The 70,858-nt window shown below is 45.6% G+C and overlaps 4 protein-coding genes and 1 pseudogene across 4 annotated transcripts; all 5 read right to left on the bottom strand.

Annotated features, from left to right (window-relative positions):
- Positions 1–10,738: 10,738 nt before the first annotated feature.
- Positions 10,739–23,329, bottom strand: SYNJ2BP (synaptojanin 2 binding protein). The gene is made up of 4 exons (XM_066610105.1): positions 23,131–23,329; positions 15,351–15,487; positions 12,937–13,032; positions 10,739–11,568 (listed from the first exon to the last, which is right to left on the bottom strand). The coding sequence occupies exons 1-4, from the start codon at positions 23,192–23,194 to the stop codon at positions 11,428–11,430; spliced, it is 438 nt and encodes a 145-aa protein (XP_066466202.1). The 5' UTR covers positions 23,195–23,329; the 3' UTR covers positions 10,739–11,427.
- A 7,082-nt stretch (positions 23,330–30,411) lies between these two features.
- LOC136648646 (disintegrin and metalloproteinase domain-containing protein 21-like) lies at positions 30,412–32,881 on the bottom strand. Its single transcript, XM_066624812.1, has 2 exons — positions 30,821–32,881; positions 30,412–30,462 (listed from the first exon to the last, which is right to left on the bottom strand). Exons 1-2 carry the CDS (start codon positions 32,879–32,881, stop codon positions 30,412–30,414), a joined length of 2,112 nt encoding a protein of 703 aa, XP_066480909.1.
- Positions 32,882–35,548: 2,667 nt separating this feature from the next.
- Positions 35,549–38,666, bottom strand: LOC136648489 (disintegrin and metalloproteinase domain-containing protein 21-like). Its single transcript, XM_066624633.1, has 2 exons — positions 38,599–38,666; positions 35,549–37,793 (listed from the first exon to the last, which is right to left on the bottom strand). The coding sequence occupies exons 1-2, from the start codon at positions 38,664–38,666 to the stop codon at positions 35,549–35,551; spliced, it is 2,313 nt and encodes a 770-aa protein (XP_066480730.1).
- A 1,949-nt stretch (positions 38,667–40,615) lies between these two features.
- Positions 40,616–42,804, bottom strand: LOC136648241 (disintegrin and metalloproteinase domain-containing protein 20-like; annotated as a pseudogene).
- Positions 42,805–47,736: 4,932 nt separating this feature from the next.
- On the bottom strand, positions 47,737–62,648 carry MED6 (mediator complex subunit 6). The gene is made up of 8 exons (XM_066632295.1): positions 62,600–62,648; positions 57,613–57,772; positions 56,320–56,411; positions 52,806–52,888; positions 51,933–52,041; positions 50,748–50,863; positions 49,610–49,637; positions 47,737–49,324 (listed from the first exon to the last, which is right to left on the bottom strand). Exons 1-8 carry the CDS (start codon positions 62,619–62,621, stop codon positions 49,194–49,196), a joined length of 741 nt encoding a protein of 246 aa, XP_066488392.1. The 5' UTR covers positions 62,622–62,648; the 3' UTR covers positions 47,737–49,193.
- Positions 62,649–70,858: the final 8,210 nt, after the last annotated feature.

Below are 70,858 nucleotides of genomic sequence, written 5' to 3'. Positions count from 1 at the left end.
TCTATTTGGTCTCAGAATCTTCCGTAGGAAAAATTTGATTATCTGAACAGGTTGCATTTCTCCCTGAATAAAGCAACATATTAGTATCACACAGCTTGCCACCGTTTACCCGTTTACTGACAATAAGATTGATGCACTTATTGTCCATCGCCACAGTTACAGCACTTGGATATCAACATCAATGGATTATAGTGTGAGTTGAGGGAATTAGGGTTGGGGTGCCATTTAGAGAGGGTAGAAGAGGGGGTATTTTGGACCATGTGTGATTATAGTTCAGAAACATCTTTACATCTCACCCACTTACACATTCTGCACACAAAGTGACTATCACCAGAAACAACTAAATGGGTCTTTGGCTGCTGGCACTTTTCTTTATTTAAGAAAAATAATGATATAAATAAATAGAAAGCTAATTGTCCCATGATGGTGTCACGAGAAGTACCTACATTATTACATTTGCTGAAAAGCACTCCTAAGGAGAAAGCAAAAAATGCCAGCAGAAAGCTGACTGTAGCAAAAAATAAAGATTTATTTTACTGTTCTTCTCTTCCCCTTTGCTAAAGATTTCCCCTACTGAAATCGAGTCATGTCACGAGTCTCCACCCCTTGCAACTCAACTCTAAAACAAGTCATAATGGGGCACTTTCTGATTTGAAGTTATACTCCGAAGTAGTCCCATCTGTGCTGGTTGTTCAATGAGGCTCCCTCCTCCCAAGTAACAACAGAGCCATGAGGAGGAAAGCCTGATCACTGTAAACTGCCTCCTCCCCTCCCTGGGCTTCTCTAGCCAATCCCAAAAGCAAGATTCCCCTTGGGCTCCTCCTTCTGCCCTTCCTCAACCAAAAAAAATATCAGACCCCCCATCCTTCATCCAATGATCATCCGTTCCTTCAGAGATGGGCAACAGAGCCTGCTCCCGCCTCCTATTTATTGCAAAAGCAAAACATTAACTTTTCTCTGCCTCCTGGCTGGAACCTCCTTGCTGCTTGCCCAGACTGAATGGTGGCCCTACGAGGGCTTTCACATCACAAAAACAGTAAGCAAGCACACCCAGACACAGGCAGATTTGAGTCTACATGTGTGGGGATGAGTGTCAAATCAAGAGGTCCGTTACACAAATGTCAAGTCTTCCACACATGTGACTTGAGCATACACAAGTCAGCAAAAAATGCGCATTTTTGTGATTTGAACTTGAGTCACCTGACTCAAGTTACCATACCTGGTCCTATCAACACAAACCCCTTCCCCCTTAAGTGTGGACAGCACTGAAGAAGACAGATCACATGTTAAGACCCCCTAGGGTGCTACCAGCCTGCCTCCAAGTTGAGGTCACCTCTCAGTGACCCCAGCTTTCCAATGCCAACACCAGGAGAGGGAGTCAAGGAAGCCAAATTGCTCTGCCTACCCCACGCCAGACAGCCTCTTAAGACCAATTCCGCTTCTCCCCCTGACTCTCATTTACCCAAGGGTAGACACCAACTACATCTACTCCTACTCCCTGTCCCACACTATACCTGCCAGTCATGGCCACCCTGGCTAAAACACCCCTTAAGGAAAGTCAGAGGTGGCAAAAAAACTTCATTCCAGAAAGCCAATCAGGAGTGAAGCAAAACATTCATACCCAGCCCCTAAATGGTGATCGGTTAATCTCAGACTGTCTTGACACAGATACCATGAGCTGTGAAATGCCAAGGATGGAGGCCATGCTCTTAGGGCACTTCCCTAGTCCTTCCTTTCAAAGAAATTTGTACTGATGCCCTGTACTGAAGCCTCATGTAGGGCATTATGAAGAGTAAAAATACCATGGCCGCTTTGGGCTGACCATGAAAGGAGTTCTGCTGCTCCTTTTCAGTTTTAAATATTCAAAGGTGGGGAGAAAGGGGAAAGACTGCCTCAAGGGTTAAGAACATAAGAAGAGCCCTGCTGGATCAGGCCAAAGGCCCAACTAGTCCAGCTTCCTGTATCTCACACTGGCACACCAAATGCTTCAGGGAGCACACAAAACAACATGACTCAACCTGTGTCCTGGTGCCCTCTTCTGCATCTGGCACTCTGAGGTAGCCTACCTCTAAACTCCAGACTTTGCAGCCTGGAGATTCCTCCTATCTCTTTACAACTCCAAGGCCCCAAAACGTGACCATTTCTGCCCCAGCTGACACAGGGCCAGTCCAATAAACCGCTTTACCCATTTTGCATCCTAAGAGACCAGAACCTTCACTGGTGGGTCAATGGCCATCTGTATTGACAAGTGCTTTCTCCCCACAACATGCAAATTCACAGTGCATCAAACCCTTGCACCTTCTTTAGGAAGCTGTTTACTAGTATTGAAGTCATCAGTGCGCTTTGGAGCACAAAAAAAGGGGGACAAACAATGAGTGGGACTTCAGTACAAGCTGAGACGACTTTAACTGTGGGCAAAAAGCTAAATATACACAAGTTCCTCTTAACAGGCATTGTTTAAAGACTTGATTTTCTCTTCTTTTAAGTCTCTAACTTTATTGAAAGTATTAGTTAGCCAACTCAACCTCCTTGGCTCCAATAGAAATGCTGCTGTTTTAAGAACCATTAAGAGTACCTTCACTCCCCCATCCTGATCAGACAATAAAGCTCTAGATTTCTCAGTAATGGGTTGTAACTGAGAGACACTTTCAAAGCTGCCCTGTCCTTGTGGCTCCAAACCAAAGTCCCCCAAAGGCTACATTCTGGCCTAACTGCAGAGTCACTGAGTTTCCTGATCTTGAAAAAGGAGCACTTTGGCTTGCAAAGCAGGGAAGGTTGGTGGTTTCTCAGGGCGGTTTACACAACCCAATGGAGAGAATTTGAGGACAACAGGCCTCAATTTAGCTGCATGCATAAATGCAGTGTTCATCTGCTCAGTGCAACATGAGTTCATCTCAGCCAGTATTTACAGCAGCCAGCGCATTAAATGTGGATTGAGCTGCTAGCTAGCCAAGCAGCCATCACTCCTGAATTCATTGCTGCACAGGACCCAGCTATAGCTCAGATGCACAGTACACCACACCAGTTTGGTCATACTGATTGATCTAGCACATTTTTAGCAAAGCTCTAGGATTAGAGTGGGTGAGTTTAACCCCCATACATTTAAAGGAGAGAAAGTTGCCTAGAATCAGAAGTCTATTGTAAACCACCTGCTCAAGATGGTTCCCCTAGGGACTGGGGGATAAGAATAGGCCCTCAGTTTGGCTGAGGCGACTAAACAGCCACCGGGTAGATGGGACTCATTAGCCTGGGAAGGCAGCTCATCTGAGAGAAGGAAAACTCTGATCCCAAACCTCCACTGCCTCGGCTACATCCAGTTATGGAAAAGGCTTCAGAAGTCAACCTCGAGGCAAAATCCAGAGCCGGAGTCCCTGAGGCAGTTCATGGCTGAACACAGTCACGTTCTGGCAACTCCTGCGACGTCGCTGGAACCAATCGTATTGGCTTCTGCCTTTCCATTGGACCATTTCAGCGATGTGGAGAGGGGGGATTTGCTGCATGGGTAACAGTCTATCCTCCATATCTATTTTACCCAGGCTTTGCACACTGGAGAGGACACTCTGTTCCAGAAACACCATTCAGAGCGCAATACCATAGTCTTCTGAGACCAAAGGATGCCAACACAGCCCAAGATGACCTACCCCTCTGACCTGTGATAGAGGAGATTCTGCATCCTCATTCTCCCTTAGTGCAAGGAACACAGAGAGTAGTTAGAAACTGCTTTTCATTTCTTTTGCCTTGCCTCTGATCACAAGTCTCATGTTTGCCCTTTATTGCAACTGTGGTTACATTCCATTCTTTTTAAATAAACCTTCTCCCTCTCTCCCCTCCCCCTCTCACGCACATGCACACACACACACACACACACACACACACACACACCCTGTTTGATTAGAAAAGAGGGGCACAGAGTTGCACCACACCAGCACAGGCCTGCATGACTGCCCCCCAAATTGTACCAAGAGACAGCTCCAAGCTGTCCTTAGCCCCTCTGTAAATTGAACAAGTTCACTGCAGCACCTCCAGTTTAGAAGTAGGAAGGGAGAATTCAGCACCAGTGCATTCAGAACATTAGAACCCTGCTATACCCAGCAACAGACCCCCAAAGAGCTGTAATTGACAAAGCAAAATTCCACAGCCAGATTCATATTAATTCTGGTTGCAGAATTATTTAAATGACTGCTGTTATGTAATTGCTGTATTTGTAAGAGTTGCTGCAGATTCCATTTAGACAAGGCTGTGTCCACTCATATGGTTAAAATCTGCTAGGTTGATGGAGATTCGGTTTAGTCTCCAAGACAAATTCATTCACTCTGCAACCCATTCACGTCCTTACAAACTCCCATTGTCCTCCCTCCAGGCCCCCACTCCTTTGGGAGTTTAAAACTCCCAGATATGTGGCTCTTTCTTCCTAATGAAGAAGGTACTGTGTTCCTTTATCATTAACAGCCCTTTTCTGTACTTCCAAATAGATATAGTTCATTGAGAGTCCTCCCCCCTCCCCAACACATGCAGTTTCTCAACCTGACCCATAGTCAGGTTAACATTAACTATTATGATTCTTGTTTTTCTTCCTTTGTTACCAATCCCAAGCACTTCATTGGCCACCTACGCAGCCGCTATTTATTGATCTGATCTTTCCAGCGGGGTCTCTGCTAACACGTAGGAATGGCAGTTCAGAACATCAAATTGGTTTGCCAAAGACAATTCTGAAAGAGGACTTCTCATACAAAAATGAAAATCAATCAGCAATTGTATTGAAACCCCTGGGGATCTATTTTGCTCAAAACACCGTACATGCACACAGGCCATTCTTGAAGGGGCAATTTGCACAGATAACTGCAACCCAGAGCTGCTGTAAGGACAGGACAAAGAGGAGGCAATTAGAAATGCCCACATTGGGACCTGTTTCTCTTGTGGGCTTGCCCCCCCCCATCCATTTGATTTACTTTTCACTTGGGAGGAGAAAGGCAGCCTGAAGTTGAAATATATCTCAGCTTCTCCAGATCAGGCAGTATAAGACCAGCAATAGCTTTTGGAGCAAGAATTTCTTCTAATCCACAGTGAAAACTGCAGGCAGTAGTAACTGGAGGGGTCGGAAGGAGCCGAGGACATCGTAGATTTTATTAAGTATGTCCTGTATACTGTATTCAGCAAGGCTATAGCCAGATCAGCAAATGCTCAGGCAGGTTGTTCTCATACAGGTAGATTCACAACACAGCTTGTTACTAAGATTATACAATGACATCAGACAGCTTCGTGGAGTTCATTTTCTCAGCTAAGACTTACAGTCATGCACTGGCTCTCTTGGGAATTTACCCCTTAGCAGAAAGGGAGGGAGCAAAAGGGTCAATTCAAATTTCCTTGAATCGTCTTTCTCCAGGTTGCACTTAGGAAACCACATGATCCATCATAAAGCTAATTTCAAGGGAAAGTCCTAGATGGGACAGATCACAGCTCTAAAACATTTTATTTACTGTGGTTCCAAAGCCTTTGCATAAGTTACCAACAGCCCAATTCTATACCTGAGAAACACCATTCCAAGTGATGAAGGATATGGCATATGCCACAAGCAGACACACAGCTCTGCTTGCGCAACTAAAATTGAGTGTTGGGAGAGTTAGAACAGACAAAAGAAAATATTTCTTTACTCAGCACGTGTTTGGTCTGTGGAACTCCTTGCCACAGGATGTGGTGATGGCATCTGGCCTGGATGCCTTTAAAAGGGGATTGGACAAGTTTCTGGAGGAAAAATCCATTACGGGTTACAAGCCATGATGTGCATGTACAACCTCCTGATTTTGGAGGTGGGCTATGTCAGAATGCCAAATGCAAGGGAGGGCACCAGGATGAGGTCTCTTGTTATCTGGTGTGCTCCCTGGGGCATTTGGTGGGCCGCTGTGAGATACAGGAAGCTGGACTAGATGGGCCTATGGCCTGATCCAGTGGGGCTCTTCTTATGTTCTAACAATAGCTCCACCAGCAGCTACCAAATCCCACTGGCACAGAACCAGTTCCACCAGCAGATGAGCCACAGAAACCAGCACAGCCTGTCAATGTAAACCCCAAATCAGGGTGGAGACATGGCAGGGTGTACAAGTGTCAATGTACACCGTGTCCTATAGACCATCTAAATGACGGCCACAACAGAACACTATTTCAATGCTGGAGTTGATGTAGGAATAAAAAGACCCAGGGAAACAATGGGAAGTGGGGGGGGAGGACACCAAAGAAGCTCAGCTCCTACCACCCACTGCTCACCCACGTTCCTATGGTGAAATACACTCCACAGCCACACACAGCACACTAACTCCAATGCTAAAACCCCTCCAGGGAGAGTGGAATGTGCAAAAGCTGGGGCGATACTCACTGGCTTCATGTTGTTCACACTTAGCATGTCCACAAGGAAATTTTGTGATAAGAACAATGGAGAAAGCACACTTTTCAAAGCCGACTGCCGCCTCACAGCATCCCTGGGAAGATGCTTCATTAACGCCCGTCTTCTCAGAAGTCCCATAGCAGGGATTCTGCCGCAGGATTCCACACACAAACACCAAAGTGGAACTTCCATCCCACCACCTGAGCAAGGGGAGCAAGAACAATGCACTCCACACAGACAAGCTGGAAGGTGGGGAAAGGAAAGGCGAAGGGCACATGCCCTGCTGCATGAATACTGAGGACATCTCCCATGTCTCTGCTTCCCATCCATGGTCAGTGCACTAACAGCACAATCCTAAGTTTGAGTTTGGCCAGCACCAGTTCCTTGCATCAGTCCGGGAGGATTGCAAACATGTCATAAAGCATGTTTGTGCCCCCTCAAATGTCAGTCAGGCCAGTGCAAGGACGTACACTGGCTCACAGAGGCTGCAACCAGCCTCCATGACAACGGACAGAGGTAGGTCCGCGCCAGCCAAGCTCAGCCAGTGTGTGGGTCCAGAGGGCATGGGGAGGGCAGGGAGGAGGCGTTCTGGGGTGGGGGGAGGGTAGGTGGTGGATGGGCCTGTTGGGGGTGGCAAGAGAGTGGGGAGTGGGGCCAGAACCCAGCACTTTTGCCGGATCCTGAACACGTTCCCAGGCAGCCCAGGTTGCTCAGATCCACACCACTCTTTAATTCTCAAGCCTTGTTGAGGGAGAATCAGCATGGCTTCTGTAAGGGTACGTCTTGCCCTACTAACCTTTTAGAATTCTTTGAAAATCTGAAATTTGAAAGCGCAACAGGCATGTGGATGCGGGAGAACCTGTGGAAATTATATACCTGGACTTTCAGAAGACGTTCAACACGGTCCCCCACCAAAGGCTACTGAAAAAACTCCACAGTCAGGGAATTAGAGGACAGGTCCTCTCATGGATTGAGAACTGGTTGGAGGCCAGGAAGCAGAGAGTGGGTGTCAATGGGCAATTTTCACAATGGAGAGAGGTGAAAAGCGGTGTGCCCCTAGGATCTGTCCTGGGACCGGTGCTCTTCAATCTCTTCATAAATGACCTTTAGACAGGGGTGAGCAGTGAGGTTTGCAGATGACACCAAACTTTTCCAAGTGGTGAAGACCAGAAGTGATTGTGAGGCAGATTGCCTGGCAGAATGGGCAGCAAAATGGCAGATGCGCTTCAATGTCAGTAAGTGTAAAGTCATGCACATTGGGGCAAAAAATCAAAACTTAACATATAGGCTAATTGGTTCTGAGCAGTCTGTGACAGGAGAGAGATCTTGAGGTGGTGGTGGACAGCTCCTTGAAAGTGCCAACCCAATGTGTGGCGGCACTGAAGAAGACCAATTCTATGCTTGGGATCATTAGAAAAGATATTGACAACAAAACGGCTAATATTATAATGCTGTTGTACAAATCGATGGTAAGGTCACACCTGGAGTATTGTGTCCAGTTCTGGTCACCGCATCTCAAAAAAAACATAGTGGAAATGGAAAAGGTGCAAAAGAGAGCGACTCTAGGGGTACAATCCTAACCAACTTTCCAGCACTGACATAGCTGTGCCAATGTGGCGTGTACTGCATCCTGCAGTGGGGAGGCAGTCAAGGGGGCCTCCTCAAGCTAAGGACATGTTTTTTACCTTACCTTGGGTCTGCACTGCAGACAGGTCAGTGCTGGAAAGTTGGTTAGGATTGCACCCTAAGATGATTACTGGGCTGGGGCACCTTCCTTATGAGGAAAAGCTATGGCATTTGGGCCTCTTCAGCCTAGAAAAGAGGCACCTGAGGGGGCAAATGATTGAGACATACAAAATTATGAATGTGAAGGATAAAGTGGATAGAGAGATGCTGTTTACACTCTTGCATAACACCAGAACCAGGGGACATCCACTAAAATTGAGTGTTGGGAGAGTTGGGTCAGACAAAATATTTCTTTACTCAGCACATGGTTGGTCTGTGGAACTCATTGCCACAGGATGTGGTGATGGCATCTGGCCTAGATACCTTTAAAAGGAGATTGGACAAATTTCTGGAGGAAAAATCCATTATGGGTTTCAAGCCAGGATGTGTATGCACAACCTCCTGATTTTAGAAATGGGTTATGTCAGAATGCCAGATGCAAGGGAGGGCACCAGGATGAGGTCTCTTGTTATCTAGTGTGCTCCCTGGGGCATTTGGTGGGTTGCTGTGAGATACAGGAAGCTGGACTAGATGGGCCTATGGCCTGATCCAGTGGGACTGTTCTTATCTGAGGAGCCCCATTGAAGCTGCAGCGGCTCTCCCTGGGTGAAGGGAAAGTGATTCTGGGCTGAGCTGCTTTCAGGCCCAAGCTCATGCTGGATATGGGGCAGGTTTGCCAGCCTCCCCGTTCCAGCGCAAATTAGGATTGTGCTGAAAGTGCGATATCAACATTGCCCTCTTCCCACTCCCCTCCCTCCCTCCTCCTTCCCCCATAAATTCTACATGCAGCCTTACTGGGGCATGGAGGGTGGTAACACATACTGCCAGTGGCTTGCCATTGTGTTGGCAGGAACGAGGTCACAGCCACAGCTGGAGTTTCCAAAGTGTTTGTGGTCCATCTTGGGAGTTTGGTAACCAGAATATGCAACATACTCAGCATTAGGACAGACAGGTGGTGAGTGTGTGTGGGGAACAGGTTCCTGTATAGTTCTGTGAGAAGCAATGAACCTTTGTGTGGACTGCACACACTCTCTGTGGGGTTCCTGCTGTTGGAAGCGGGTCTCATAGTAGCCATGGGAGCATGGCAAAAGCACTGAGGTGGGAGCACTAAACCTGCTCCTATGAACATATATAAAGCTGCCTTCTACCATCAATTGTTTCCTCCTGAAAATATTCAGTATTACCTACATAGGCTAGAAATGGCTTTCCAGGTTTCCCCAACCAGGGTCTTTCCCAGTCGTACCTGGACATGCCAGGATCCTGAGATCCTGCTATGCAAAGCACATGCACCATCACTCGTGACCCCCTATGCCTGGAGCAAGGCAGAACAAGCTTGGTATACGGCAGATTATAATAGGCATGTTCCAATCACAATGGTCACCCAGACAGTTTCTTCTAAATCCTTTAAGAAAATGTTAAGAAATAAAGAATCAAGACAATAATATTAAGTCTCAAGACATATATTGCATATGTGATTTTTTGATATTTTTTTTTTGGCATCATACAGACCTCACACATCCATATTCTTTTGCAAGAATCTAAAAGACATTCCCTCTGGAAAAAAAGTGAACCTGAATGTTAGCCCGTTGAGCTAAAGTTGGTGAACTCTAAAATCCAATCAGTGGGGGAGGGGGGGAGTGTTCCACCTTGAAAGTTGTTGCATCCTTACCTTTGAGTTCCACCCCCACAGCAACTTACAGGTTTCCCCCTACGTAAAAACCGCTCCTGCAACAAGGCTCAAGTACCATATGAAATATTTACATTCTGCAGTTCGGGCTGTCCAATCAAAAGGTGTGGAGCATGAATACATTAATGCTCACCCCTTGGACGAGAGATATCAAATTCAGCAATTTAAATAAAAATTAGCTTGTTTGATTACTCAATCTTGAACCTGTTTATTTGGAAGTAAACCCTACTCAGTTCAGCAGTGCTGACTTCCTGTGAGGCATGTCTCTTTTTCTGGGATTTAAACACTGGATTTTCCCCAAATTCTCCAGCACTAGCGATAGTGGAACAGATAACCAGATGCTATCTAGTGCTTTAAAGCAAAGTTGCAAAGGGTAGAATGCAAGTGGTCCCTAGAATATTTTAGGGGTATATCTCCATTATGATGGATGCTCTCTCAATACACTGCCTAACCACTTCAATTTGCACATGCTGATCAGTTGGACTCAAAGAGCCAATAGCAGAGTCATCTTCTGCAAAGAAGCATCTAGGAAAGAGGAATATTCTATCCAAATATGGCTTTCTTTTACTCCACAGTTCTAGGGGTCCATCGGGCTGTATTTTGCCTTAATGCTGAACACTTTTCTTTAACCTGAGTTTAATAATACTTCTTTCAAATGAGACTTCCATACCCGCCTCCCCCCCAGTACCAGAATATACACGAGCACTTGGTGAAAAGCTTTGTGTTCCTCCCAAGTACACCAACACAGCTTTGGGGATCAAAGTCATCTCCCAGGTGCTTCTTCTCATTCACTTCCATCTACCTTTCCTCCCATCGGGCCACACTACCTCCAGTCTCATTGGAACCCATCCCACCACTCTTCGTCTGTTGTATGTCAGCAGCCCACAAGAAGTGGGAACTTCCAGAAAACCACAGTTTAATATGTTTCTCTAAGGCATATCATTAAAACACCTCCCCCCCCCCCCAAAATGAAATGAAGCTAAGGAAAAGAAAGACAGCTCAATCACTCTTTCTTCGCTCACTACTGATTGAGAGGGCGTATTCACAGGTTGCAACAGAACTTCTATGAGAGCAAGGACACATTCTCAAACAAGGATGAATTTACAAGGCACCCAGACATAGTCCTCTTCACTTCCCAGCTAAATGCGTGTCTGTGATCCTTTTGGCAGGCTAAAGTGCTCGCCCTGCATGCTGCTGGCCATTTCAGACCTCCACCCTCCAACCACAGCTACACCGGCAACTGCTCCAGAAAGCTCCCCAGAGTTTCGGAAGCAGCTTGTCAGGCGCAACAGGACCTCAGGAGCCCACAGCTCAGGAGAGGCTCACGGCAGAGGCCCTTGCTTAGTGTGTGCACAGGGCAAAAGAAAGATCAGAGGAGGGCCCAATTGACTGCAGAACTGGTGAAGTGGGATGCACCAGTTCATAAACAATCATCATGCCTGCCTTCTCCCACCTCTCCTTACATCAAATTAATGACATCATAAACAGCAGCAGCATTGCATCAGGCAACAGTTCTCTCCTGTCCCTCCCCCCATGTCAGTTCAGGAAAAAATAGTTGATTTGCTCTCTTTGAATGACGTCTTCAATCTGTCAGGTTTCTCTAAGCACTGAGGTCTTCTAAAAGTAAAGGTATCTGTCACGCCCGTTGTCGATATCTCAGGATGGCCCACACGGCAGCAACTGTTAAGGCCAACCCAGGCACCAAAATCATAGCCAAGGGAATCCCTCCCGGCTCTCCATCCCCTCGATGGCTCGAGGGTCCATTCTGAGGCAGCAGCTGCAATGGTGAGAGCAAAAGTATTAGGGACACTGAGTCAGAACAAGACAGAGAGGCAAATTGCAGCACATCTAACACAAATAAAACAGCATCAGCAACAGGGAGCTGTATACGAACAAAAAAAATTCAGAGAAGATTTTTTTCAGAACCATACTTAAACACCAAGCACCTGAATTGGTTGGCCAAGCCTAAACAGGGCATCATAAATAGTAGTAGCTGGTTCAATCATCAATCACTCCACTACTAGATATATAATTATTTTATTTTTCTGTTTTTTAAATTGGGTTGTATATATCTTGTTTGTAAAACCCATTAACAAAGTATTAACAGTTGAGAAAAATACTTTTCTCAAGTTAAAACAATGATCATTTATTCATTTTATAGGGTTACACTGCAAGTGGATGAAGGACTCTGCATGAAATGCATCTTAAAACATTGGCACAAAGGACCTAAAATGATAAGCAAACCATTTTTTAAAAGAGTCGGTGCCTGGACCAGAAAATTGAAAATTACCGATGACCCTGAACTGGACCGGACTGTAGATTTTTAACGGCTTGACTCCCTGAGGACCAAGTGAGCTTCATTGTGCAGCTGGGAAACTGCTTAAGAATACCACAAATTACTATTTCAACCGAGCAGCAGTGTTCATTAACTCCTGAAAGATGTTTTAATGAGACTGCTTTCCCAATCCTTCCTCTCAATCCAGAAGGGTGGGGGAGGTTTTTGCCAATGACTGGGTTAGGCCAGTGGTTCTGAAACTGTGAGCTGCAGCTCACCGTGAAGCAGCAGAAACAACAACAACAACAACAGTATTTATATACCGCTTTTCAACAAAAAGTTCACAAAGCGGTTTACAGAGAAAATCATATATCTAATGGCCCGCTGTCCCCAAAGGGCTCACAATCTAAAAAGATGCAACACCAGCAGACAGCCACTAGAAACCACACGGGGGGGCACGGGATCTTCACGAAAAAGCTACTGCCCTTTGCAATGTATAGGATTGTAGCCCTAATGGAGAGCTGCGGCCACTGGGAAAGGACAAAAAAGTGAACCTGATTTCAAGGAGAATGAACAGGCTCCGTGCCATGATTGTCTGTTGCCCTGCAGACCAAATATTTACGGTATGAAGTTTTCCCACTGGTGGAAAACACAAGAACAAAGTCACTTTGGGCCATTTAACAGTATGAAAAAGTTAATGTTTAAATATTTAACCATAACCAAAAAACCCTCTTTTAAAATAAAAAATAAAAAAGAACTTGATAAGGCTCATTGTCTTATAAGGACTGTCCCTGAAGCAGCCATGTGATGCACACACCCGTCCAGGCAATTGAATGAGTCCCAAAGAACCATCTTACAGCGACTACCCACCCTATGTTGCACCTTTAGTGATACTTGGTTGCCCGCCGTTCTGAATAGTTCCACAGCATGGTTGTGAAGCATGTTCGTAAGCTCTTTGCCATTAACCTGGGAAAAGCAGTTTGAAATAAAGTTTAAAACAAAATAGCTTTAGACTGAAGCAGACAAGACACGGGATGACAACAGTTTGGGGACAGAGAATAATTCCTGCTTCTGCAACTTCATAAATGCAGTACGAATAGTAGTTAGAATGTATGCAGCACAGTGGATCCCAAACGCTTTAGCACCAGGACCCACATTTTTAAATGACACTCTATTGGGACCCACCTAGAATAAAAAACCCACCACACTTTTAAAAAAGGAGCTTGAGAAATAAGTAATATTTATTTATTTATAAGTAATAATAACCAGAAAAAGAGCCTCAAACATTGATTTACATAAGCTTGCACACTGCAGGTGCTCAGCTACTTGCAGGGCAGCGGCTACCTTGCAAATTGCAGGAGCTGAGCTCTCTGTGGGGTAATTAGCAGGTACACTACCTGATTTTTGAATAGCCTCAGGGCTTGAGGCAATTAGTTATCTGAACTTTCCATCACCCTTTGGCAGGGGCAAATCCAGTGTTTGTGTTGGGGGGGGGGGCCCATGATCTTGACCAACTCCAGAGCCCAGATCTACCAGCGGGGTAGACCTGGGCTCCCGCCTAGACTTTGAGCCATTGGAATAGGAGCCCAGATCTACATGGCAGGTAGATCTGGGCTCCAAGTCCAGGTAGGAGCCCAGGTCTACCCACCCACCAAACCTTGGTCACAGAGGCCACAAGTTAAACTGGGAGCCCAGGTTTACCCAGCTGGTAGATTTGGGTTCCAAGTACAGGCAGCAGCCCAGGTCTACCCAGCTAGTAAACCTGGACTCCTGTCTGGATTTGGAGCCCAGATCTACCGGCTGGGTAGACCTGGGCTCTGATTCCAGCTGATCTTGCCTGCGCCCCACCCAGTAGGCGTTCCCGATTTTGCTCCTCAGTCCAGTGGGGAGCCCTTTCCTGGAGGGCTGTTGGGGGGGCATGCACCCATGGCCCCCCCTTGGATGTGCCCCTGCCCTTTGGGCACCCACCAAAAATCAGGCAACGACCCACCAGTGGATCTCGACCCACAGTTTGGGAACCATAGATGGAGCAACTTTTAAGTGCTTCATGTGCTTCATGCACTTTCTATCCATCACAGGTAGCACCAACACTTCCTGTTCACTACAGCCAAGAATCTCAATATATTCTTGACACAGAAGATACTTAACCAGACCAGACAGCGTAGTGAGAAGCTTCTGGCAGGCAAAACACAATACCATCTGTTTTAAATGTTCAGAAACAGAAATAAGACAAGCCACATAAGAGGACTGCAGGCCAACAAAGAGAACTCCCTAAATTATGCCAGTGTCAGGAAATTACAAGCCCAGCCTAATCCATACAGGTTTGATTTGGCCAAATTTCCTGCCTCGAGAAAGGGGGACAAATTACTCTAAGCATTTGTTCAGGTTTATTACGTCAATGCATGGTGCTGATGGGACAAAGTCCAAGTAGACATTTAGGAGGGAGCAACAGCCTAATCCTGAGCTGCCCGACACCCAGGGCTGCAGCAGTGCCAAAATGGCTGCAGCTGCATCCTATGGATGTTGGGCAGCCGCAGTTGGCTCCCAACACCTCCTCAGGGGACAGGGACATTTATCCCCATCCCCCAAGTAAGGTAAGCGGCCCCACAATGGGGCTACTCAACTTTGTGCCGGCTACTTAGCCGGCACAGAGTAAAGCAGCCCCATGTCAGGCTGGGCGTCCTAATGCAAGGCTATGGATTCGGCAGACCTAAGCTCTGCCTGTCCCACCCCACTCCCTCCCCCGCCACACTTTCTCCCTAACCTCCCCTACCCCAGAATGCCTCCTCCCCAAGCCCCCACTCATCTCTCCGCCACCTGGCACTTGCCTGGAGCTCTGGGTGGTGGTCACCTGTCCTCTGCCCGGTGCTAGCTCAGTACGGGCTCATGCTGAACCGGCGCCCATGCTATCCAGGCAATAAGTGTCGCAGGCATGCCTTATGGCATGTTTGTGACACTGCGCACCAGCGATGAGCTGGTGCGAATGGGTCTGTATGGGGTCCTAAACTCTTAAAATCACTACTCAATTGCACTTCCATTAGGAATGCTAAAAATCTTGTGCTCTCTCTCTCTCTCTCTCTCTCTCTCTCTCTCTCTCTCTCTCTCACACACACACACACACACACACACAGAGAGAGAGAGAGAGAAACCCCTTATTATTGCAAAGAACACATTGTCTTGTGTTTTGAGGGACTTTTACCAATAGTTTTAAAGATGATAACATTTCAACAATACTCCTTAACTCATAACAAACCCAATGAAGGGACTTAAACTAAAGTACTTACCGTTAAAATTTTATCCCCCTCCTGTAGGCGTCCATCCAGGGCAGCAGCTCCATTTTCTTTGATCCGGCTAACAAAGATGCCACTGTCATTGGAGATGTACTGCTGGTCTGTCCCACCAACTATATTAAAACCCAAGCCTAAGAAAAAGAACAAGGGAGACAGAAAAGAGAACCTTCAAAATCAGGAGTAAACCAGAAAGTCAAAACATATAATGAATGCCATTCCTTTCCTGCCGAGTCCAACACTACCATAAATTAAGCCTAGTGACAAAGTCCATAATCAAGCACCATGCCACACAGTGGCAGTAAAAGCATCTGTGCGCCTTTACTTAAATGATTAGAAGATGTAGGAAATAAGCCGAGAAAGGCTGCTTTTCAAGCTCTTTGCTTCATGGATAAGCTCCATGAATTTCACACTGGAGCGATCCCAGGCATGGGTCTTCCTGGGAGAAAGTGATTTGGTACCGTCTTTGAGGATGGTACCGTGTTAAAAAAAAAACTCAAACCTGAATCAGACGGACATGCCCCAATACATGCTTATGGCAGAGGAAAAAGAACATAGAACATGATCTGGGTTTTATCCAGGACCATCCAGAATCTGCATCACTCAGGCTCCCCATCTATTATCACCTGCCACTTAATATGAAGCCCAGGAGCTATTCGCACTCTGCCAACATCAGGATTCTGGGCAAAAGAAACTCCCCTTCCCCCCCCCCCGAGTTAATTTATTACAAAACTAATTTATGCAGCTCAAGGACATTTCTTCAATTTTACTTAGCAGGATAAACCTGCTCCGTCTCCGGACTAGCACTTTGTGCCAGGGTACCTGAGTTGCAACACATGAAAGTCTACGGAGGCGTGTGGCTGGAAGGCATTATGAAAGGATATGGAGACAGATACAGTACAGGGACTTATCGGTTGTGAGCACTGGTCCCCTTCAAAAATGTGGTTTCTAATCAAGAAAGTGACTTGTTTCTCTCTGTGACAACCTGAGATCTGGGGTGGAGGGAGCACACAGGAGAAGGAGAATCCAAATTGTGTGCCAGGAATCAGACTATTTGTATTTGTGGCACTGCAGAAGATAATTGCTACTGAGGATCCGAGTCTCACAAGCTCAGCCTACTTCAAACTACCAATCACCATCAAAGACCAATGATCAGGAAAAGGTTAGAAGAGGCAGATCTGAAACTGACGTCATGAGTTACTTCATTTATTTAATAATTTTTTAAATTTCTACCCCACTTTTTGCTTGAAAAAGCAAATGTCCAAAATACTAATGCAAGTGCGTGGGGAATGTGTGGTTAAGCGAGAAGAGACAAGGAACAAATCCATTAATCTAATAATAACTACTTGCAAAAAGTTGATGAATAGCCTGTGAAGGAAGTGAGAGAGAGAGAGAGAAGGCAAGCCTTTGTCTTGTTCCAGAAACAGCATCGTCGGAATTATTTATTAAAATCATTTCTATCCCACCTTTCCAAGCTCCGATGGTCTGACAAACAAACCACAATAAAACAAGAATAGAAGTTTAACCTGTAGGGAAACTGACAAAACAACTGTTCTGGAAACCATTCTATTCTGGTAATTGCATTCTGAGCATGCATTCTAATTTAAACTAGTAAAATGGTGATGAAAATAAAATACATGGGAAGATGCTGGTTTTTAGTCTACTAAAACAGAACTAATTCAAAAGTTGTAGACACAGGTGACAAATGTACTAAAAAAGGGGGACATTAGAAATGATCAATAATGCAGCACAGAGTTATCAGCAAGAAGTTTGGGAAGACAGAGGAGTAAATGTGCAGTACATTTGCTCCAGGTAAAGATACAGTGCAATTTTACAACATGATAAAATTAGAAAAGAGACAGCAAACAAGGAAGAAGAGTAACATCCCAGGGATTCCTGGATCAGGAATATAGTATCTTGGGAGTGGGGACAGAATCATCTTATCTCCAATCCTGAAGCAAACAAGCATCCATATTCATTTAGCTCTATAGAGCGTCACTCACAAGGAAGCTATGTCTCTTCACATGTTCTAAGCAGTATTGTCCAGCACACTTAACAGTGCAATGCTAATTTTGTCCTGTGACGGCGAAGGCCCCTACACTGGCTCCTGAGTGCCACAAAGCATATTTGCGCTGGCTCAGGATCAAGCTGCACCAGCACTTCTATCAGCCTCCCAACCTGCATTGGATATAGTGCAGGGTCACGTGACCTGGCTGTACTTGTGCAGGTTAGGATGGGGCTGTCCAATGTTTTGGTTTATGGTGGGGTCTGCTTGGGGTTTATTTTTACATGAACATCACCCATGCGCCTTTCCTTCCCACCCATTCCCATCCCTAATCAGCATATTTAAAACATTCCTGATGCAGTATGTGATCCACACTGCTGTTCATTCACTTCTCTCAGTCTTCCTAAGTTTGAATAGCCTGGCATCTCAACAGTTAATTCAAATGCAACTATAATTAGATAACTTGACTGTGCAGAAGATCTATGCTGCTTCAGCTGGCATTTGCACAAACATTGTCTGTGATGCAAGACAGTCCAATCAAAAAAGGAAAGCTTATTATAAGAGCTGGCATCTCATCTTCCAGGCAATATGGCTCTTGTACACTAATTCTGGGCCACTGACCTTCCCTTTAGTTTCTCAGTGCAGATGGTACAAGATTGAGGACTCTAATCAGTTATTCTTTCAGTGTGGACATGCTGGGAAAACCTGATACAAGCAAGTGCTTGTTTTTTTTAATCAGCATACAGATCAGAATGGCCAATAAGGTTTCTTGGCTGCCTGGAGTAAGGGGAAGGCTCCCCATGTCACTAAGCACACACCCCAGAACTGCTTGCAACACTGCAGAGAATTTTGCTTGACTGGTTAACTGAGCAAGTCTTACATATCATGGCTCCAAGGCTTTTTGCACTATGATGAGTACCCTTTGAAGAAACTGGTCCCAAGTTGCCGCTTAGGTTGCCCATATGGTCAGACAGTCCTGCATGGGAGAAATCTGGTGGCTTCTTATCATGGGTATACAAGAATCCACTTTGTGTCTGTTCTCATATTATGGTTTACGTGCTTGTCCATCAGGAAACTGAGCACAGAGCACCTCTGCCTTACTTATGGCCTAGACAAGCGGGAACCAAACCCTGGTCCAAGGGTCAGATCCGGCACCCACCACGATCCTGCCCCAGGCGAATGGAGTTTACTGATCTGCCTAGGGGCCTCTCTGTCATGCACCCAACCTTCGCATCAGCCAGCTGCACATGCCGGGGAATCTGGGCACAAAGCCTGCTGGGGTGACAGGCCCTGGAAGCAGCTAGCCAGAATGAAGGTCAGTGGCGATCTATGGCACTACAGAGAGGCCCTTGGGTGGAATGGTGAGATTTGTCCATGCTGGGGACACCTTTATTATCATGCAGCTGTCTCCACTTTGGAGACTGCTGGCCTAGACTACTGGCCTGGTTCTCGATTCTATTGGTGCTGCAATCCACCTTATCTTCCATAGTTGGTTGTGTCACTCCTGGTGGTGCTGGGGAGGCCCAGGTCATGTTGGGCTGGCGACCCACTCTACTGGCCTCTGTGGGTGTATGGCATGCAGGAGCCTCTGAAAGCCAATTCTGATTTTCGGAGGCAGAAACTTTTGTGGGACCAAACGCACATGGTCAGAAATGTTGAACAAAGGGGACTCCAGTCTATTAAAACTTCTTTTGCAATAATTAGTCTTTAAAGGCTGAAGGCACTGCTTTTGCTTCAACAGAACCCATGAGAATGCAATCTCTCCCACTCCCAATCTCTAAGCATTGCTACAGAGGCATGGAAAGAGAGAGACAGAAATGAACCAAAGGGAAAAATGACATTTCCATTTTCGCCATCAATCCCACCTTGGGTAGTCAGCCAAAACTACAGGTTGTTGTTGTTTTCTTATGAAGACTATATTATATAGATCTGAAGCCCAGATTTGGGTCACTTGTGGTTGATACCTGCTTAGAGCAGGTGGGAGAAAGTAAATAATGACTTCAGTTGGGGAAGTGAGTGAGTAGCAATCGGTAATCAGGGAAGCAATATGGTATATCCTTCCCTGTGTCTCAAAAGACTCCTTCCCCCCGGGGACGCAACTAGAAGACACTTCAAGTCACATACAGGAGGTCCTCTGAGGACCTCCACGACAAGTTCGAGATTCATCATGAGTCAAATTCACAGATGCCAAGCCTGTGGATAAGGAAGATCTGTCCTCCTTTGCAATCTGTTAACCATGAGGAGAGAGAAAAAAAAGCCAGTAGGAGTTTTAAAAAATTAGATGCTAGATCCGTGTTGCTATCTGAACGACCTGAACAACAGCTTCACAACAGCTTGAAGATTTCTGGCATAACTGATCAGCCCTGCCACTTCAGCATTCCAGAGAACAAACTGCAGGAAATCCCAAAGCCCAGCATTCAAATCTTCCTTCATACTCAGCAGAAGAGTATAAAATACCGCTTAAATTTATTAAACTGAAAACCAAAATGTAGCAGTACAAGTTGTTTAGGGCCGTAATACTAGTTTCAAAAGCAGAAGGAATTGGGAGTGGCAAGCAGGAGCCTTATCAACCCCACAAATCCCAGTTTCTATTTTGCTCCTTTACCGACCCGCACAGTCCTATGCATGTCTCTACTCAGAAGCAAGTCCACTGTGAACTTTCCTCCACAAAAGTGTATAGGCTTGCAGCCTTAGAGTAGAAAAGCTGCCAACCTCTTCAACATGATTTGTCATGCAAGCCTACTTGACATTTACTCAGAAGTCTCACTGTGTTCAGTGAGGCTTACATTGTGTTAACAAGTATTTAGGATTGTATAACCTTACAATAAGGTTGTAAGTGTTTGAGTACGTTTCAGCCATTTCTGCCCAACACTGCATATACACAACAGGGACCAAATGTGTACATCTGTGAACTGGGCAAAAATAGGTTAAGAGCAGAACCCTAGAAACTGGCAAAGAACTTTATATGCTCTAGCCCTTCCCTTATGGACTGCATCGCTATTCAGGATTACATCTGCACACAAGCTAACCCAGGTCTCATTTTAAACAAGATTTGCAAACCCTGCCTAAGAGGAGACCTAAACCAGCATCAGTGCAGACGTAAAAAGGTTGTTAAAGCTACCAAAAGGAAGAGAGTATCAAATCTGTACAGCAGCATCATTTAGCTTTTTATTTATAGCAATGGCAGAAAAGGTTTGGGCGATACCGACTGGAATCACTCTGGAGTTGGAGGGGGCTCCAAGTCTTTTCTTCAGTTAAAAACTAGTATTACAAGTGTACACATTTGATCTCTGTTGCTTATATGCAACACTGGGCAGAAATGGCTTAAACACAGGCCACAATTCATATTGGTACAGGGAATGCTTTCGACAGGCAATATTAAAAAGATACTGTCATGACTGCAAGGTACAAATCCTGCAAAGAGTCTGAATTACAGAAGAATCAAAGTGAATTTAAGTTGTTAGAAGGCGGAGCCCACACAGTATGTTTCTTAAGATTCAAAGGACATTTGCTTAGCTGAATGAAAAATTGCCTCCCTTGAAAATCAGGGACAAGGTCTGAACTGAAAACCAGGAGCATCACATGAGCACCACATTTTCACATCATCTCAAGCCACTCTATCTAAGGACATGATGTTATGACTAAAGCCTAAGACCTTTGCTTTATTACTGTATCCACCCTTCTTCTACACAGCAATTAGCAGCATACTCAGTCCAAGGACATCCAATGAGTTGTATAGCTAAGCAGAAATTTAGACATGGGGCCTGGGTTCAATCCTCTATCCTAGATACTGCCCTGTTTCTGAACTGCAGCTCCAATGTTACAGGCAGTTTCAGATACAGTGAGAAAATAAGTACAGGTTGGGCGTCCCTTATCTGGAATTCTGAAATCCAAAGTATTCTGAAAACCGTAAGTTTTTGAGCGCCAACATGATGCCCAAAATGGAAAGGGTGTACAAAATTATTAAAACTATTGTATACAATTACCTCCAGGTTACATGTTTAAGAGAATATGAAAATAAATTGGTTTCATGCTTAGACTTAGGCCCCTTCTCCAAGATATCTTATTAAGTATATATGCAAGTATTCCAAAATAATGTGGGGGGGGAACCCAATATTCAAAAGGCTTCTGGTCCCAAGCACTTCAGATAAGGGATGTACTGCATCTATTTGATCAACATGATCAGAGAAGGCATGCACTCCCAACACACACTGCCTGCCATTCTGTGACATCAAGCACCTCTGAAAATTCCTGTTCAGCGTAACTTTCTCTCAGTTTGGTCCAGAGTCCCTTTTTCTGCACACACAAAAAGCTTCCATAGCTGCTCAAGATGTACAATGCACAACTGCCCTCAAACCAGTGGTGAAGTTAGAGGGGATGCAAAGCATCAAGTTTTGCAGGCACCTGAACACGCTGTGCATGCGGACCCTCCCCTTCAAAGCCATTCTGGGCACTGGCCTCCATTTTGCTCCCACTACCCAGAATGCCTCAGAAGAGGAGGGTCTACATGCACAGCACATTCAGGTGCCTATAAAACTTAGTGCAGTGTTTCTCAACCAGTAGTATGGGTACCACCAGTGGTACTTGAGGCGGTGGCTGGCAGTACTCACGGTACCCCTGGCCACCTGACACCCAGCAGCGAGACCAGGAATGTGACACAACGAACAGTGATAGGAGGCTCAGTGGGCAGAGCTCCAAAGCATGTTTTTCCATGCTTGAAAAAGCCCCCCCCATCCACCCTGAGCCTCTTATTTGTGTGTGTCCATTGCATCTGACTTCCCAACCTATGATGTCATCATCAGTTACTTCTGGTGCTACTTCAAATTGGTGAACCATGTGAAGGGATACAGTGAAGGACAAAAGTTGAGCTTTGCACCTCCTCTAGCTATGCTGCTGCCTCAAACATATTTCCAAGTTTAGAAAAGGGCAGGCCAAATGTCATTCCTGTCCTAAGGAAAAACCAAGCCACAAGTATCCTCTTTAAGAACATAACAGCCCTGCTGGATCAGGCCATAGGCCCATCTAGTCCAGCTTCCTGTATCTCACAGCTGCCCACCAAATGCCCCAGGGAGATGGAAGGATACCTGCTTAAAGCTTTCCCCCAGGACACGCAGTGGCTGATCAAGGAGCCCCCCTCCCTTTGCAGGCACGTGATGCAGGCCAGAGAGCAGCAGCAGCGCAGCCCAGAAAAGCTTTCCCACGATGTGCCTCATTCCTTCTCATCTGCAGCGGGGGCACCCAAAAGGAACTCCAAAGTGGGGCTGCTGCAATTCTATGCATGCTTTCCTGGGAGCAGGTTCCGTGGAATGCAATGAGATTTACTTCCAAGTAGACATGCACAGGCTTGTTGCCCTGGGTTTGCACACTGCAATGCACAGGGAAGGAGGAGCAGAGCTTGCTCAGAGCCCAATTCTAGGCATGTCTACTCAGAAGTAAGCCCCATTGTGTTCAGTAGGGTTTACTCCTAGGAGAGTGTTGATAAGATTGCGGCCTTAGAGCCCAACCTAAGTCCATTCTAGCCAACAGGACTTACTGCCAGGAAAGTGAGGCTAGGACTGCAGCCTTAGAGCCCTACGCGTGCCTACTCAGAAGTAAGCCCCACTGTGTTCAGTAGGGCTTACTCCCGGGAAAGCGCAGCCACAGGCCTCGGCAGCCAGGAGCTTTCCTGGCAAGCCAGGAGCCTGGAGAGCTTGGCAGAAGCTCCGGGAAGGCGGCAATGTCCGGGGCTCGGCGCAGCCCGCAGCGCCGCCCCCGCCGCCCTTGACTCGGTACCTGAAGGTCCTCGGGTGAGGTGGATCACTTCCTCGGAGAGCGGCTGGTCCAGTCCCCCGTTCATGCTGCTGCTGCGCGCTGCCCCCTCCAGCCCCGCACCGCACTCGCCCCGCGCGCACCAAGGCGAAGCCACCCGGGCCAGCGCGCGCCTGGCAGCTCCGGCTGCAGCAGCAGCAGCAGCACTTTCGCTTTCTCCAGCTCCCCCCAGGAAGAAGAGAGGGCGCCGCTGAGCGTGCTGGGACGTGTAGTCCAGCCCTCCTTGGAAGGGGCCAGAGAGATGCTCAGCCCTTGGAAATGCGGCTTCAGCATCCCGCATTTCCGGATCGCTCGGCACGGGAAGCTCCCTGCACATCAGATGTGGCGGGATTTTGGGAGCCTTCATGAAGACAGTGATCGTGCCTCCTCTTGCTCTTGCCGCTGAAGCCCAGGCAGGCGCCTGACAGTTTTCAGTGGCATCTCTCTGTACAGGTGCACACAGGGTGACCTGATGCCATGCCCCCCCCCATCCATGTCCGCCGCTGGTCATAACATTTTTCAAACATGTCTCTACAGGTGCACACAAGGTGACCATATGCAGGGAGACCAGATGTCCTCTTTCTCCAGGATACATCCTCTTTTTTAGCCTTGTTTCTTGGAAAAGAACTTAAAACGCCTCCTTTTCTCTACAAGCAAGCCCCTGCAGACAGCACATAGCCTTCTTGTAATTAATAAATTACATGTAATAAATTATTTGTAATATCGTTTTAAAAAATATCACCTGCAGATTGATTTCACAGGGTTAATTTAAACCAGTGATTTTCAACCAGTGTGCCATGAACATAAGAAGAGCCGCACTGGATCAGGCCAAAGGCCCATCTAGTCCAACTTCCTGTATCTCGCAGAGCACCAGCAGATGCCTCTGGGAACACACAAGACAAGAGACATGTGTCCTGGTGCCCTTCCTCTTGCACCTGGCATGTCATAAGAACATAAGAGCCCCGCTGGATCAAAGTCCCATCTAGTCCAGCTTACTGTATCTCACAGTGCCCCACCAAATGCTTCAGGGAGCACACTAGACAACAAGACACAACCTGCATTCTGGTGCCCTCCCTTGCATCTGGCATTCTGAGGTAGCCTAAAATCAGGAGTTTGCACATATCCTTCACAGTTTGTAACCTGTGATGGATGTTTCCTCCAGAAATTTGTCCAATCCCCTCTTAAAGGTATCTAGGTCAGATGCCATCACCACTTCCTGTGACAAGGAGTTCCACAGACTAATTCCACACACTGGTGTGCTGTGAATGGTCTGCAGGTGTGACATGCGAATTTGGGGGAGGGTCATTTATTATTAAGGCGATTGGGAGATGTTAGCCCCCCACCAGCAGCCCAGTGTACCTTGTCAATTATCCAAAAGCTGAGGGTGCGCCTTGACAATTTCAGCACCTTGTCATTGTGCCCTGAGATGAAAAAGGTTGAATATCGCTGATTTAAACACTATATTAAATTTTAATATATTAAAAATAAATACATATTAAATATAAATATATAAAATATATTAAAATATTATATTAAATATAAATATATTAAACTATATTTAAATTTATTATTAAATTTGAAACTATATTATATATACTTTTACATATAATTTATTAATTACAGGAAGGCTCTGAGCTGCTTGCATGGGCCTACTTACAGGAAAAAGAACATTTAAATTCTTTTCCAGGACACAAGTCTAAAAAAGAGGACACGTCTTGGAAAAAGAGGACCTCTGATCATCCTGCCTCTGACATTTTTCAACAATGTCTGTTCAGGTTGAACACCATAGAGCAGAGAACAGAACTGACAGTCTGTACCTGCACTAGATGTGGGAATGAGCACAAGACATTCTAGTGTTTGCACTACAGAAAGCAGGTTTTGGAGAAAAATGTCTGGATTTTGGAATAGTTCAGATTTCGGATGTCCAGATAATAGGTAATCTACCTGTATCCTCCAAAGTAGTTTGGGAGTGACCTGTCGGGGGGGGGGGCAGGGGTGAAAAAGGGAAAATCCTCCAAGCCACTGTTTTCCTATCTTGTGTGATTTTGAATGGGATGTTGTAAAAGCCAGAACAGGTCATTCATAAATGAAACAGATGCCCAGCACAGCAGAGACACCTTGAGAACAACATTTTAGACCTGAAACTGTTCCAACTTGAGCAAGCTTTTAACCCCCCTCCCAGATGAAACCTGTTTTTAACAAACAACAGCTCTGAACAACCGGTCTTCAGGCATCATACAAAGCCAGCCATCATCCAGCCGCACACTAGATGGGAGTACTAAAATGAAACCCCATAAGTGAATATAAGTTGTTAGAAGGTGGCCACCAAACAGCATACTTCTGGGGATTCAAAATGTTGCAAGGTTGAAAAAGCAACTCAAGAATAACTCGGTACTCAGGAGTGAAGGTTTGCAGGCTTTTTTATTTCATTGCAAGCAATGGGCCCACCGGACTTTTGTCTCAAAGCATGGACACCTCTCAAGAGTGATTTCAACTTTGATACAATTTCTGGTCCTTTGTCCCGAATCTAGATTTCCCATTGGCTGAAATTTTACATCAGAGATGGGGCTAACACCTAACAGGTCACAGATAAGGTACAATTCACCTCATAGGTATATTTCAGGTTACACTTTGCATTAAAGATGGAAATAGGTGGGATAGAGTGCAGTATCATACAAATATTCAAGCTTAGGTAGAAAGCAAGATAAATCACAAGTTAGTTCTTGGCATGAATATTAGGCACTTACTCATCCCTCATTAGAGTGGCCTGGTACAAGTGGCCTAATCTCCTGTTATCTTTACACCTGTTGCTTAAAGTAAACATTGTGGGGCCCAGTTTGCAAAGCCAAGATTTCCTGTAACACAGCAAAGCAGCTTTTGGTTCCTTTTATTAAAGTGGGTTGTAAAAGCTTTACTAAAACCAAGCAATTTGGTTTCTATGGCTTAATTTTATATGACTATTGTGACCCTTTACTTTGGGTACGGTTTGGAATCAAAGGTCACTTGGTCTCATATGTGTGCTTTTGCTCTAAAAGCATAAAGTATGAAAGCTACAGAGTTTTCCTAGTAGGTACATGCATAAACCAGTGAATGCCTTTATCCCTTGCTAGGGAGTGAGCTCATTCCTCTTCAGTAGCTGTCTAGCACCTGCTATCTCTTGAGCTACAAAGTGTAAACACCCTGAGCTGAGGCTTCAGCCAGCTTCTTTTGGTCAGACTTGCAAAAATGATTCTTTCTTAACACCAAGCAGCTTTTTTACCATCTTATATGTTGCTATGCTTAATACTGGGCTATCCAGTGGCCTTTACATGTGGGTTACAGTCTGGGGTCAAGCCTGGGGTCACCGTGCCTTAAAAGGATATTTACTTAGCTCAGGGGTGCCCAAACCCCACTTGTGGCCTTCGGGAGCTCTCAATCAGGCCCTCGGGGAGCACCCAGTCTCCAATGAGCTTCTGGCCCTCCAGACACTTGTTGGAGGCTGTGCTGGCCTGATGCAACTGGTCTCAGCATGAGGATGACTGTTCGACCTCTCACCTGAGCTGTGGGAGGAGAGCTCCCTCCACTACTTGCTGTTTCACATCTGTGATGCAGCAGTGGCAGCAAAGGAAAGGCTGGCCTTGCTTTGTGCAAGGCCTTTTATAGGCCTTCAGCTACTGCAAGACCTTCATTCATTCATATAAGTTCCATCTCTAATATATTCATTTATGTAAATTTATTCAAATTTTAAATAGTAACTTATTACTTTTTTCCCAGCCTCCGACACAGTGTCAGTGAGGTGATGTGGCCCTCTGCCAAAATGTTTGGACACCTCTGGCTTAGCTGAATGAAAAATAGCTTCCCTTTGAAACCAGAGGCAAGGTCTGAACTGGAACCCAGGAGCATCACACTCACATTTCCACATCACATGAGCAGCACATTTTCACATCATCTCAAGCCATTCTAGCCAAGGTCACAATGATGGACTGGGGGAGACAGGCAGCAGGCAAGGGATTCCCTGCACTCACCCATCAGTTCATCTATTGGAGGGAGGAGCGGCAGGTGGTTTGCACCACAGTCCCCCAATAGTTACAAGCATTGGAGCTAAATTGAGAATCATAATAGTGGGAGAACTTGGATCTCTCACCTTCTCTCCACTCCCACACTGAATTGCAAGGATATCTGTGGTTGCTTCTGGACCAGCAGAGGAGAGGATGGTCATCAGCCAGTGTACTATATTTAGAAGATGGTGATATAATCAGGCAGCTGTAGTGGGCTCACTGGAACTTTCTTACTCTTAGGCAGCGATTTTCAATCTTTTTCATCTCATGGCACACTGACAAGGCACTAAAATGGTCAAGGCACACCATCAGGTTTTTGTTAATTGACAAGGCACACTCTACTGCCAGTGGGCAGGTCACAACCCCATTGGCCCTACTAATAAATAATCTTCCCCTAAATTCCTGAGGCACACCTGTGGACCATTCATGGAGAAAGGATGAAACTTACTCCCAGGAAAGGGTGCCTGGGATGGCAGCCTTGGAGCCTGCTCCTATGAGTGTCTACTCAGTTGTAAGCCCCATTACAGCGGATGAGGCTTACTCCCAGGAAAGGGTGCCTGGGATGGCAGCCTTGGAGCCTGCTCAAGGCCAAGCGCAAGGACGAGTGAGTGGGAGCCCGAGCTCGGCAGGTCTGTTCTTGAGCAAGCCCCGCTGTAGTCCCTGGGCGACTTCCAGGAAGGTGTGGAGGGCTGTAGCCTCAGCCCCCTCTGGTGCAGGTCTACTCTCAAGTAGTCAGTGAGGCTTCCTCCCAGGAAAGTGTGGAGAGGACTGCAACCTGAGAGCTCCAACCAACTTGTATGCTCAGAAGTCCCATTGTAGTCAATGGGGCTTACTCCCAGGATAGTGTGGAGAGGGTTGCAGCCTGAGTGAGGGAGGGCAGGCAGGCAGGGCAGAAGCTGGCCTGTGGCTGCCCCCCCACCTTCCACCCCCAGCTCTGGCTTCTTCTCTTCCCCACCTCTGGAGTCTGTGTCCTTTTTTCCTTCCAGCAGGGTGCCTCTGGAAGGTGGGGGGAGTTCTTTAGTATCCATGTAAGATAAGCAGATGTCATAACCGCCATATGTATTGGAATCCTGGAAGATCTGGCGAGGAGGTAGATGTGGTGTCAGCAGTGGCCCCTTTAAGGGTAAGGCCTGGGCATCCAGCAGAGTGTGCTGCACAGCTGCAGCCACTTGAAGGCAATAGGGCCCTCAGGGATACAAAGAGCACCTGAAGCAGGAAGGGGGTGTGGGTTGTAGAAGGAGTGCAGGTAGGAGAGGAGACTGACTGGGCTTATTGACTTGGATACTCTGACTGATTTGACTGACTGACTTTGGAATCTGACCTTGGACTGTGACTTGGCTTATTGACTTTGGACTCTGCCCTGGATAACGGACTGCTGGAGACACTGGAGTTTGAATTGTGGCTGCTGTGCCCAAGACCTGCTAATGACCCAGGGTCTGCTGTAGTGGTGGGAAGCTGCTGGCAGGAGAGAGGACCTCTGCAGGTTGAACAGGCAAGCTACCCTGGAGGTGGGGTCCAGCAGGACTGCAGGGCAGAACCAGGGTCATTTGTTAGGGGAAAGAAGGGGAGCTAATTTGCTTAAAGTGGGCATAATTCTCCAGGCAGAGAATGGCTTTGGAATCAGGCAAAACACCATAGAGGACCAGGCATCTGAAAACACAGGACAAGAATGTATGACAAAACTAATGAAAAGCTACAAGAGGGGGCTACATTATAAAAATGGGACCTATAAGAGCATAAAGGTAAAAAAAAAAACTATATATGCAGTGTTATCTTCATTTTAGATGTCAAAAAGGTTTTGTGGCTCCTGAGGCTTTTTTTTCCTCCAGAAAACAGGTCCAAATGGCTCTTTGAGTGTTTAAGGTTGCCGACCCCTGTTCTAGTGGTTTCGCTTCCTTACACTGCCTAGGAAGTTTACCGGCACAGAAGCTCAGTTTGGATCTAATGTTAATCCAGGGCCTTGATTTTGCACACGCCCAGTTGTTCACTTATGGTGACATTTCAGTATAGTATGCCCCTCTTCATCTGCGAGTTAAGGCATGGGGGGGGGGTGCTCAGACTCAGTCTGGCATTTGCTTCCTCTCTCCAAAGCACCCTACCAGCTACTGATCTGCTGTGCAGGAACACTGATGACAACAAGCACCCCCAGTGCTGGCTACACTTTCTTTCCTTCCCCATTATACCCCTGTGAAAGGAAAGCTCTCCCCTTAGCCTGAAACACAGCTGCAGGGAGAGGGTAGCAACCACTGCAGTTTTGTTCCTGATCTTTTCTGCACAACAACCTAAATGGGAAGATGGGATTCCAGTAGGACATTTATCATAGACCTTCCAAAGAAAAATTGGGGATCATTGCTTGGAGTTCTGTTTTTAAAAGAGACCTACAGAATAATTGGAGCGCCCTCCTATAGTCTGGACTGCTTACAGTGAGTCAGTACCAAAATGGAAGATAGTTTTGTTGGATTTGAATCACCTACCAGGTAAATTCACCTACCATGAATGACAGTATCAAAAGGTCAGCAGGAGGTCAGCAGCGCTTACCCTGTATTCAGTGGGACTTTGGGATCCAAAATCATAAACAGAAAAGACACATTGCCAAGAATGTTATGACAGCAGATGGAGTAAGGGGGAACAGGCCCTTACAATAAAAGGAACAGCTGGAAAATAGATAATTCAATTTATTTCTTCCACTTGGGGGGGGGGGGAATCCCACAGTTGCCAACAGGAAGTACCCCAGAAGCAAACTTCACAGTGATTCAGTCTGTGCTTCCAACATACTATTTATTAATTTGCATGTGTGCAATCCGTTCGTAAAAGCTGAGTGCCTCCACTTGGCAGTGTGGTGTAGTGGGCAAAACAGGGGAGGGGCTGGGCAGCATGAAGCAGTGATGGGGGTGGGGAGCAGATTGGGCCAGAGAGGGGTACCAGGATCGACCGTGGTGGTGCAGGTCCCCTTCCCAGGCCAGATCTGCCTTCACGGATTGACTTGGCCTTGCACCAGCTTTCGCACAGCTAGCACAAGTCTGAGTTGACCAATAGAGGCTGCTAGGGGTTTATCCCAGGGCAAGGGGACAAATGTCACCCCAAAGAGACCTCCAGCAGGCAAAAAGTCTCCATGGGATGCAGCAGAAGCCACACCATCACTACTGCATTGTTGTGCAGTGACTTAGATAGGGCAGGGCCATCAGTTACTCAAACAGCATCAGGGTTTCTGTGGGTGAAAAGCTCCCACTCATGGTGTGTGGTTTTCCATTTCAGAGGATACATGTTTATCTCCAGTGAGCTAGAGGAAGAGAGTTCTGGGGAATAGAGGCAGCCTCAACGCATTGAGAATGCCTCCCCTGTGAATTTTTCTTAAGAAATGAGTTCTACCAAAACCAGTTTAAAGAATTAATCAACAGTGAGTGCACTCAAATATATTTTTACATTATTTCTCAAGAATTTTTTTGTCACCTTTACTCTTTGTCCATATTTGTGGTCTCCTCTTGGGTTTCTTCTGTTGTTAATGTTGTTGGTTCGAATTTTGCCTTTCTAAATTGCTTCCTTATATTCTTCCTATAATAAATACCCAAGCCATGAGCACCAGAATTAAGTCTTCTGATAATTGTACGCCTTTTAGTCACACCAAACCCCAGACAAACCAAAACAGCGGCAATGGCTAATACAGTTCCGACAGTCATTCTTAGACTGGGACCACGTTTGCGTGGTGAAGTGGGCCCACTGTCAATGCTGCCCCCATAACCTTTCTCAAGACAATCTGGAGGAGCCCAGCCATAATTACAATGAAAATGTTTGTGATTGTTGCATATTCCCCGGTTTGTGATGTTACACTCATATTTCAAGTGTGAAAAAACGCTGATGCATGTCCCTTTAACACACATCTGGTCAGCGCCACAAGGAGTGCCATCTCTTACCGCTCCAACATCCCCTATATTAGCTCCGTTGAGGTGGTGCGTACTCCAGCATTCTGTTTCGCCAATGGATGCCTGAATGATGATCCTGCGCTCATCTGAAGATGGTAATTCGCCAACATTAACACACTGGATGCGGCCACACAGGACATTGTCTGCGTTACATTTGCTATATGAACCATTTCTAAGGCCGCAGTTGCCAAATCGATCCCCCTGAGCATTGACTTCTCTGAAGCAATCCTTGGAAGCGACCGTCGCTTTCTTGCCAAAGATCTCTCGGCATTGCTCGCGGTGAGTGGCACAGTGCCCGTGATAACAGTATGCACCATCCATGCACGGAGCTCCGTCATGTACATAAAAATCTTCAGGACATCCCCCTGAAGTCCCATTACAGTACTCAGGAAGGTCACAGATACTTGTACTTTCTCTACAAATGGTTCCCGCTGGAAGGTACTGACAGTCTGCACAGCACTTCCCAAAAGCACAAGTGGCACCTGACTTCAGCTTACAATTTGATTCGCAACATGGATCTGCTAGACAATCCATTTCGGAGCCACAGTCACACTGCTCCCCGTGTTCCACTACTTTGTTCCCACAGAGTATGGGTGTGTCAATTTTCTTAGGTTCCAGAGGGGAAACCATGCAATTGGAGTTTCTTAATCTGGAATAACTATCATAACTACAATTGCTAAACTGATCCGTGTTCACTGGAAAAGCAGCCATAATGCAGGCGGGTCGGTCACAAGTGCAATGCTCTCCATCATGCTGCATGCCAAGTATATGTCCCAATTCGTGGGCAAATAAGTTAGCAAAAAGGAACAAGCTGGAAGTCACATACGATTCCACAGCAGAGGCCCAGCGGTTATTACAAAGTGTTCCTCTGAATGCTAATCCTTCTTTATGGCCAAAACTCTTGTATACAAATAAGTGAGTAGCATCGTTCTCTAGACGTTTAAGCAGCGTGTTGTAACTCCAGCTATTGAAATTGTCAAGCACGCCTTCTATGGTGTCACCAATTTCTATGAAGTTCATCTCTGACCATATCTCCAGTCCAACCAAGTATAGATGGACACCAAGTGGCTTGTAAAGGGCACTGGCAATCTGAATGACATCCAGAACTCGGGTAAGAGTAAGTGTTTTGTTCCTGTTAAACCGGACATATAGTTCATGTTCCACCACCACTGCAACATTCACAGGTCTGGTGTGTGTCTCCTGGTGTCCTCCTGTGTTACTTTTGCTAGCGACAGTCGTTTTCAGGATCGTGGCATCTTGACGAATTTGCTCTTCCTCTGTCAGCCCGCACCTCATGAAGAGCTCACCCTCATTTGCCTCCAACTGATACACCACATGCTGAAAATCTGCAGGTGGCTGGGCAGGTTCTACTTCATACAACTTTTTATCAAAACTCAGCACACCCCTGAGTCCCCCTGAGCAAATGTTTAGGGAGATCCAAGAAGAAGGTTTCTCTTGTAGAAAGCCATGGTAGTAGCAATCATCCCTGATGAAAGGATAGTCCACCTCGTGGCCTCCCATCTCACTGTAGGTGTAGACAGGGAAATGCTTTGGGGCAAAGCTAATGGACTGCCTGAGGTGCACCAAGTGACCCTTCCTTTCAAAAGGCAGAAGGTAAGTGAGATCTGCAGGGTCTTGTCCATATCTAGAGATCAGTTTCCTTGGGATGATCACCTCGTAAGATACGTACCTAAACCCCTGAGGTGGTGTCTGGCCTGCGGTACCTTGCAGTCTGCTTCTCAAAACCAGAACCAACAGCCATGCAAGACTCTTAGTCATTTCCCCAGTCGGAGGAAAGTCTCATTCAGGGCACCCCTCTAGTTTTACTTTCAACAGAGGGAAGCTTCCTGCAGCTGCTGGCAGGCCAGAAGCAAGATGGAATTGGGACCACATAGGAGACAGGGAAGGAGGAGAATTCTGTCCATAGCAACAGTCAGTAGGGATACCTTTGTAATGTGGGCGGAGATTGATGAGTCAAGGATGGAACGGAATGGAGGGAGAAGGGCAGAGAGGAGGAGTGGACTTATCACTTATATACTGGAGGTAGATGTAGCATTGCTGGTAGGACTGAGAGGATGGGAATGTGAGAAGCCAAGGCTGCAAAGGCAGAGACAGGAGCTCACAACAGTCTATCACGGTACCATCCCCTTACCAGGTGTCTTGTCCAGCAGTCCACCACTGGGGAGGAAAGGTTTTTTTCTAACTTACCTGGGGGTCGCTATGGGTCTCTGGAGGGTCTGGGGAGCTGGCAACCCTCTTTGCAGGCTTCCCTGCACCTCTCAACCGCTGTAAGTAGAGGGGAAAAGCCATGTGGAGAATCATCCTGCAAAGCTGTTCCAGCTGGTTCAGAATCTTCTCCAGCTGGTTCCTCAGGGGGACACGTTGTCCATTATGATCTCTTTGCTAAACAATGATAGAGTTTCCATCTGCCATGACTTAGACTCCACATTGGCTGTCCATTGCTGGCACCATGGCATCTCCTGGTCTTGTTATTTGGAATCTTTGTAACTTGTACTGCCTGAGAAAGTGAGTCGGATTCTGGAGAGTGTGAGGCTATCTGCCTGCCTGCTTGAACCTTGCCTAACTTGGCTTATCAGATCTCCTTGGGGGTGGGGGGAGCTGGCAGAGTGGACAAGGAGGGTTGCTAATGTATATTTGATAGAAGCGGTGTTGCCAGGAGCATTAAAACAGTGATATACCCTCATTTGAAGAAAATATTCCTGAATCCCATGATGCTGGGGAATTCAAGGTCTATCTTCAACCTCCTGTATAGGCAAAATGATTGAGCGAGTGGTGGCATTTCATCTGGATGAAATGGATTACCTGGGTCCTTTTCCATTCAGCTTCAGGACTGAAATGTCTCTGGTGGCCCCGGTGGATAATCTTCACCAGAGACTTGACAGGAGGAATGTGTGGCTGTTGATTCTGGTAGAACATTCAGCAGCTTTCAACACCATCAACCATGGTATTCTTGTGGGATGCTTGACCAGGCTGGACCTGGGGGGGGGTGTCACTGTTTTGTAGTGGTTCTGGTGCTTCCTGACCAGAACCAGAAGGTGTTCTGAAACCTGACCAGTTTCAGAAGGTGTTATTGGAGAACTCTTGCTTGGCACTCTGGCCTTTGGTGTATGAGATGCCATAGAGTTCCATCATGACAGCCTCTTGACAACGTCTGTTGCTTTCTGTTAATCTTGTTCTTAGCCTCTTTTTCTTTTACTACATGTTGAAAGGTAGCTGATGAGGGAAGAGGTTGAGTTTCTTAAGTCTTATTACCTAAATTCCCTGACTTTCCCTAATCATGTGCTGAAGGCAGCCAAAGAGAGCGACTTGTCCTTCACAAAGCCATTGTAGTTACAGTGATTGCCAGATAAAATTATGATCATGTCCCCTCCTTACTATAGGTGAAAACAGGGGAGTGGGATTTAGGGACAAAGCCCTTCTGCTTGAAGTGCACCATGTGGCCTTTCTCCTCAAACTGTAGCCAGTAGTTGACATGTTGGGGTTCTTTTTGTTCAGTTGCAGATCAGTTTCTTTGACAAGATCACCTTACCAGATGCATAGCTAAATCCATGAGGTGGATTCTGGTTATCAGTCTCTCACCAGCTATTGTTCAAGACCAGCACCCACAGCCACTCAAGATTGCTCGTCATTTTCTGAGATGGAGAAAAAAAATATCCTTCAGAGCATCCCAATAGCTGTTGGTTGGTCAAAAGCAAGATGAGAGGAGGCCATTTTGTGAAATTGAGGAGGAGAATTCTCTCCACAGCAATTGTCAGTAGGGTTACCCTACTGGTAATGAGGGCAGAGATTTGGGAGTAATGATGGAATGAAGACAGAATTGCAGAGGTGAGAGCAGAAAGTAAATCATAGACACAATAAAGACATTCTGAGAACACAGTCAGATTGTGCACCTGCTCCTTCTGAGTACATGTGCCTTGACAGGCATTTTCATCTCCCCAAAGTCCATGGGAACACCAGTTGTGGGCCAGCTCCCATGGCACAGAGCAGAGATGACCCATAATCACATTCTAGGAACTCTGTGAAATATAGGCCTGAAATGTAAACAAAGTGATGATGGGGACAGTCTTTCCAAGAATCTCAGGAACTTCTGATGTTGCCAAAGGCCTCTGAGAAGTCTATCATGACCAGCTATCTGCATAGGTACCCCACGACTGGATCTGAAGCTGGAACAGGTGGAAAGGAGGCAAGTTGACTAACCTTGAATCCTGGGGCAGAATTCATAAATGCATGTGTTTGGAATACAATTGGGACTCATCAAAAGGTGATGTTTGGAGAAATATTTATGTACAGCCCTGAATATTCTAGATTTCTATTCAGCATATTACCTGCATTTGCGAATGTATGCATCTACTAATTTAAAATAATTCCTATCTAATATTTTCTGTATAATGTTTTGACAATCTGTGCATTATTCATTTATTTGAACTACGGTAGATTTCTGCTCTCCATTCCCTCTGGATATATCCTTGCAGTCATTTTTCTCATCCACTGCCTTAGTCTGCTCCTGTAATACGAAGCCAAACCAGTACCAAGAACAGCCCCAGTCAGGAGGAATGCAATCATTCTAGTATTGACACCACCATGACTGTTGCATGGCAGAGGAGGTCCACTGTCAATGCTGCCACCCAAGCCTGTGTTCAAGCAGTCTGGAGGCGCCCAGCCATAATCACAGTGACAGTGTTTGAGGTTGTTGCATCTGCCCCGATGGTGGCACTTGGTTGCATTGCAGTCGTACTTCAAGCGGGACACACTGATGCATTCCCCGTTAAGGCACATCAAGTCAGTACCGCAAGAAGTACCGTCTCGTACAGCTCCAACATCCTCCTGGTCCGTCCCACTGTGATAGTCCGTCCCCCAGCATTGCCCCTGGTCAATGTGTGTTTGAATTACCGTTTGATGTTCATGCAAAAAGAAGCGATTCACATTGCCACACTGGATCCTGCCGCACATGATATCCTTTGCTCGGCATTTCTTATACATTCCATGCCTGAGGCCACAGTTGCCAAAGCGGTCACCTTGAACATTGACTGTTCTGAAGCACACCTCTGGGGCAACGGTTGCTTTCCAGCCAAAGATTTCTCGGCACTGCTCGTGGTGAGAGGAGCAGCTCCCATTGTAGCAGTACACACCATCCCTGCACGGAGCCCCATCTTGGACGTACAAATCGTGGGGACACCACTCTGAAGTCCCATTGCAGTATTCGGGAAGGTCACAGATGCTTCTGTTTTCCCTACAAATGGTTCCTGCTGGAAGGTACTGGCAGTTGGCACAGCACTTCCCAAAAGAGCAAGAGGCACCTGAACGCAACCTACATTTAGCCTGGCAACACCAATCCCATCTACACTCATGCTTTGAACCACAGTCGCATTCCTCTCCATGCTCCACTATCTTGTTGCCACAGTATTTGTGCTTGTAGATTTTATCCGGGTTTGGAGGAATGAACAAACAATGAGAATTCCTTAGTCCAAAATAACTGTTGTAACTACAGTTGCTAAATTTATCAGTGGCTGCCTGTACGGCAGCCATAATACAAGCATGTCGACCGCAAGTACAGTATTCGCCATCATGGACCATACCAAGAATGTGTCCCAATTCATGGGCAAACGTGATAGCAAAATGAGACAAACTGGGTGTCATATATGACTCAATAGTAGTTGCGTAGTTATGATCACAAACCCTTCCTATATGCGCTAATCCAAGCGTAGATCCAAATTTCTTATACACAAAGAAGTGACCAGCATCGTTCTTTAGACGTTTAATTAGTGTGCTTCTTCTCCATTGATTGAATGCAACAAGGACCTCATTTATGCTGTCAGCAATGTCTATGAAGTTCTTTTCTGACCATATTTCCAGCCCAACCAAGGACACATGAACACCAAGTGGTTGATAGAATGAATTTGCAATATGGATGATCTCCATCACTCGCATGGCAACAAGAGTTTCGTTTCTATCAAACTGAACGTATCGCTCATGTTCCACCACAACTGCATTCTTCATGTACCTGGAGTGCGTCCACCAGTCTTCTCCTGGATTCATTTTGCTTGCTGTGTTTCTTCTGCTGTTGATCAGGGCCTCTTGAGAACTTCTGTCCCCTTCAGTCAGTCCGCACCTCAGGGTGATGCCATTCTCTTTTTCTTCTAAATGATACACTACATGTTGAAAGGTAACAGATGACTGGATAGGTTGAATTTCATAAGTCTTATTGCCTAATCTAATCAGGCCCCTGAGTCCCCCTGAGCAAGTGCTAAGGACTGCCAAAGAGAGAGCCTTGTCCTGTACAAAGCCCTGGTAGTAGCAGTCATCCTTGATGAAAGGATAATCCACCCGAAGATCTCCCTCCTCACTGTAGGTGAAGACAGGGAACTGCTTAGGAATAATGTCTGTCTTCTGCTTGAGGCGCACCACATGGCCCTTCCCCTCAATCTGGAGCCAGTATTTGACATCTTGGGGCTCTTGTTGTCTATATCTGGGGGTCAGTTTCTTTGGGACAATCACCTCATGAGTTGCATAGCGAAACCTTTGAGGTTGTGTCTGACCAGTAATCTTCTGCAGGTTACTGTTCAAGACCAATACCAAGAAGCACACTAGACTCCTGGTCATTTTCTCAAACAGAGGAAAAAATCCCTTCAGAGCATCCCATTCTGGTTTACTATCTAGTTCCCTGCAGCAGCTGTCAGGTCAGAACCAAAATGGAGTGGGGATTCCACCTGATTGGTGGGGAGGGGGATTCTGTCCACAGCAACTGTCAGTAGGGTTACCATAGTAATGTGGGCGGAACTTTGTGAGTCAGGGATGGAACAGAAAGGGGCTTTTACTTAGTATATACTAATTCTTACTAATGTAATAGAAGTAAATGAATGAATGAGTCCCACCGGGCAGATGGGACTCGTCAGCCTGGGAAGGCAGCTCATCTGAGAGAAGGAAAACTCTGATCCCAAACCTCCACTGCCTTGTGGCTACATCCAGTTATGGAAAAGGCTTCAGGAGTCAACCTCGAGGCAAAATCCGGAGCCAGAGTCCCTGAGGCAGTTCATGGCTGAACACAGTCATGTTCTGGCAACTCCTGCAACGCCGCTGGAACCAACCGTATTGGCCTCTGCCTTTCCATTGGACCATTTCAGCGACGTGGAGAGGGGGGATTTGCTACATGGGTAACAGCCTACCCTCCATACCTACTTTACCCAGGCTTCGCGCACTGGAGAGGACACTCTGTTCCAGAACCACCATTCAGAGCGTGACACCATAGTTTACCGAGACTGAAGGATGCCAACAATGAATAGAAGTAGATGTGGTATTCCTTGTAGGATTGAAAGGATTAGAAAGTGAGATGCACAGAACTAACTTATTTCCCTCCTGGGCCAAGGAGAGGGGGGTAAAAGGCATAATTTGAACCCGCGCCCAGGGTCATAAAGGGGGCCCAGAAGCCAAAGGAGGAGGCCCAGAAATTTCATAGGATCTTACCTTTTCCTATCTACTCGGACTTGCTGCCCTTACGGGATGCTGGGCTCACTACCATGAGCATGCGGAGAACATGGGTTCTCATGTGTATTATAAATTAACTCAGTAAAATTCATTTATTCATATAACTTCTGTCTCCAATATATCAATTTATGTAAATTTATTCAAATTTGAAATGTGAATTGATTCTTTTTCCCAGCCTCCAACACAGTGGCAGAGAGATGATGCGGCCTTCCTGCCAAAATGTTTGCCCACCCCTGCTCTAACACAAGGCCTTTGCTCGAACAGCATTTTCCACCCAAAAGAAAAACAAGCAAGTTGCCAGGGCTTGACTCAGAGCTATGCCTGTGGTTCAGATTCCACCATGCTGCCACTCTTTGCTGATAACTGAAGCTGCCACAGCCCACCATGGCGTGATTGGGGGGGGGGGTAGGCAAAGCACACAGCCTACGCCCCAGACCTTTCCCACATACCACTGGCTATCCCCAAAGTAGCCATCTGAAAAAGGGGTAGATGCTGCCACCAGGGTGAGAAAAGAGCAAAAAGATGGGCATGTTTGCTTCCAGGACCCACTTCTGAGTAGACCTGGTTAGGATTGTGCCCACAGAATCTTAAGTGTTACTCTTAACTATTTCTATGAAGTCAGGAAAGGGTGAAACAATATTTATTTTCTTTGCTTTCACAGTGTTCGGGGAGCTAAATAATCTGAATTAACTATGTTATACATGGGAACTTGAAGGTGAAAGGGAAGCTTCCCCAAGGCCACAAAATGAGACCATGGATTTGCAACTGATATCCGAAACCAGTACGCTAGCCAGGACCCCAGCTACTGTACTTGCAATTCCTGAAGACAGGAGTAAAATGCTTAGATCCATAACTTGAAAAAACCGTATGGGATTATTGACCCCCTTCTGAATCTCTTGTTGCTTAGCTGTCCTCATATTCCTGGTGTAACAAAGCTCAAGGAGTAGGGACCCAGCCTACGCACCCCTCTGCTAGTGACTCCTGAACTCTGACCTTGAGCCATCATCACCTATTCTGGTGCACCCTTCTCATCCAAAAGGGAAAGACTTGCTTCAATCCTGGGCTATGTGAATTCCAACTGCACAGCCTTGTCTGCTGTCCTCAGTTGGGGCTGCTGCCTATCCATTTCCAGCTGCCAACAAAGGAAGACTTGCCCCCATCTTGGGCTGAGCCTGCTCTGGGTGCTTAGCCCGTTTTCTTGCCTCAGTGATCCTCAGTGGAACCTGCTTGTCTGAGAGGCGGAGGATGATACTAAATGGTGACCAGAAAAGGCCAAGAAGGAAGACAGGAAATTCTGCATTTTAATTGTGGTATCTCATGGGAAACGTTTATGTTCTTGATGCCAGAACTTATTATGAGACCCTTTTGGAAGGGACTGTGATGCTATCAATTTTTCAAATAAAATAAGAATCTGAAGTTCTTATAACACCAGACTTGGCATCTGAGAGAGCCCACACAGAAGAGAGTTACTAAGCTCCAATGCCAGCATAGGGGACCTCCCTTCAGGAGGTCCCCAAACTTTCATAAATCAATATGATTGGGACACAAACTGAATCAAAGTTTCTCTATAAAGTGTTCCTATTGGCTTTTAAAGTGGCATTTAATTACAGCGTCAGACTTTGGGTTTGACCCAACCTGTCTCCTGCTTTGTGCAAGAAGGGGAGGAGTCCAATTTTGTTTTACTACTCCCCTTTCCAAGCCCCCTCTATCCCCTTGGAATCTGTTCCTGGGGGCTGGAGGACCCTCAGGAACAAGTGACACTGGAGCCAGAAATGGAAGGGGGAACTCAACAAAAGTCACACCCCTCTCTCCTTTTGCTCCAGTAGGAGACGATGCTTGCCCAAGACCAAGTTTGGACCCCACCCTCTAAAGATACATTCTGCATGTCACTAGCAGGTATTATCTGAATACATCAAGCTGCTACTTTAAAATAAATCAATGTCCAGTGTTTCCGGTACAACGTTCTGCACTATTTATGTCTGTGAATTAAAGTCATCGTCTTCTCTGTGTTCATGCTGCTGGATATAATCTTGCATTTATCCTTCTCATTTGCCACCTCAGTCTCTTTCTGTAGTGCACACACAGGCTAACACCAAGAACCACAGGAGAAAGGATCAGAAGAATTCTTGCAATAGTTCCTAAACCATCAGCACCACCAGCATAATCAACAATCTCATGTTCTGGGGGAGGCCCACTGTCCACACTACCACCAAAGCCTGTATTTAGAAAGTCTGGAGGGGCCCAGCCATCCCAGCAGTGACAATGTTTGAGGTTGTTGCACACTCCTCGACTATGACATTTCGTTACATTGCAGTCATACCTCAAGAGGGACACATTGGTGCATTTCTGATCAATACACATCATATGTTTGCCACAAGAAGTGCCATCTATCACTACTCCAGTATCAACTCTCTCCGTTCTATGGTGGTGGTCTGTACCCCAGCACTGACTCTGGCCAGTTCAGACTCTGCTGTCTGAACTATGGTGCTGTGTTCCATCAAAGAAGGTAATTGATCAACATTTTCACACTGGATCCTGCCACATAAGATATCCTCAGGTTTACATTTCTCATAAAAGTCACTGGTAATGCCACAGTTGCCAAAGCGATCCCCTTGAGCATTCACTATTCTGAAGCAATCTTGGGAAGCAGCAGTAGCTGTGTTACCAAAGATCCTTTTGCACTGTTTGGTATGGGTGCTGCACAACCCATGGTAGCAGAATGAGTTGCTGGAGCAATGGGGCTCCATCTTGCACACAGAAATCCCGTGGGCACCATTCAGATTCCCCACTGCAATATTCGGCGAGGTCACAGTCATTAGTCCTTTCTCGACAGACGGTCCCTGCCGGATGATACTGACAGTTAGCGCAACATCCCCCAAAAGCACACGTAGCTCCGAAACGCAGCACACAATTAGACTGGCAACATGGATCTCTTTCACAACCAACGCTGGAACCACAGTCACATTGTTCTCCAGGTTCCACTATTTTGTTCCCACAGTATTTGAGAGGGTAGAGTTTGTCATCACCGGGAGGTATTTTCTAGCAATCTGTGTTACCCTCAGTCATTAGTCTGTAATAATTTCGGTAAGTGCAGTTGCTGAAAAAACTAGATTCCACTTGATGTGAGGACATAATACAGGCCGATTGAGTACATGTGCAATTGTCTTTATCGTGCAACATGCCCAGGTTATGACCCAATTCATGGGCAAAAATGAGAGCAAATGAGAGCAAATTAGCAGTCTTATATGATTCTATACCAGATGCATGTTCTGGATCACACATGCCTTCAACATATGCTAATCCAACAGTTCTTCCAAACGATTTATAAATAAATAAGTGGCTAGCATCATGCCTTAGGCATGGAGCAAGCTTCTCTTTTCTCCAGCTGTTGAAATCCTCAAGTATGGGGTCCATGTTATCAGCGATATTTACAATGTTCTTTTCTGACCATATCTCCAGTCCAGTCAAGGACACCTGAACACCAAGTAGCCTGTACATGGAATCAGTATTATGGATGATATCCAGCACCTGCATAGCAATAAGAGTTTCATTTTTGCCAAATGCAACATATTGCTCATGTTCCACCACAACTGCAATCTTTACGTACCTGGTGTGTGTCCACCAGGGTGGTCCTGTATCACTTTTGCCCACTACAGTCTCTGTGTTCTGGATCATGGCTTTTTGGTTAGCTGATTCTTCCTCCATTAGCCCACACCTCATGTGGGCAGCACTCTTCTTTTCTTCCATCCTATACACCATGTGTTGAAAGGTTGCAGATCCCTTGACAGGTTCAATTCCATATGTCGTATTTTCAATTTTCAAAAGACCTCGGAGTCCCCCTGAGCACATGCTGAGGGCAGCCAAAGAAAGAGGTTCATCTTGTACAAAGCCATGGTAGTAACAGTCCTTCCTGATAATCTACATGGAGGTCTTCCTCCTTGCTGTAGGTGAAGACAGGAAAGTGCTTAGGGACAAAGCCTTTCTTCTGTTTGAGATGCACCACATGGCCCTACCCTTTCAATCTGTAGCCAGTAATTGACATCTTGGGGTTCTTGCTGGCCATACCTGGACATCAATTTCTTTGGGATGATCACCTCATAGATTGCATGCCTGAACTCCTGAGGTTGTGTCTGTCCAGAAATCCCCTGCAAGCTATTTCTCAGAATCAGTACTAGCAACCATACAAGACTGCTAGTCATTTTCCCAGGGAGGAGAAAGAATTCTTCAGAGTAACTCACTTTTGCTTCTCATCTAGGGCAGAGAAGTCCCTTCCAGCATAATGGAGGCTGTAAACAAGATGGAAGGTGGAAGGCAGCAACATGAGGCAAAGAAAGGTTCTGTCTATGGCAACTATTAGTATGGGTAGCTTTGGAATGGGGGAAGAGCTTGTAGGATCAAGAGATGGAACGGAATGGATGGAGAATGGCAAAAGAAGGTTAAGAAGAAGATGATGTCTAAAGAGGCCTGAAGGAAAGGGAGGCTAAGAAAAGCAGAGCTAAAGGTAATCCAGGGTGGAGGGAATAGTAGAGGCAATTGTAATGGAAGATCAGAAGATCATCAGGTGAATGATGTGGTGTTGACAGCAATTCCTATGTTTTGACAGCTGTTTGATAGCTCTGGGAAGGGCAGGGCTAGCTCCACAGCTATAATCAATCAAGGCCATGGAGACTGATAGACACCTGAGCTTCATTTGACCTTGATGGAACTTTACATGGACATGGACTAATGAGGTAGCTCACAGCTGAGCTGCATCTTGGACTTAACAAGGGGCTACAATGATAAATGCAGCTTCAGAAGGAGCAAGGACCCACACACCAGGAGCAGAGGACTGCCAGGACCCTAATGGAGAAGCCACAGAGGGACTCTGCTGTAGTGGACTGCTACTGGGAATACTGGACAGTGAACTTGGACTGGAGGTTTCAGACCTTTACCCACTAAGTGGAGTTTTGGGGAGGAGAAAGCCTCTGGACAAGAGGAATTGCAGGGAGTGTGTTTAGAGCAATATATTTTGTTAATTGCTCAAACAGTTGAGGAGTTCTGTTCATTTCTTTGCACATCACAGCTGCTGTTCTTGAAGAAGGGGAGGTATTAATTAGCCAAAAAGCAGGCATTGGGAGACAGTATTTTTTTTGGATGGGACAGCAATGAACCTAAATTCAGAGAGGTCAACTGAAGGCTTAATAGCAATGTTACACTGGGAGCAGAGATGGCAAAGCTGATAGTGCTCAAGGTCTGGAAATTGGAGGCATAGCTTTGTCCCCAAAGGAGAGGGCAATGGGACATGTATCCAGAAATGTTGTCTTGGTGAGTGGTTATGGTACAGTGGGGCACTAGCACGTGTCCGCACAAAGAACAAAAACCTTAATACAGGTTCTGCTTTACAAAAATCATGCAAAATTAAAAACCAAGCCCCAGGTGTGTCTGTGTTAATTTCAAAATATACTATCCTATCTTTCCACTTCTAGATGGGAGAGCTCAAGGCTGTTCCATAAGTATAAGCATCCCAAAACAATAAGAGCAGTAACTTAAGAGAGTTAATATCTTAACTCTTAACAAAAGAGCAATAACTGAAGCCATTTCTGCCTAACATGTACCTGTGGGCTGAGCAGAAATGGATTAAACAGCCATTTGTGAACCAAAGCCACCAAAGGAATCAGGCAGCAGAGAGATCTAGAGATAAGAATTTCAGTCATCCAAGGTGGAATTGCACCCCTCTCCAATTGGGTTCAGTTTGAAAATGCACCTGGATACATCATTGGTCAGGTGGTGGCTGTAGCCAGAAGTCCTTTACTTCTCAGTTATTTGGGAAAGGGTGGATCTGGGCATGGCTATCCATGCCTTAATTACTATGGTAAAAATACCTCATTAGAAGAGCCTGTTTGAGAACTCTGTTGCCTGCCCAATGTCCTGGCAGAGCCATTTCACATATGCCCTAGCCTCAGGGACTGTTCACTGCAGCCATATAAGAAACTTCCCCAGTTAATTAACTTTGCCCCAACAGAGGCAAAGGAGAAGTCTTCCCATGAAAGAAAAAAAAATTCAAATGAATCGGCATGGTGCCAATGTTTATTATCTGTGGAGTGGAGAGAATTTTGGAAGCTTCAGTTTTTCTTGCTACTGCTGTATCACTATGAAGGGAGAATCTACTTCTGCCCTTCAACCCAAATATTAAAGGTACAGGACCTTACTTTTGCTTTAATCTGGAGGCCTTCTGTATCCTCAAAGAGAAGTGACAAGAGGTTCAAATTCCTGATTTTTGCTTCTAATGTCAAGGCAGAACTAAGTCCCCCATAGTGCAGAGACCTGATTCACTTTATATGGTAGTGCACTACCCAATGTTCAAATGGAAGCAAATGTCAGCTAGCTTTTCCTGTCATCTATTATGCCATCTTTTCCCTCTTTCCACTGCTGATAGCTCTCCTGTGAGGAATCTGCATACTATATATGATCCACTGAACTTTGGAGGGTGCCAAAAGTGGAGGCTTTGTGGCAATCCCTGTGATCCCAGAATTTGGCTGTTTTTGAAGGGCTGACTTGGCCCTCACTGACTGGGTTCTACTGGAGATATTCAGCTGGCTGCAAGCTGGAGTGTAATTAAGAAAGGGCAAGATCTCCCAGTACAGGTATAACCTAATCATCCACTGATTTTTTCACTCACAATTTTATTTCAACACAATGAGATGGGCCCTTTTAAAGGAAAAAACGCCCCTTTCCTCAGTCTCGCTTACCATTGTAATGCAGAAGAGCAGCAGCAGCAGCAGGCAAGGCAATCAATCAAACTCTCTCCAGGAACTTAGAACAGCTTACTGTATATTCTCATGTAGAAGTCAAAAAATTATGCCTAAAAATTGGCCTGAAACATGGGTCAACTTTTACATGGGTCAATACAATAAATAAAGTTTATAAAAGCAGCTGCCTGGTAAGGTGGGTGTGGGACTTTGCTGAGAAGTAGGACAGGAGTGGAGAGAAAAGGAGTAATTTTACTTACCATTAATTATTCAGAGGCAGCAACAAAAGGCAGCCCTTTTTGCTTCTTCTCCAAACAGGAAGAGAAGTGAAGGCACTTACAGGAATCGTAGTCTGTATGAGGGCTGCTGCTATAAAAGTGCAGCACTGTATTCCTCACAAAGCCTACAGCTCCCATAAGAATCTTCATATCCTTTTCTGTTTGGAAAAGAAGGTAAAATAGTTCTTTCTCCCCCTTTCTGGCTTTTTGCTGCTGCCCCGGGACAATTCCTGGTAAGTCATTTTAAAAGAATTTCACACACCCCTAAGTTCCCCCCTCGTCTGTCATAGAAAATTCCATATTTGCTCAGAAGCTGCCCTCAACTTATCTGTGAGATTGACATAGGTGCTAGTTTCAGAGGCAAGCAGCCCCCTCCCTTTCCCCTGGAGTAAACACAGTGGAAGTGATTATCATCTTCCCTTTGCATTCTCTGTGCATTCTGTTGTGCGCTCCAGGGGCAAGGGAGGGGCACTTGCCTCTGAGTGAACTGAATCTAAGCTGTTGATTGCCTGCCTGCTTCCATTTTCCCACATTACAGTGGTAAGCAAGGTTTTTTAAAATCACTGTGTAAAAAGGGAGGTTTTTAAAAATTGATTTCATTTAGTACAATTTTTGACATCCACAGGGGTTGTGGGAATGGAACCCCCCATGGATGCCAAGGCACAACCTGCAGTTGAGATCACCAGAGCCAGATTTAGCCCTACAAGTAGTTTCACTGAGTTCAGGCCTTTGCTTTTTCCAATAAATGGTTGTCATTTAGCTATGGAACAAAACAGTACAAAAGGTAAGAACACTACAGTAGGGGGAGAACATATGCCCACTATTCCCAACACTAAAGGGTTAAACTCGATGTCACTTCAGACCAACTACGGAGGGAGCAGTCAGATGCTTTAAGGACATTCATGAGCAAGACAATGAAAGCAACATTGGGAACACTGTCTTGTTGCTTGTTCCCACAGGACATTTGGCTTGGGAAATGGCACAGGAATGTTTATATCCCTAACTTACCCAGTGTTACAGTCCCAACTTGCAACTTTTGCTTTTAAAAAATATGAACAAAATCCAGTCACTGATCTCCCACCATCCTGTCTACTTTGGCCTAGTCTGCTTTTTTGCTGTCTATGCAGGAGCCAGTGTGTGCTCAGTGTACAACACACTGGAGAAACATATGTATTGGACCATGAATACATAGACTGTTTCTCCTCCAGGTACCATAATTAAAGGAAGATCCTTGCAAATTGATTAGGAGACCATTGTCAACTTTGAGAGGGATGTCTCATTTTGGACCCAAATCCTCTTTGGCATTAGGACTCTCTTATGTTTAGCTCAATGGGTTGGAGTCAAATCTTTTCTGGCAGAAGGATTGTCTCCTCAAGCAAAATGAGGAAGGAATTCAGTTTTTAGCAATCCCCCCCTGTTCCTGTGTCACACAGCATGTAGGGATCCCCCAACCCTCAGGGCTGAAGGGGGCTGTAGAAGGAAATGGCAAAAAATCGTGCCTCTCTCCAGGCTGGGTGAGCAGGAGACAGCACTGTGCAAGAGAAGATTTGGATTCAACTTATTATCACTTATAACAGAAGTGGACAGAACAGCTCTCAAAATGACCAAAAATATCTCCAGAATCCTTTGCCTGCCCACATATCCACCTCCCTCAGTGGTTTACATGTTTTTCTTGTGTCTTCCTTAGTTAAGAACTCCAGCCTAGTATCATTTGGGGCAGGGGAGAAATATTAAGCAAAGCAGAACCTATTGACATCCAAGAATGGGCAAGATAGATAAGATGAATTACCATTTTATATGTTGAAAGTTTATATGTTGAAACTTATGAAAGTTGAAGCTGTTCCATCTCAGTGCTACTTTATAACACTTAACATGAGTATGAGAGAATGTGCCAAGGAATTTTAAGCTAAGCTCTGAAACACCAGGATGGTCTGAAATCAGAAAAGTGCAATATTTTCTGCAAATAAGTTGCAAAGAAATTAATTTCCATTGCTGCAGGCAAAGAATGTGTTACAGAGCAGTTCTATGACAATGATTTCCAAGTAAGGAGCCCAGTCATTGTGCACAAAAAATAGTGTAATTGCATTTGAAAGATGTATTAAGAACTGTGTTTGAAAGCTAGTGATAAAGTGTAAAGATATTTTATTTAGCATTGATACAATACCAAAATTTTTCACTTCATGGAAACAAACCCCACATCCAAACCTTCTAAGAACTTAGTAAGGTAAAACAGCAACACGATCATTCAAATAGAAGACATACTAGAGATACATTTGTACAAAAATAAAGTATCCCGCCCCATCCTCAAACCAGATATTTACAACTGAGCAGAAGTAAAGTTTCCTAGAGTGCAAATTTCTTCAGTGCTGCAACTGCCATTAATGTTCGGATACACTATGCAACATATCTGGACTCGGAGACAGAAATGAAAAGAAAAAAAAGCTCTGTTCTGAACAGTAACAGTATAACATATAATACTATAAAAATTATGGCAGAGCGCTTGTATTCCCCCCATCCCACACCCAGCAGATTTTATTACCTGGCATCACTACTTAATAAGATATTCTTGGTCAATGCTACTGAAAGCTCGAGGACATAAACCACACCATTATATATTATGCTTATGCATTCTCCAGGTCAGTAAAAACATCACAGTAAGTAATGGAAGAGAGCCACACTCAAAGATCACTACTGTGACTCCACTGAACTGAACCAGTGTTCTCCACTATTTAGAAACATATAAAGATACCTTTCATGCCTGGGGATATACACCCAAAAAAAAAAAACTGGCAAGCAAGCCAGTGCAACAGCATTGTGCCATTACGTGGACACAAACATTAGCATAATGCTTTTTTCTCTTCTTTCCAAACTTTAATGTCCAATTTGTATGTCACAGATGTGTGAATATACAAGTTAGGGAAAGCACAGCTGGGTTGATGAGGCTACAACTGTATTGTTATGGAAAAGTAGTTAACACAGAGCTCATCAATCTGGCATTATGAATTCATAACACCTAATTACAACAGGGGCTGATGTTCCAGTGCTAATGCACATTAGAGAGGTATCAAGGAGAATCTGAAGTTTCAGTATGAGCCTGACTTTGGACTATATAAATTTCATAACTGCTTTACGAAAACTGCCTGTTGCATACTTGGCATCTTCATTTTTCAATGCCTTTCTTCACACAATCCCACAGGTAAACATTTGTTATTCCAGTTCTATGTCTAGCATCAGAGGCTCTCCCACCCCCTGCCGAAGAGGAAGAGATCAAAGGATAGGATTCTGGGGGGGGGGGGGACTTCCTTTCCAAACAAGGCCTAAGCTTTGTGAAAAAGGACAGGCTTTTAACCAAAGTCATTGATTTTTTGAAAAGTGGAAAGTCTTTGTCCATTAAGTCTTGAACATTACAACAGGAAGAGAGCCGAGCCATCCATTCCCATATGCAGCAGAAGGTTTGCTACTAATAGGTTTGTAAACAATTAATTTCACATGTTTAAGAGCCAAGGTATCCCCTGTGTCCCCTAACCCTGTGTCTCTAACCAGTTTGCCAAGTTCTTGCCAGTTAGAGGGGTTGTCCTCCTCTCACTGCAACCTCATCCGTTTCTCGGGCGGCCCTTTTGCACTTGTGCTCTGCTGGGTGATCTTGGAAGTCTCCTTCTCCTCTTGCTTTATAGGTTCAGGTGCAGGCTCTGGCTCCTTCTTAATCTGATCCACTGGAAAAAAACAAAACAAATGTACCACATTCTAATGATAACAGCTTTACATATCTGGTTCCTGTTCTACAGGAGAAAAATGATTCCTTGCATCCACAGTTTTTTGGGGTGGGGGGAAAATGCACCTGGGAATTATTTTCACTTCCAATACAGGAAACCTGTGCATATAAAGATGAAATTAACATGATCTGGACAGTAGCAATCTTTCCAAAAGCCTAGGCAGAAAATTAATGTATACAGTCTCTGGATTTGGTTACTTTTAAAAGAAGGGGACTGAATTCTCACCTGGGATTGGTTTTTCTCCAAGCTTTTGCTGTGAAAAAAGTGGGGAAAAACAAATCAGAAATATGTGGTCAGACATTGGCATACATTATACAAAATGATATTTGTATTCTCCCACTGAAAATGCCTTGTACGGAGAATCAGAAATATAAGCATAACCTGGGACGGGGCCCTCACACACATGCTATCTGCTCTCCTATGACCATACATGTACAGGAATAGCAAAATAGTCACAGAATAGCAAGCACCCTACTGCTATCCCATACTCTGCCCATCACAGTATGTTTTATCCTAAGTAGGCTACTAGTATTACAAAATTCTCACTCACCCAGAAACAGAGCCATTCTTCATTAGACATATAAATCCCCCCCCCCATTTCCCCCTTGTATGGGCAATATCACCTGAAGTTATTTGGTAGTAAGTCCAGGTGGGCTTACCACATAAATACAGGCCACCAGTCCCCTAACCCTACAGGCCTCCCCTCCCCACAAAGGTAAGGATACTGCAAAGAAAGCCAACTACATTGATTAACTTAATTTCAACTTAAATCAACTAAATAAGAAAAGCCTCGCTGGGTCAGGCTCATCTTTCCTGTATCTCACAGTGACCCACAAGATGCCTCAGGGAGCACACAAGACAACAAGATGCATACGTCCTGGTGTCCCTCTCTTGCACCTGGCATTCTGAGATAGCCTACTTCTAAAATCAGGAGGTTGCATATACCCATCACGGCATGTGTGCATCAACAAGTAACATTAACACTGCAGATAAATTATGGAAAACAAGGCATTCAAATCCACCAGGATAACTTCATTGAAATGGGTGGAACAGCACAGCTAGAGCCCTGTGCAATAAAATTCATTCCAGCTGAACTCATACAGAAGATACTCCCAGTAGATTATGCTCATGTTTTTGTAGCGCAGAGGTAACATTGTTCATCTCATTGTCTTTTTCTTTTTTTAAAAATAGGCCAGGATTTTCCATAATGATTTTAGAAGCACAAAATATAGTCTTAGGAAACTTGTTGAACCATAGCAGGAAGTTCCACCTTTTAGGGTGGAAAGACGGTTCTGTCATCTGTAGTAAATGCCCTCCCCAAACACCTGAGAACGGGTAGAAGGGGCAGCCCATAGCAAAATACCTGCACAAATTTAGGAGGAAATTTTTGCCTCAGATCCAGAAGTAATGCATCGACACGTTGCCTCTGGAAAATGGAGCTTGGTTCTTCCTTCTTCTTGGCTTTGGGTTTGGTTTTATCTGAAAATCAAATAAGGACCACAATGAAGCATTCCACCAAAGCAGAACATTTTCTTTTTCTTTCAGTGGCCCTTTGAGCAGTTAAGAATTCAGCTTCTTAGCATTCTCAGTTTGTGCAGTGCTAAATGCACTTGTTTTTTCTTCTCTCTTTTTTTGTGTGGTACAAGTCAACATTTCATTTTCCCTAACTTGCCAGAAATTTCTGGAGAAAACTACTGGATTCCTCCAAAGAAACTTCTCAACGTGGTAGCTCTTCTCTCCTTAGCAGAGGCGAAGCAATGGTCCCTATTTATCCCAGCATAGTTTCCCTCCCAATGGTTGTCAGCTGAAGTCCTCCCTGTGTCTTTTTTTTAAGGTTACGAGAAGGGAAAGGTTTGGGAAAGGGAACCATCTTCTCATTCCTTGTGCTATATAAATGGCATTGAACGTATGTGTGTATGCATCCTAAATAATACTAATAATAATCCATCCTGTGCCCTTTTAGTTTAATACACTCAGGCCGCAATCCTGATTAACTTTCCAGCCCTGACATAAGGGCAATGAAACTCCGAGGCAAGGGAATAAACATTGCTTTACCTTGAGGAATCCTCCATGACTGCCCCCCCCCCCACTGCAGGATGCAGCACATGCCCCTCTGGCACAGCTATGCCAGTACTGGAAAGTTGGTTAGGACTGCGCCCTCAGTTTAATACCCTGTATTTCAGTTTAATACACTCCCTGAGTCCTCTTGTTTGGCAGTCACTTGGCTATTCCTGAATGCAATGATAACTTCCAGTAATAGTAGGAAGTGAAGGCAAATGTTTATTTCTTGCTTTCTCATCCACACAGGAACCAAATCCTAAACAATCTTGCACCAAAGCTGGGCACCACACCCGCCTGCATCATGCTGTGCTTATTCATGCATCATGCAGAGATTCAAGACCTTAATCTCATTCCCCATTACTGTTTTGTTTTTAAACTCAAAAACCAGAAAAGGTCAGGAATTTCAGCACAACGAGCCAAAGTCTAGCATCCTGCTAAAGAAAAGAAGGTAGTGAACTTGGAGGCCCAGCTTCCTGAGGTAACCTACCTCGTTCCTCTTGATCTTTGAAATGCCACCAGTAGCCTTTGGAAGGGTGATAGCGGCAGTAGGACATGGCATCCTCAAAAGCTGACTGGATTCCATGCACTGCAGTGAGCTTTAAAAAAACATGTTAGTAAGAAAATTTGCCATTTCTCATGAGGTGCTTTAATTTAGCAAGCCAACTCCCAACATAAAATCCATGATACATATGTGGCCCAGAATTATGAATGGCTTTGGAGTAGTCTCCTTTTTAAATTGATGCCTGAAGACTGGAGAGGGGTGGTGGACGTAATATCCTCCAGCCAGCCAACACAGCAAGAGTTTGAGGCAAAGGAAGGACTTCACATGCTCAGAGATGTTTCCTTTATGACTACATGTATTTCAGGATTCAGTTGGAGGGAATGATTGTAGCTGTGAAGCGCCTGCGCTGTATTCAGAAAGTTCCAAGTTCAATCCCTGGAATTTCCAGATAGGAGTGGAGATCCCTGTCTGAAGCCCTGGAAAGTCACTGCCAGTCACATTAGACAATACTAAGCTAGATGGAGCAGGGGTTCGACTCAGTATGCAACAGTATGGTATGAACTCAGGGGTGGTTGGACCATGTTCTGGCACAGATAAAGAACCAGGTCAGGGCATATTGCCCCCTGTCTCATAAAAGCAACACATCAGAGAACGGATCATGGTTCAAAACAAGTCTCCCCCCCCCTCCATTCCGTAGTTCTCACCCTCTCCCTTGCACATTTTTCACAATAGGTTTAAGGAGATCGCCTTTTCCCCAGAAGGAAGAACATAAGGGATGAGAAAAGAAGCCAAACAACAGAGCCGAACACTGACAACTTTTGTTTTAAGATCACAGAGGAACATAGGGCAGAGACTTACCACTCTAGAGTTGACAACTGAACCCAAGTCAGGGGCCTGATAAATCACACCAGCAATAATGTAATAATCAGCCCATGGGATAACTGAAAAGAGAAGCACAGCACTTCAGCAAGACATGTAGGCAGCCCAACCTGAGCAGTCCTGAATTGGTTTGTTTTCCTTCTCCACCCAGTGCTGTCCTACTCCTGCTAACTAGGCTGAAAGATTGCCACTTTTAAGTAATGGCTCTCTTGCATATAGCAGGGGGAGAGCAACTAGCCCACTTCACCCCAGGATAGCAACTCTCCTTTTTCTTATTTTAAAGCATTGTAGCCCCTTTGGGACAGGGAACCATTTTGTGTTTTAAATTTCTCTCAATCTTATCTCTTCTAAAGCCTCTAAACCAGAGGCTTTCTGGTCACCTATGAGTCTCCTTGGATTCACACCAGTTATGGAACTGCTGTAAGTCCAAAGTGAGCCAGGGAGCATGTCAGGGTGGGATTATGTGGACAAGATTTGGCATGAATAACTGGTGCTGAATTCACCCTCTCTCTCCCCTGACAAACCCTAGTTCGTCTCCCAAAATGCACCCAATCCTCCCCTTCCCTGCCCATGGCCCATCTCTGCCACCAACTCAGCACTGGAGGAGCAACCAGTCAAGACTGGCATGTACACAGAGCCACCAGCTGTTTCCACCAGCTGCTCCATCATACCTGATGACAGCACAGTGTTACTGCTGTCACCGGGCCTTTAGCTTTAGCAGATCATAAGATCCCCTGATGAAGAAGACACACAGGACTGAGCTGTTAATCTCTTGGGCTACGTAAACCACTATTACTACTTTTCTGTTGAAAAGCGAAGTCTATATATTCTAAATAATAATTCCAAGAGAGTTCTTTTTCTCACCTTAAGGGCAAATTGGACCTCTCTCCAACACATACTCTTTCATCACCACCAGTGCTGTTAATCATTGAGATTATTCTGTGATTGCGGGAAAGCTTTGAGCGTACACAGCTATTACTAAGACCGGGAGCTTATTAAAAAAGCAATATTTTTCTGCATAACTGCAGAATCCTTCAAAGTATGCATATCTCCTTAATTAATGTTTGGATGTCCCAGTCGACTGCTCTATTGGCTGGCACAAGGTCACCAAGTTGGTTATATTTCTATATATTATTCCCTCAAATAACAATCTCTAGCCAGCTCTTAACCTCCTTGCTCTGTCTCCAACACTTGATCATACTTTGCCCAGACTGAGAAATGGGACTCAAGGCAAGGCTATGCTGTCAGGATCTGGTTCCACTGAATTTTATTGGGGGGAGGGGCAAGGGAGAAGTTTTTTAAAATCTGGGACACAACTGAGAAGTGCCAGGGTTGCTTCTCTTTTTGGTGAGCAAGTGTAGAGAGAGGACAGGCACTCAGACAAGATGCTGACTGCTATAATCAGTGGAAAGCATAATTGTTTGCCAACTCCATTGATTGTTTGTTTTGATACTTGGAGGCATATGTATATAATCAGCTTTGAATTTAAATAGTTGCGCTGAAAGCTGCACATCAAAGAAAAGAAGCACAAATATGACATGAAATGTACAGCACAACTCTTTACATTCACATAGCCAGGAAACAGATGCAGACTAGAATTTTTTTCCTGGCACAATTAGCCTGTTGCCACAAGAGGGCATCCCCTTGTCCTTCATACTTGTCTGTCTTGTCTTTTCAGAGCAACACTCAAGCAGAAAATGTAAAAGCAAACATTGACTTCTAGGAACTGAAAACACAGTTTCATTTATCCTTCTGTTTACAAGATGCAAGATGAAGGAGCATCCTGATACAGACACAGGGTGGGAGCCTTCCCCTCATGGGCACATGGAAGGATCTTCAAATTTATTTCAAAACATATTTCTTCTGTGCCTTGCAGCACCTTGAATCAGATTTGACTGAAGAGCCAACTCTTAAAAAAATGGGATGTGTGACAGAGTAGGCCAGCCTCACCACGAAGCAACCTGAAATGGGTACAGGGTGCAACAAAACTAGGCAGATGGCACCCTGACAGGTCCCCAAGCCCATCGGACTACCACCCTCTCCAACCCTGCAGCTCTGGTGGGGCTCCAATCATCTCCTGGCTCGCTGAGAGCCAGCTGTGCCCCCTTCTCCCTCAAGGGCTGTAGGAAGAAGAAGGGGGAAGCATTTTAAAAAGCTGCCTTGGCTCCAGATTGCCACTGGAGCCCATTCCTGCTTGCTATGCCTTCTGAGGAGCGCTGCTACACAGCCTTCTCTCTCCACACTGTTTCTCATTTGAATGGAGTCAGGCATGCTAGGAATCCAGCATGTACAGGTCCACTGGAACCCTAAGTGGCACAGAGGGAGGAAGCTATATGCAGCACTACTTGGAAGGGCAAAAGGGGTGGGGGCACCACTCTCCGCACTCCCTATCCATGGGGAGGGCATTCTGATTCACTCATCCTCCCCATAGATAAGGAGAGCAAGTGGGTGGGTGGGAAGGTGAGGGAATTTAGCCCTCCCTGTTCACTCGACCACTCTCCTACTTGCTTACCTGCCCTCCCCCCTCATTCAGGGGTGGCAAACTGGAGGGGGAAAGTCAGGCAGCAGGGAGCAAGGGCTGCTACTGAGCCAGAGTCGTACATTCCCAGATAATATTTATACTAAATTTATCTATGCGAGGCTACCTTTAAACAATGTCTAGAAGCTCCACTTTGTTCAAAATACGGTAGCAATGCAGTAGACTGGTATCAGAGACAACATCTTGTCAATTCTTAGCTGGCTATTTCTTTCTGGTAACAATTAAAATGCTGGTTTTGACTTAAAGCCCAAAAGACCTAGACCCAGGGTACTTGAAGGACTGCCTGCTCTCACTTGAACCCATTTACCTACTAAGACCTTTAACTGTCCTATTTTAAATGCTCTGCTTCTGAGATGTAATGGACAAGAATGAGGAACGGGGCTTTGTGAGCTTTGGCAACTCATCTCAGGACTCCTTCCCCATATTCATTTGTCAAATGCCCTTGCTGGCAGTTTTTAAGCAACAAGCCATTTTCATTCCTACCAGTTTCAGATGGTGTTTGATTTGAATATGATTGCTGTTTAATTGCCTTACAGATTTTGCTTCATTTGTTTTAAGTTTTCTGTAGACTTTTATTAAGTTACTGCTTTCATATGTCATCAACTCATTGCGTGACCTTGATTGAAAAGCAGGATATAAATGTCAGTGAATTAATAGATAAATTGCTATGGAAAAGAGAGGGACATCCCCCTACATTGCCATCCAGTTCTCAGTCAAGATTTACAAGTTCTGGAGCAAATTAAGCAAGCAGAGGGGGAAGCCTCGAAAGGGATGCGCGTGGCACACAGGAGCCTCCTGTTCCCCAGAGAATATTATCTGTCCATGCACTGGGGCAGAGGAAACATGCCTTTACTGAACTCTGTGAGGATCCATGGGCACTGAATCCAATGTAGGGAAAAGTGCCAAACATGTTTTGCTTTTTGTCTCCAAACAGAACACTGTACAAATCCTTACCTTGAGTGGGAGACTGCCTTTGCTGCTTACGAATGATGAAGAGAATAGGCTCTTGTGCATGGAGGAGAATATATTCTATGCCAACCATCTGGCTGAAAAAGAAAATAAAACAGGACTGAATCAAGAGACCCAGCTTTATGAAGTCATTGTAAGGGACAGAAAGCCAAGGATAGACCTATTGACAGAACACTCTGACGCAGAGGTCAGTGGTTTCTTTTGAAACAAGTTATCTAAAATTGTAATAGTTGTGAGCAATTCCTCCTTTCTAGGACGGCCCCCTGCTAAAGAACTACTTGCTCAAACACATTGGGATTTATACTCCTGGTATTAATATAATTACCTTCTGTACTTTTTGGACTACTGGAGGGGTGGGGAGGGTCTTCCCACTAATGGACTGAAAGGGCCAAAGACTTTTAAAGCATTTGAAAGTGTTTTATTAGTTTGGTTTTTACCAAGCTTTAAATCTCTGGGGTTTTTTGAAGCCAATCAAAAATCACAGCCTCAATTTGCAAGAAGCAACACGCAACAGGAACTTCATTAAGCATTTTCAGAATAAGCAGAAAAAGAGCCGGGCTGGTAACTGCTTTCTAATGAAATCACTGAAATAGTTCTCTAGGGAGCATCCTACCCCGTGCAGGAAGGCACAGAGCTTCCTTGGCCTCATTGGCATTTCTGTTCCAAGAACGCTTGACTCATTTAGTCTGAAAAAAATGCTTTAGAAGCCACCCCTTAATAGCAAGTGATCTGAAACAGCAGAATATTGATGCTTTTGCCTTCCAACCCTAATTTGTTACAAACACAAATAATTTTAGCCCTTTGACCTTAAGCACTTCAAAACATATATGAAAAATACTGTGGTCAGTACAGTTCCAAAAATGTCGCACATCCATATACTTAAGATCTCTATTCAAACTATTTGCTTCATAAGCAGACAGCTTTATGCTTTGCTTCTTTCTGTCCACAGGTTTTTCTAATCCTACATATAACCTGAATTCTGGGGCCAAGTTCATTCATAACTCAGGGCAACTTGGAAAATGTCTTCTGTCTAAGTAAAATATTTGCAATGTGGCAGGCAGGTGAGCATGCCAACCTCAGTGACTATATAGACAAGAGAAAAGCAGTTTCCAAATAGTTTCTTGCATTTTTGCAAGAACGCGTTTCTTGCATTCAAGCAGTTTCTTGCATTGCTCCATTAGTTGCTGGTGCTGCAAATCACCTCCATAGAAGGCGGCAACCATCACTCTAAAATCAATTTGATAGGATTCCTATTATAGAGTTGTTGTAGCAACTTACTTCAAGTGGTCCAAGGTTAACCTTTGCATTTTGACCATCTCGTTGTTGCATGTTCGATCATAGAATGGGTTACTGCGCTCTGAGAAATAGTCCAACACAGTCCCGCTGTTTAATATTGGAATCCAATTACTATCAACCCAAGAAATTCCCAGAAGATTATCTGGAGGGTGGGAGAGAAAAGAAATCTGAAGTTTACACCAGTACAGATGTAGCAACGAAATATGGTCACAAATTAAAAATCTATTCAGCGCTTGTGAGATATCTACTGCATTATAATAACTGCAGTTCTGACACCTGCCATTCTGAAATGCCAACCAACTTTTCATCTGTAACGTGTGACAATTAACTTATACAAATATGGCCTCACAATACACTTTAAATCCTGTTGTTAATAAAAGCTCAACAGAGTATAAAGACAACTACATCCCTTAAAAGAAACATTATTTTAAAAACTAATCAACCCCCTCACAAGTTTTGAAAGTAATAGTTCTCCAAGGGATGTTCTGAGTTCCTGATTCCTGTTAGTCTCTCTGTAGTGTACAGGCAAGTTGCCTGAACATTTGTTTCATCAGTTAATCAAAATTGTTAGACAAGAAGCACCCTGTTGCAAGCGCTTCTATAATAGATCAAATGGAATGTAAGGAGCACGCAGGGGCTGCTATCCATACAGGTGTCCCCACCCCCGCACCCACCATTTCCATGTCCCCAGGGGGGCGGAACCCCTACAGATACAGGGGCCCGCCTGTTTTTCTACACACTTAAGAAAACAAAATTAAGGGGAAGGAGGTAGTTACAAGGAACCAGAAACTCAAAAATTGTAAAACCACAATGGAAAGCATAGAAGCCTCAAGGGGTTGACTATCCACAGATCAGTGCCAAAAACTATGTGTCAGAGTTTCCCTAGCTTACCTGGGAGCAGAATAGTCCAGGAGTCAGCCCCCAGGCCAGGTGGCAGCAGCAGTCGGGGGGGGGGGGAGCCTGCCTTAGCTCCTGCGACTCGCAGAGGAAATGGAGCCATAAGGCTGCTACAGGCGGACCCTCACACCCGCTAGGAGAGCAGTAGCGAGGCCGGAGTGGACTGGCCTACGGACTCCTGGGAGCAAGCTCCGGCTGGGTACTAAGCAGCAAACCTGGCCTGTTCCCAAGTCGGGCACTGGGACCATGGGGGACCAAGCCAGTCCCTAGTCAGTTAGACAGACCTACAGCAGACTGCCCAGAGCTCCACGGTTTGCTGTTGCCTCCTAGCCTGCCAGACAGCACCGTCCACAAGCCCAGTTCACTCCAGGGGCAAGGGTGTGGGCAGCTGCTCCTGCAGCCTGGCTGGCAGGCAGAGAAGGAGGGACAGACACAGGTGAGAAGAGGGAAGGAAAGTTCAGGTGGCCAGCATTATAACCCTCCCAGGGAGGAAGGGACGGAGCCTAAGGGGGTTGGACCCCAGCATAATGCCCAGCCTGGCCAGGGATGAAGGCAGAACTAGCTAGGCTATTGGCTGGAGGAGATGTTGGCTAGTCCATGAGTCAAAGCAATCTGGAGCTGTTAGAGTCCCAGACAGTGGGGAGAAGGACCTAGGTGATGCTACCCCTCCCCCCTCCTCCCCCGCAACCTTACTGAGGCCACTTGGACCAGGCTCACATCACTGAGGCCAGACCCCAGGTGCTCCACCACTGCCTCCTATGACCCAGTGAGTCCCCTGTGACCAGGGCCCCATGCTATGCATGAACATGCAAGTGCATTTGCAGCAATATTATGCACAGAACAAGAACTCCCACTGCAATTATTCTAATGTGGCTGGCCGGTCTGAGAGGACATTTGGAGTGAACCAGTAACGCAAGCTTAGCTGCAATGCAGGGTGGTATGAAATATGAATACATTGTTTCAGAAATCTTTTAGGAAGTATAGTAAGATGCTTGGAAAACTATGGCTTAAAGCAGCCTAATTGGGACTATGAATAATGCAGGTGCTGCATTAATCTCTAATCATTTGCTCTGACTCTGGCATAAAACAGAAGCAGGCAAAGAGATGGCCATATTTAAAGGCACACTCCCTTTACAAAGGCAGGTTTTTCATAATACGTATAGTAATTGACCTTTTAAAAAAAGAAAGAAGCATGCTGGCTAGAAGAAACATACATTATAAGGTGAAACCTATCAGGTGGCACCACTTCAGTAAGTAGTCTTCCCCCATCATTAGCACTTTTTGCATTGCAGGTGGGCCCTCTTTATTCATGGATTCGGGACCAACCCCCATCTGGAGGACCTCACTGAACCTCTCAGACATGACCAGAAGTCCTTCTGGTCATGCCTGGGAGGTTGCAGCTGGTCTCCGTGCCTTAGAAGAACTCCCAGAGGCTTCTGAGAAGCCCTTCTGGTTTGGACCCGAGGTAAGGCAAATCTGTGGGCCCCACATCTGCAGATAAGGAGGGCTCACCTGTATACTTATTCATTGTCAGCAGCTATACTCACTGCCAATTAACAGAACAGGGAAACTTCTAAACATCACTCTTTTCTAAACATCATTTTTTACAAATACTTCTTATCGAGGCCTTTCAGCTCATTCTCACAGTGTTGACCAACAATGCTCACACCACTTGTCTGCATAGCTTTCTTTAAGCAATGCCAAATCAGATCCCCCAACCGTGCTTGATATTACAGCATCATAATATTATTTAGACATTGCTCTTCAACAAAGAATTTACACAGCTTAAAAAAAATTCTTAATCATTTTCTGTAAATGTTCCCTTGTTACATAGTAGAAGGTCATCCCCTTCAAATCCCCTATTCCACTCCTGCCCTGGTGGTTGTTTGTCTGCTACACGTTTGCAAGTTGCCCTTTATCCACCTTTTTTAATCTCATGAAGACAAAGTCACAGTTGACCATCTCCAATGCCCCATAATAATACAACATGCATAAACTCATAAATCATTGTGGAAGGAACAAAAAGCACAAACGAAGTAAGTAATGGTTCATCTAAGTATGCACAGCCATCAGTAGAATGAAAAAAGGCAACAGAGGACAAGGAGAACCTCCAAAAATTATGCACTGTGAAAACAGCACATCTGCTGTGCCACAGAAGTTTCCCATCAGTTGTGGTCAAACACAAATTCAGATCAATGCTGAGCAACAGTAAACCTGCTACTTCAAGGGCACTAGCTAGAATACATGAAAGATCTTTGTACCACATTGGTGTATTTTCAAACTCCTTTAAGACAAAGCATGAGAAAGACACCAAATTCCATTTGTTTCCTGCTCTTTGGATACAAAGAATGATGGCAGATAACACAGTTAGAATGACATGCTTCAGTTGATCCCAAAGTCAAACCAACAGGGAAAGCATTTGCACTGCTAGTGGACCTCAAGGAAAATGGAGTTCCACAGCTGTGAGGCATATCCATGAACACCTTTTTAGGTATCTTTGAACACAGTACATGGATGCTATGGGTAAGAGGGAACTCTTTAGCACAGTGGTTCCAGACCTGATTTTTGGTGGGTTCTATAGCAGCTGAACAGAACCTCCAATAAAAAACACAGGTGATGGGAGGATCATATAACTAATTTCCTCAAGCTCTGAGGCTTTTCGAATATCAGATAGCTGCTATCTGTCATGCAAAGAACTTCTGCAGTTTATAAACCATGTGTAAATATAGGGAAATAAATGTTGGAGCATTATTTTTCCTAGTTATTATTATGTGCAAATAAAAATATTATTTCTTTCTAGATTTTTCAAGTCTGGTAAATCTAGGTGGGCCCTAGAGTGTCATTTTAAAAAGTGGGACCTGGTGCAAAAAAGTTTGGGAACCACTGAGTTAGTCCTTGTTTGCTTTCCAGGTCATAGCTCTTTCATTTCATAATAAAGAAAACTAGCTTCTGCTGACATTATAATAGTATTATGACTATTTATATACCGCTTTTCAACAACAGCAGCAGTTCACAAAGCAGTTTACAGAAAAAAAATTCAACAACTAAATGGCACCCCCTCCTTAAAGGGCTCACAATTTAAAAATCTGACATACTACTCAAGTTTGTAGGACAGTCTTTCTCAAAGTTTGTCCTCCACTGCACCACTTCACATGGTGCAACTATTTGAAGTACCACTAGAAGTCACTCACAATTACATAATTGCAAGTTACTTATGGGTTGGGGGGGGCAGATGCAATGCAACAGACACCAGTCAGAGGCTCAGGGTGGACAGGGGGGCTTTTCTGAGCACAGAGAAGCCTGCCTTGGAGGCTCCTACTGCTGTTTGTGTTCCTGGTGTTGCTGCCAGGTGGCAAGTGCCCAGAGGTCGCAAGAGTACCACCAGACACAACCTCAAGTACCACTGGCGGTACCCATTCCATGGGTTGAGAAACACTGTTTTAAGGGGATCTGAGCCCCCTCAAAAAGAAAGAAGACCAACATCCAGGAAACAAAACTGGCACACAGGAGCTTTCAGGAAAGCCTTTTGTTACACAAGCACAGGGGTGCTCAAACTTTCAACTTTAGGGATGCTGGACCTTTAACAAGTGTACAGAAGAGAGAATTTCAGCAGGTGTAGCTTGTCATCTGTGGGATGACAAGTTGCACCTGCTACAATTCTCTCTTCTATACACTTGTTAAAGGTCCAGCATCCCTAAAGTTGAAAGTTTGAGCACCCCTGCACAAGCAAAACAAAAGCAATTGGTGTTCTGAGGGACCTTCCACTCTCTCCCCTCCACTCCCATCTGCTCTTCACTGCCAGCTCCACCCACCCACTGCTGGGCTTAGAGCACAGTCCAAAGCATGTCCACTCAAAAGTAAGTCCCATTATAGTCAGTGGGGCTTACTCCCAGGTAAGTGTGCACAGGACTGCAGCCTGAGAGCCCAAGCCTCGGCCTGTCTACTCAGAAGTAAGTCCCATTCTAGTCAGTGGGGCTTACTCCCAGGTAAGTGTGCACAGGACTGCAGCCTTAGGTAGCCCAGGAGGCCGGGGGGGGGGAGAGAAGGATGCTGAAGGGACCCCCCCAGGTACCTCGTATATCCACCGCCGCCATGACTGTAGGCAGCCTCGCCTCCACAGGCGCGAGGCTATGACCTCACTAGACCATAGAGAGGAGATCGCTAGAGGAGCGCACACCATAGAGATGACCGGGGCAGGCCAGAGCGGCGAGGGAAAGAGGGAGGGGGGAGGCGTGAGTGGGTCTCCAGGCAGTGCCCGTCTCCAGGCAACCAGAGGCCTGGTCTCTAAGCACACACACACACCCCTTGATGCCCATTGCAGGGAATGGGACAGGCACTGAAGCCCTCATGACCCCCTTCTGGCTGCCCTGTCACTAGGGTTGCCAGATGCAGAGGGGGACAGAGCACCTCTGCCTTTAAGCTTTGTTCAGGAGGGGGAGTGTGGGCAGGAGCCACTCAAAAGAGGGGGCTTAAAAAGCTGCATCTGCCCCATCCTAAAGGCGGTGGCTCTCAAACTTTTAGCCCCAGGACCCACTTTTTAGAATGCCACCTCTTTTGGGACCCACAGGAAGTGATGTCATTAACCTGGGAGTGATGTCGTGGCTAGACGTGACATCATCCATTTATGCTTCAAACCTACATTACAGTCAACCAAAGCTCCCATTACCCCAGTAGTTTCCAACCTTTAGGAACCCACTGGGGCAAAAATTGGAATCATCGTGGACCATGTGTGGATGTGGGGGGCAGTGGCGTAGCTGGAGGGGGCAGCATGCTCAGTCTGGCAGGGAGTCTTAGCGGGGCGGACAGGCAGTCCCTCCCTTCGGAGCCATTCCCAGCGGGGGGAGCAAAACGGAGTCATATGGTTCCCGAGTGCTGAGACTCCTGAGTGCTCCGCCCCCCTCCAGCTACGCCACTGGGCGGGTCTGGTCTTCGCCCACTTTGGTGGTCTGTCCCCCAAGCGCTTCCCCACAGACTATCAAAGAGGACAGAGAGTGAACCAGCCACTGCCACAGCTGACACTTAAGTGGTTGTGGCTGTGGACAGTCCGTTCTCCGCCCTCTTTGGTGGTCCATGGGAGATACTGGAAGTGATCAAAGATATTTTTTTCCCCCTGAGACCTCGCAGACCACTTCTTAGGGTCTCACAGACTGCGGCCCACAGGTTGGGAACCATTTGGGAATTTCTGGAGGAAAAATCCATCACGGGTTACAAACCTTGATGTGAATGTGCAACCTCCTGATTTTAGAAATGGGTTATGTCAGAATGCCAGATGCAAGCGAGGGCACCAGGATGCAGGTCTCTTGCTGTCTTGTGTGCTCCCTGGGACATTTGGTGGGCCACTGTGAGATACAGGAAGCTGGACTAGATGGGCCTTTGGCCTGATCCAGTGGGGTTCTTCTTATGTTCAGTGCATTACACAGTGCTGTTGTTTTGCATAGCTTGGAATTCAAACGTTCCAGCTCAGAAGTCAAAGCAGAATGCAGACTTGGATCCTTCTCCAACCACACAACCCTCCTCCCTTTCCAGCACCCCATGTTCCCCCCATTCAGAGTAAAGCGTAACCAAGAGCTCTCTCCCACCTGGAGCTCGCCCCTGCACAGCAGCTCTGTACCCTCTATTTGCAGCTCTGTATTTTCAATGGTGGCTGAGCTAGGTGGTACGTGACCCACCTAAAATGCCTGAGAAACACTGGTTAAAGTTATAGGCACTCTGTCCCAGTTTGTATCTGGTAACCCTAACTGTTAACGCCATAAGAGCAGGAGTCAGTGAAAAAGTTGGCAACCACTGTATTAAATTAGTATTAATTTATCTTAATACTTAATTAAATTAAGTATTAAATTATCTTCAATTTCATTACAAGCATTCCTGGTCCTCTCATCGATCAATTGCAATTAATTCATCCAAACCAGTGGTTCAAGCCATAACTCGCTTTTTCCTCTTCTGGGACAACCGGTTTGTACCAGCTGCTTTGCAAGCTTTTAATGCTAAGGTCATTCCACAAATTTTATATGGCATCCCAGTATGGATGCCGACATTAAATAACACAATTGAAAGGGTTCAATCCAAATTTCTTTACAAAATTCTCGGCTTACCGCATTGCGTTCTCTACGCAGCACTCTGCCTGGAATCAGGTCAACACAGACTGGAGTTACATGCATGGTCCAGTTTTTTAAAATACTGGACCAAAGTCTTCTTCAGGGCTGATCACGACTTGCTGCTAAAGGGGCTGTTAACTGATCCAAAGTTAACCCCTTGCCTAGTACTATTTCATAAAAAAAACTCAACAGATGGGCCTTGAGGTCGATCTACAAGGAGCTCCCTCTCCAGAGGTCATCACCAGACTTGTGAAAACCAGACTATATGATATAGAAAGGCAAGAGATTCTAAGTGCAGCACAGAAAAAATGTTCCCCTCTGAATTTTCATCTTAAAATTACAAGTGGTCAACAACCAAAATATCTGTCCCTCCTAGTGCACCCCCTGGTGAGAAGGGCCTTTACCTTGGCATGTTGTAACGTGACCCCCTCTAATGACTTACATGGTAGATTTAGAAACGCCCCCTGGGAAGATCGTTTATGTAGCTGCAATTTAGGTGAAGTAGAATCATCCACCCACATTATGTTGCACTGTCCCAGATGTCAAGTATTAAGACAGCAATTTCTCTCTCCCTTGCTCCATGCTAAAACAGGGCATTCTGAAAAAGCTATAATTCAATTCCTTCTAGCAGGTGATGTAGAGCATACAACCCTCTCAGTCGCACAGTTCCTAAACTTGAGTAATTTGAATCGAGCCAAGCTTTCTGTAGCAAGTAATCACTAAGCACATTACATCTTTGGCAATATCTGCAGAGTAACTGATTGTTTTGTTTTTTTAATAATACATGTTTGTACGTAAAATGTATTGTACGTTTGTATCTGTGTGTACACGTAGGTGTGCACATATACATATACCTGTGTATTACTTAGGTTTATATTCTCTCTACGGTTTCCGTACAGAGTCTTCACCTACCTAATGTTTATGCCTAATAAAGGTTGACTTGAATGAAAATTATCAGCACAATCTTATGCAGAGTTAGGTGTGCTGCTGGGTTCACTGACATCACCTTTGAACTTGACACTGGCCAGCCCTATCACCTCTGTTCTGTTGGGGCACATTCTTCCGCTCTCTTGTGGAATAACCACTCCTTAACATCTGCAACCCCACTATTTTTCTCAGGCTGGTAAACAGTGACTTTTCCCCTCGTCTCCTGGCATCTTTTCAAAATGTTCTTATAGGCAAAGAACATTTTCTAGTTATTGATGTTTGACATTTTCCTCCTGAGTTAAAGAGGACTCAGGAGAGTGTAGCAGACTTCTGAAAGTCGAGACATACGCTTGGTTTTTTTTTCTGAGTTAACATGAGAAAGACACTTCACTATTACAATCAAAAATATTTACTTCTAGAATAGTTAAGAATAAGGCTCCCCTGCCCTGAGGAAAGCCCAAAACTTCTGTTTTGCATAAATTACTGTTCTAGATGTGCCTCCATATTCAATGGGTGCAAGCCAAGAGCATGACTCAAGCAGAGATGAAGGGCACAATCCTATCCTGCGCTGGAACAGGCAAGCCAAGAAGCTTGCGCTATATCCAGCGCAGGATAGAGGCCCAAAGTGGCTCAGCCAGAGGTAAGGGGAAACTCTTCTCTTTACCTTTGGGTAAGGTACCCTGGCTCCTATGAGTCTCCTTCGACTTGTGCCACCTCCTGAGGTGGCACAAGTCCAAGGAGAGCAGAGCGGCTTGAAGCTGCTCTGAGTTCCCCAGGAATGGGGTTTGGGATCTGGCATAACTACAGGGTCCCAGCCCCGCCTCCTGCTCCCCACCCATCCCTGTGGCCACCCACCACCCGCCCTCCTCCCACATCAGAATACCTCCCTCCCTTCACCTCCCCGCCTCCTCCTCACCCACCCCAAAGTCTTGCTTTGGCCAAGCTCAGCCGGCACAAGACTCGGAGACTCTGTCAGTCCAGAGGCTTATGCCAGCCTCCACAGACTGGCACACCTCTGCACGCCGGCCTTGCTGACTCACAAGGAGGCGCAAATATTCCTTACGGCACATTTGCAACCCTCCTGGTACAGTGCAAGGGACTTGCACCGGCACAACATGCAGTCTGGATTGCATTAGCACGTCACAGGGCAGATAGACCAAACTAATGAGACATTGCACCATTGTTTCCTGCTTATGGGTTGTTTTTTTTAAAAGAGTAGTCAGCCAAAGGAGGCCCAATCAGCTGCCGCAGGGACTGATTCAGATTGGTCTGCAGTGCAGTTGGAGAGGTTTTTTAATTTGATCCAGTGGCGTAACTAAGGCATCTGCTGTCTGGGTCAAAAAAGATTTTGTAGCCCCCCCCCCACAAAATCAAATTTAATTAATTAAGTAATTAGTTCTGGCTAATTAGCCATAACTTTTGATAGGATACAGAAATTCCATTGCAGTTTGTTTCATTGCATTCTGCATTAAATTACCTTTCTAATGATTTATAACATGATGGTATTATTTGTACTTACCAAGGTGTTTACAGTTTTGGCCACCTGTGTCAAGCTCAGCTTGTTGCCTCTTTCCAAAGCTTGTTGCCTGATGCAATTGCCACCCCTGCGTTCCCCTTAGCTATGCCACTGCTTTTGGTCCCTGTCATTTTTCTGTTTGCTCCCCAAAGTATCTTGTGTTGGAATGTTTGGGGGAGCCAATAGCCACTTGAGGGGAGGGGGTCAATTTTTACTAGGTATATAGTGCAGGAGCAAAGAATTAAAATTCCCGTTCACCAAGATCATGATCTGATCTTAACCCTGTCCCATGTGCACTGCTATTTTAAAGGGGAAAATACACCACTTGGAAATAACGATATGTTTACCTCTTGTCTAGATTGCTGCTTCTTTGTGTTAAGAAGATTTGGTGTTCCAGTTACACCTAGGGGCAAAGGTGTGGAAGGATTACCCAGCCCTAGGGAAGGCTGACTGGAAACAGATACGGATTAATACAAAGCTTCAGTGAGCAGCCTGTTTTGTAGCTGGGTATCTTGGACTGTTTGAGCCCTTTAATTTTGTCATTAACTTATTTCACATACAACACTTCTCTCATGGCACCCAATTTGGGAATTCCTGACCTAGTGACTATGCTTAGAACAGCAGTCTTCAAAAGTGCTTAGAGACACAAATATAAGACATCACCTCAAACAGTCCTCTCAACCTCAAACCACCTCAAACAAGTCCTCTCTTGTTATCTGGGCTGCTCCCTGGGGCATTTGGTGGGCCGCTGTGAGATACAGGAAGCTGGACTAGATGGGCCTATGGCCTGATCCAGTGGGGCTGTTCTTATGTTCTTATGTTCAGTTTTCGGTAAATAGAGAGGGAAATCATGGTGGATTTTTGAAAACATTTCCATAAAAAATATGGCTGATTTCCTGTCAACAGCGATAGTTTCATAATAGTTCACATGAGAAGGAGAACAAAAGGATGTTAGTCACAAGGCCAACTTCCTGATCTCATTCATGATGAAGAAACTTTACATGACTTTGATCCAAGAAACTAAAAGTTCTTACCAAGCAGTAATTATATTCTGCAATGCACCTATTAAACAATTATTTTGTGCCTGTGTTGCTTTTTATGTTTTTCAAAGTGCTGTGCCAATGAAGTTTGAATTACAGGTCACAAAAGCCCCAGAAGCACCTGCAGCATCTGGACATTATGGAAAGGTAGCAGTCATACCTCCCAAAGTGTAATGGGAAACATCCTCAGAAGAAACACTTTCTTTAGATGCTTAGCCACAATTCCTCGTGAATTTTTCTTGCATCTGCTAATACCGGTGGGGAGATCTAAAAAAAAATGGAAGGGATAATTTCTATATACAGTGGTTTTAAATTTTTTTCCCCCTATTGCTTTTGTCTTAGATCCAATCACAGAAGTAAAAAAATACTAGAGTAAAAAAATACACATGTTCCCTCATTTCTTGTAGGTTTTTCTTTGGGGGGTGAGGTCTCCATATCCATTAGAGTCAGTGGTATGAGCACAACATGTCTACATGCAAGTAGTGGCAGCCAGATTGCAGTAAAGCACTCTGCTGCAGCCTTTCCCCACAGTGGCATCACTAGGATTCATGTCACCCGGAGCGGGAGGCCTGCGCATCACCCCATGTAGTGGGAAGGCAAAGCCCCAGGTGGGCGTGGTGATGTACCATCGCCCCACCCCCACCAGTTTTTTGTCTGTACCTTTTGTTAGAACACAGATATTTCAATGTGAATTGTTTCATTGCATTCTGCATGAAATTACACCTTGATTGATATATAAGATGATGGTATTATTCCTCCAAATTCTAATTTTAGTGATTTTGAAAACTTGTAGAGTCTCACACACACACACACCCTGTGTCAACTTAGCAACAACTTATTGCAGCAGTTCTCAGACTTTTAGCACTGGGACCCACTTTTTAGAATGACAATCTGTCCAGGACCCATTGGAAGTGATGTCATGGCCAGAAGTGACATCATCAAGGAATTAAAATAAATAATTATAAAGAATTGAATTAAAATAAAATAATTAAATAAGGGGAAGCCAGTCCAGTTCCACCAAGTGAATCTACTCTGAAGTAAGTCCCATAGTGGTCAATGGGGCTTACTCTCAGGAAAGTGTGGGTAGAATTGCAGCCTGTGAGACCAATCCTATGCATGTCTACTCTGAAGTAAGTCCCATAGTGGTCAATGGGGCTTACACTGTAGTCTACCTGCAATAACAACCCCCAAAAAGAATCAGTGAGATTTCCAGCCCTCCCAGTGCCCAGTTTAAAGTTCTTCTGTTTCAAGCATATCAAGATAAAGACCCACCTGGCTTGTCAAGTGCAAAATAGAAAACATGCCCTTTACCAGTTCAAGCCACTTTTTTGTCCTTTTTAGTGGGGAGGGGGAGAGGTTGCCTTCTGGAGCATTTGTTACACTCCAGTTCCATCAGATCGGGACCATTCTGGTGTCCTCACAGTCCCCTTTGCCTGGCCTGACCACCAGCCAAGACACGTCTGCCTACTTGTGAGTACACGCGACTATGAGGCTGCTTTGCTTTCCATAGGGCTCCATAGCAGTGGCATTCCTGGGGATGCCCACACCCGGGGCAACCCCCAGAATTCTGCCCCCCACACCCCGTTTTGCCCCCTTATCCACACACCCCGCGCATATGACCCAGAAGTAATTGCGGTGATGTCCCCCTTTGAAAACGAGGGAGAATGGAGGAGGCAGCCAAGGCCCCCATGGAGTCTTTCGTGCCACGGGGGTCTCCATGGCCGAGGTCTGGGGCTGCTCCCAGTGGCCCCAGACCGCTGCAGTGGAGACCTCCACGCAGCTTGTAAGCTGCGCAGAAGGCTCTGTGGGGGGCGGGAAGTGGCGCGTATCCCCTCCGAAGTCAGAGGGGGTGCGCGCCGCTTAAGCTCTGCCCCTGAGGGACACCCTCAGAGGCAGAGCAGGGGCGCACAGGAGCACTCTTGGGAGGCAGCCAGACGCTGCCTCCCAGGCAGTGTCTCGGTGGCGACTGGACCACCCCTCTCTCCCCTCCTCCTTTATAGGAGGAGATGAGATGGGAGCCCTAGAGTGCCTCTCCACAGCGCTCCTGGGTGCTCCTCCTGGTGGGGGCGGGGGCAGGGGTGGGGCGAGGCTCCAAGGCGCCCCTGGGGCATTTGCCCCACTTGCCCCCCCAGGTACATCAGTGCTCCATAGACGGATAGGGAGGCAGCTGGGAGGCAGGAACCTCCTTCTCTGGTGTTTTTTGGGGCTGCACTCATTGGATGAGGATCATTCTGACATCCTTGGAGCCTCTCAGTCTGCCTCTCAGCCTCTCTTGACTAAAGCAAGTCCGCCTACTTGCAAGTGAATGCGGCCACGTGGCTTTGTTTTGGGCTCAGACTTGCAGCTCGGAGGGAGGAGCTTCTCTGGTGTTTTTTGGGGGCTGCATTCATTGGATCAGGACCATTCTGGTGTCGTTGAATTCCTCTAAGCCTGCCCTTTCCGACGGACTATGGCAAGTAAGCCTACTCACAAATAACGCGTGATACGGCTCACTTTCACTTTCCATAGGGCTCCATGCATTTTTTCCTTCTGGTTTTTTGGCCATGACTTTTGAGCGAAAGGGGCTATTTCAATTCTGTGTTTCGCACTGCACTCCGCTGGCCATTCTGCATCCAACGGTGTATGGCATGACGGGGTAGCTCCTAACCTCGCAATGTTAGTGCGTCCGCCCCCCCAAGGTGTGTCACCTGGTGCGGCCCACACCCCCGCACCCTCCTAGTGATGCTAGTGTTTCCCCATCCTCCTTAAGTAAA

The sequence above is a fragment of the Tiliqua scincoides genome, chromosome 1 (assembly GCF_035046505.1).
Source record: "Tiliqua scincoides isolate rTilSci1 chromosome 1, rTilSci1.hap2, whole genome shotgun sequence".
NCBI classification, from domain to species: Eukaryota; Metazoa; Chordata; class Lepidosauria; order Squamata; family Scincidae; genus Tiliqua; species Tiliqua scincoides.
Note: the sequence above shows the minus strand (reverse complement) of the source record. Positions and strands in the feature narration are given on the sequence as shown.

Bases quoted from the DNA above. Each gene is read 5' to 3' on its own strand.
- LOC136648489 (XM_066624633.1), bottom strand. From the start codon at position 38,666: ATGAGAACCCATGTTCTCCGCATGCTCATGGTAGTGAGCCCAGCATCC. The intron at 37,794-38,598 runs GTAGATAGGAAA...CTGACCTGACAG, and splicing joins CGTAAGGGCAGCAAGTCCGA to CTGCTGCAGGGAACTAGATA.
- MED6 (XM_066632295.1), bottom strand. From the start codon at position 62,621: ATGGCGGCGGTGGATATACGAG. The intron at 57,773-62,599 runs GTACCTGGGGGG...CCCACCCTCCAG, and splicing joins GGCGGCGGTGGATATACGAG to ATAATCTTCTGGGAATTTCT. The intron at 50,864-51,932 runs GTAGGTTACCTC...TTTGATTTTCAG, and splicing joins CAAAGATCAAGAGGAACGAG to ATAAAACCAAACCCAAAGCC.
- LOC136648646 (XM_066624812.1), bottom strand. From the start codon at position 32,881: ATGACTAAGAGTCTTGCATGGCTGTTGGTTCTGGTTTTGAGAAGCAGA. The intron at 30,463-30,820 runs GTTTGTCTGGGG...CTCTTCCTCTAG, and splicing joins TAGCCATTGCCGCTGTTTTG to CTCACTGGAGATAAACATGT.
- SYNJ2BP (XM_066610105.1), bottom strand. From the start codon at position 23,194: ATGAACGGGGGACTGGACCAGCCGCTCTCCGAGGAAGTGATCCACCTC. The intron at 15,488-23,130 runs GTACCGAGTCAA...TCTTTTTCTTAG, and splicing joins CCTCACCCGAGGACCTTCAG to GCTTGGGTTTTAATATAGTT. The intron at 11,569-12,936 runs GTGGGTAGTCGC...TCACCATTGCAG, and splicing joins CACTAAAGGTGCAACATAGG to CTGCTGCCTCAGAATGGACC.